This window comes from Mobula hypostoma, chromosome 6 (genome assembly GCF_963921235.1).
Source record: "Mobula hypostoma chromosome 6, sMobHyp1.1, whole genome shotgun sequence".
NCBI classification, from domain to species: Eukaryota; Metazoa; Chordata; class Chondrichthyes; order Myliobatiformes; family Myliobatidae; genus Mobula; species Mobula hypostoma.
In genome coordinates, this window is record NC_086102.1 from 106,400,011 (window position 1) to 106,472,099 (window position 72,089).

The following is a 72,089-nucleotide window of genomic DNA, read 5'->3' on the forward strand; positions in this document are numbered from 1 at the left end:
AAGAGATCCAGAGCAGGCAGAAGACCAGAGCGGGGTGTCCATGAAGAGAAGGAGGGTTGAAGCCGGGAGAAGAGGTCATCGGTGGGGGTGGAAGAGTCCTTGCCGAAGAAGTAGGCTTGGAGATGGAGCCGGCGGAAGAAGAGTTCAGCGTCCTGGCGAACATGGAACTCGCTGAGGTGTGGGCGAGGGGGGACAAAGGTGAGGTCCTTACTGAGAACAGAGCGTTCTGCCTCCGACAGTTGAAGGTCGGAGGGGATGGTAAAGACCCAGCACGGATGAGAGCTGGGATCAGAGGGGGGAGGCTGGGGGTGTCAGTGGAGAGGGGAGGGTTGGGGTGAGAGGAAGATGGAGCCTCTGAGTGCCCAGGAGCTTTCGGTGGGATCTGAGGGAGACGGGGTTGCAGAGTGGTGGTGGGGAAAGGGGAGACGGGAGTCACAATAGCAGCACATAAAGACCTGGCCTGGAGTTCAAGGCTGGAGTCGCAGTTGGTGGTTGTGCAATTGCTTTGAAGGTGTCCATGGTCTTTGGAGCCCGCATTGATGGTGCTGGAGTCTGGGTTTTGAATATGCCCTGGGTTGCTGGAGCCGCCGAGATCAATGGCGGGGGTCGAAATCTGAAGTTCATGCCTACTAGTGTCGGGGCCAGCAGGCTCTGGGGTCTGCAGATGTAAGATCTTGCGATCCTTGCCTAACATGATGAAGTCAAAGAAACAGCGATTGCAGGCGTGGAAATGTAAGATCCTACTGCGGTAGGCTGTGAAGTCAAGAGGCCCATTTAATTCTCTGTTTTTTTAAACAAAATATAATTTATTCAGAAATAAAATTATGTACAATAAACCATCCTTTACAGTTGTTTCCATTACGGTCTATACATTTCCACACGTTCAGCCACCCACGTGGCACTCCGTTGTATCACCTTTCCACTCCATTGTTGAGGGGTATACTCCCCGCCACCCGACCCCTCGCACTCCCGCGGGAGAAGAACCCTAAACCGTGGTCCTTCTCCACCAGGCCCTTGCGGTGGCTGCACCAAGTTTCAATGTGTCCCTGCAGCCGAGAATGTGCCAGTCGGCAGCATTCTCCCACGGACATCTCCATGTGCTGGTGGATCCCTCTCCCCTGTCTTGTTGGTGTGCTGCATTGAACCCTTCGCCGAAGCCATCAGGAGGGATGAGGGCATAAGAGGGGTGACGCTGCCATAGCAGCGGAGGGACCCAAGTGAAAACCTCCCTGTACATGGACGACGTCACCGTCTTCTGCTCTGATCTGAGGTCAATTCGCAGACTGATCAGCATCTGTGAACAGTTTGAGCTAGTGTCGGGGGCCAGGGTCAACCGCACGAATCGGTCTTCGGCAACTGGCCCGACCGATCCAGTGTCCCCTTCACCATCAGGTGAAGGTGTTGGGGATCTGGTTCGGAGGGGCCGAGGTGTGCAGAAAGAGCTGGTTGGAGCGGACTGCCAAGGTGAAAAAGAAACTGGGATTGTGGGGAGGGCGCTCCCTTTCGATAACCGGCAAGAACCTGGTCCTCAGGTGTGAGGTGCTCTCAGGGCTGCTGTACTTGGCGCAGGTGTGGCCAGTTTCCCGCTCCTACAACTCGGAAATCACCCGAGCCGTCTTCAGATTCGTCTGGAGATCCAAGATGGCGCGGGTCAAACGGACCGTCATGCACAAGTCCCTGGAGAATGGGGGCAAGAACGTCCCCAGTGTCGCCCTCACCCTGCTGGCCAGCTTGGTGTGTGGCTGCATCAGGTTGTGTGTAGAACCCAAGTACCACTATGTGCCCAGGTTCTACCTGTCGCCCTGGCCGCGAAGGATGGGTCTGGCCCCTTTCCCGCGCAACACCCCAGTCAGCTGGTCGTCGCCGCCATACCTGTCCTTCGTAGAAAATTTCTTCCAGGAGAACGTCTTTGACCACAAGGCCATCAGACGATGGTTGGCATGTAATGTCCTGCAGGCACTGCAGGAGAAGGATGAGATGGACACAGTGGGGTGGTTCCCTGAGCAGACCATCCAGCTCATCTGGCAAAATGCCTCATCGCCAGACCTCACCAACAGGCACCAGGACCTCGCCTGGCTGGTGGTGAGAGGGCTCCTCCCTGTCAGATCCCTCCTGTACACCCGGAACGTCGTCTGCACATCCCGCTGCCCACGGGGGGACTGCAGTGAGGCAGAGTCAGTGACTCGCCTCTTTGCACACTGTGGGTTCGCGGAGAAGGTGTGGAGGAGGATGAATGGGCTAGTGTCACGTTTCATCCCCAGAAGCTGCGTAACAGAGGACTCTCTGATCTACGGGCTGTTCCCAGGGACACACACGGAGACCAACATCCGGTGCTGCTGGCAGCTCATCAACTCGGTGAAAGACGCTCTTTGGTCGGCCCGAAACTTGATGATCTACCAGCACATGGAGATGTCGGTGGGAGAATGCTGCCGACTTTCACATTCTCGGCTGCAGGAGTACGTGCTGAGGGACGCACTGAAACTCGGTGCAGGCACGGCAAGGGCCCAGTGGGGAAGGACCACAGTTTAGGGTTCTTCTCCCGTGGGAGTGGGAGGGGTCGGGTGGCGGGGAGTATACCCCTCAACAATGGTGTGGTAAGGTGAATCAACAGGGTGCCACGTGGGTGGCCACAAGTATGGATATGTAGTGACCATAAGGGGAACGTATGTAAAGGATTGAGAGTCATTGAATGGTTTATTGTATATAATTTTATTTTTGAATAAAGTATATTTTGAAATTTTAAAATATGTGCTGGTAGATCATCAAGTTTCGGGCCGACCAAAGAGCGTCTTTCACCGAGTTGATGATCTACCAGCAGCACCGAATCTTGGTCTCCGTGTGAGTCCCCGGGAACAGCCCGTAGATCAGAGAGTCCTCTGTTACGCAGTTGAAGGGGATAAAACGTGACACTAGCCCATCCATCCTCCTCCACACCCTCTCTGCGAACTGACAGTGTGCAAAGAGGTGGGTCACAGACTCCTCCTCACTGCAGTCCTCCCGTGGGCAGCGGGGTGTGGAGACGACGTTCCGGGCGTACATAAGGGATCTGACTGGGAGGGCCCCTCTCACCGCCAGCCAGGCGAGGTCTTGGTGCCTGTTGGTGAGATCTGGTGATGAGGCATTTTGCCAGATGAACTGGACGGTCTGCTCAGGGAACCACCCCACTGTGTCCATTTCGTCCTTCTCCTGCAGTGCCTGCAGGACATTGCGTGCGGACCACTGCCTGATGGCCCTGTGGTCAAGCAGTCATCCCACCTCTCCCGGAAGTTCTGGGATTGTCCCGCAAATTGATGATGCTACCTCCCTGAAATCAGTTTTTGCAGGGTGGGATGTCTGCAAAGGCGTTGACCTGGAAGAACTTTTCTAAGAAGGACAGGTATGGCAGCAACGGCCAGCTGACTGGGGTGTTGTGCGGGATTGGGGTTAGACCCATCCTTCGCAGCCAGGGCGACAGGTAGAACCTGGGCACATGGTGGTACTTGGTGCCCACGTATCTGGGTTCCACGCACAGCCTGATGCAGCCACACACGAAGCTGGCCATCAGGGTGAGGGCGACAGTGGGGACGTTCTTGCCCTATTGTACAGGGACTTGTGCATGACGGCCCATCTGACCTGCTCCATCTTCGATCCCCAGACGAATCTGAAGACAGCTCGGGTGATTTCTGAGCTGCAGGAGCGGGGGACGGGCCACACTTGCGCCAAGTACAGCAGCCCTGAGAGCACCTCACATCTGATAACCAGGTTCTTGCCGGTTATCGATAGGGAGCGCCTTCCCTACAGTCCCAGTTTCTTCTGCACCTTGGCAGTCCGCTCCTGCCAGTTCTTATTGCACAGCTCGGCCCCTCCGAATTTAATAGTCTGTTTTACAGCAGGGTAGAACCTGTCTTTGAATCATGAAGATCAGTGGTAATAAACCTGTTTCGGATTCCTTCTAATTCACTTCCCTCAAATTTGTTCTTCTTCTTTATTGATCTTCCTTTGAGTTCTTTCTTTCTCCCTTTCTCTCTCACTTATTCTTCCTTCATCATTTCTGAGAAAGTGCACACATAAACCATTTGTTCTAATTGCATTGCAGAATAGATACATGCAAATGAGCTAACCACACAACGTGCTGCAGGAACTCAGCAGGTAAGGCAGCATCTATGGAAATGAATAAACAATTGACTCTTTGGGCTGAGACCTTTCATCAGGACTGGAAAGGAATGGGGAAGAAGCCAGAATAAAAAGGTGGGGGAGGAGAGAGTGCAATAAGGTGTAAGATCATAACGAGGTAGATTGTGAGGTCAAAGGCTAATTTTAATTTGTTGTTTGAGGGAACTATTCAATAGCCTTATACAGGCAAGTAGAAGCTATACTTGAGTCTGGCAATATGTGCTGAAGGGCTGCAGGCAGAAATTGGGAGAAGGGCCTTGAGAAAAAAAACAATTGAGCCATAATTGAATGGTGAAGCAGACTCACAGAACACACAACAGTACAGCACAGGAACATGATACTAGCTGAAATAATTAAACTTGTAATTAAATGCCTAACAATTAATCACCTCTGCCTCCATAATGTCCACACCACTCCATTGCATAATCCTGTGCCTGAGCCCCTCATATGCCTCTTTCATATCTGTCTCTACCGTCATTTACTGTGTAAAAAAACTTGTCCTTTTCATCTTACACCCTCTCATCTCAAAAACGTATGATTTCTCCCAGTTTACCGGTTTTCAGCTCGATGGGCTGAATAGTCTAATCTCACTCCTGAATCTTATGAGGTACCTTGGGGCTACAGAAGCATTCCAGTGATAAAAGTGATTATCATTTACAAATTCATGAAAAGCGGTCGAACAACATTCTGAGGCCCTCTCCCACTTCTGCTGAGCAGAATACTCCCATTTTTTGTGTTGTTCCATATTTGTTCACTTCCACTGAAAACTATTCCTGTCTTGCAGGGATTATGTTTAATGCTTTAAAATACACTCAGTGGCCACTTTATTGGCTACATCCTGCACCTAATAAAGTGCTGTAGCCCATCCACTTCAAGGTTCAATTTGTTATGCATTCAGAGATGCTCTTTTGCACACCACTGTTGTAACGTGTCATTATTTAAGTTACTGTTGCCTTCCTGTCAGCTTGAACCAGTCTGGCCATTCTCCTCTGACCTCTGTCATTAACGAGGCATTTTCACCCAAAGAACTGCCACTCACTCGATGCTTTTTTATTTTCCACACTGTTCTCTGTAAACTACAGACTGTTGTGCATGAAAATCCCAGGAGATCGACAGTTTCTGAGATACTCAAACCACTCTGTCTGGTACCAACAATCATTCCATGGGCAAAGCCACTTAGCACACATTTCTTCCCCATTCTGATGTTTGGTCTGAAAACTGAACCTCTTGACCATGTCTGCATGCTTTTATGCATTGAGTTGCTGCCACATGATTGGCTGATTGGATACTTGCATTAACAGGCATGTGTACAGGTGTGTCTAATAAAGTAGCCACTGTGCATAAGTATGAAATATATAATTTGTAGTGTGATCGGGGTGTCCAGGGAGGGGTGGCACCTCTGGTGAAGGGGCTTGTCATGTCCAGTCTGGGGCAGCTCACTCACCTTTGGGCCATACTGGACTCTCAGCTCTCACCCATGGCTCCAAGTAGCCGTTTGCATGCGATAGCGGCCGTACCAGGGTACAGGCGGGCTAAACCAAAGGAGGGTAATCAGTGGGTCCAGTGAAATACGGACATACCTGTCCTAGCACGCAACGTCAGCTCCAGCGGACTGGGAGGATGGGACCTACAGTGAGATCCAATGACCAGGAATGTGGCTCTGCAACACTCCATGGAGAGCAAAGGGCACGATGAGGCACATGGTCATCAATTTCACATTCAAGTAGAAGTTTAAATGTCATTGAACCATTCATATGCATATAGCCAAACGAAACAATGTTCCTCTGAGGCCCAGGTGCAAAACACAATTACAAAAAAATATACAGCCCAAGTCCCTGAGTGTCATGGCCCATAGATTGATGGTCCATGGATGTTGTCCTGGAGCCACGTTTCTGTAGAACAAGCCTGTAGCAGTTTCTTATCTCGTGCAAGTGCAGCTGCAGACAAACACAATCCAGCTCACCTTCTGCCAAGCAGCTCTGATGGGAGGGTGCAGCCCCCGACCCAGCGCGGAATCCAGGGCAACAAGGCAGTTCCGGCCTCTCCTTCCCCAGGGGTTGCAACAGCTGACCCCAGGGCATGAGAGCTTTGTCTGCGCAACAGCTCCCCTGCCTTTGGTCTCATCAATGAACCAGTGCATCGCAATTGCAGTGCTCAACATTACCAATGTCCAGCCGGGCCTTGCCGTCACAACAAAAACATCTATGACAATTTACCCGCTGGATTACACACCACCTCTGAAGCCTTCCTCCCTGGGTGGCTGAAGCGGGCTGCAACAAAGTTCACAGTAATTCCAGCTCCATCGCTATGGAGCAACTTGCTGGTGGTGTAGACCAGCAGTAGTTGGTGTTCTGAACATCCAGCAGTGTCCTGCGATCGTGGAAAAGATGTAATGAACAGTAACACCTTTATTTGGACCCAGCGAGGCCATTGTGTCTAAGTGTGCCAGCATCTTACCTTCATTGTAGTGGCCATCCACCGTAACCAAGGAAGACCCGCTAGACCTGGACTTCTGAGATCGAGAAAGGAACTGCCCCAATGTAACAGCTATTCCACTTTTAAAAACTCTCCCACATAGGTTTTCCTGTCCTTCTCAGATACAATGGACAGCCACCACCATATATTTGTTACTTTGTCAGCATCCGGTGCAGCTAGGTGGGGATACTGTGAGTAAGCTGGTTCTGGGGGCAGAGAAATTGTGGGGAGATCCTCAAGTTGGGGGAAGGGATGAGGTGGGAGATCTGCAATGAAGAGCTGCTTAATCACTTTGGCTCAATTTAGAATCAGAATGGGAATGAGAATCAGATTTATTATTACTGACATGTGAAATGTCTTGTTTTATGGCAGAAGTACAGTGCAATACTCTACATAAAATTGATTTATTATTATCCGTTTATAATTGTCACATGTGCAGATATAGAAAAAACTTGATTGTACAGATCAGATCATTACACAGTGCATTGGGGTACAACAAGGTAAAACATTAACAATGCAGAATAAAGTGCAACAGCTACAGAGAAAGTGCAGTGTAGTTAAAGGATAAAGTACAAGATCATAAGAAGGTAGATTGTGATGCCAGAGTCCATCATACCAGACAAGAAGCCCGTGAGGGTGTCTGTTAACGGCGGGGTAGAAGCTGTCCTTGGACCTGATGGTACGTGTTTTCAGGCTTTTGTATCTTCCACTCGTTGGGAGGGGGAAGAAGAGAGAATGTCCAGAGCGGGTGAATGATAACGCTGGCTGTTTTACTGAAACAGCAAGAGGTGTTGACAGAGGGGAGGCTGGTACCTGTGCTGAGCAGTTACCATTAGAAGCCATTATACATCCAGATTGAATGCTTCCTATGGTGCATCACTTGCTGGGAGTCGATGGGAACATAATTTTTCTTGGCCTCCTGAGGAAGCAGTGACATTGATGACCTTTTTCGATCATTACATCAATGGGGCACCACAGTAGTGTAAAGGTTAGTGAGACAGTACTACAGCTTGGGAGTTCAATTCCAATGCTAACGGTAAGAAGTTTGTACATCCTCCGTGTGAGCGCTTTAGGTTTCTCCGGGTGCTCCAGTTTCTCCCACAGTCCAAAGATGTACCGGTTAGTATGTTAATTGGTCATTGTACAGTGAATTGTCTAGTGATCAGGCTGGGGTTGAATTGGTGGGCTTTGGAGCAGCACAGTTCAAAGGGCCTGAAAGGCCTGCTTTGTGCTGTACTTCCACATAAATAAATGATTAAACATCCATAAATTACGAAAATAATTAAATAGCGCAGACAAAGTGAACAACACGGTAGTGTTCATTACTTCATGGACCATTCAAAATTATTATGGAAGTTGGGAAGAAGCCGTTCTGAAACTACGGAGTGTGCGTCTTCAGGCTCCTGTTCCTCCTCAAGGACGGTGGTAGTGAGAAGCGGGTGTCCCAGATGGATGGTGGTAGTGAGAAGTGGGTGTGTCTGAGATGGACGGTGGTAGTGAGCAGAGGGTATGTCCCAGATGGATGGTGGTAGTGAGAAGAGGGTATGTTCCAGATGGATGATGGTTGAGAGAAGAGGGTGTGTCCCAGATGGATGGTGGCAGTCAGAAGAGGGTGTGTCCCAGATGGATGATGGTAGAGAGAAGAGGGTATGTCCCAGATGGATGGTGGTAGTGAGAAGAGGGTGTCCCAGATGGATGGTGGTAGTGAGAAGAGGGTATGTCCCAGATGGATGCCGCCTTCTTGAGGCACCACCTCTTGGAGGTGTCCTCGATATTGGGGAGGGTTGTGCCTATGATGGAGCTGGCTGAGTTTAATACCAATCAACCAGCCGATTTATCTCACTCCCGTGTGCCCCTGTCTCTCTGCCAATGACAGTAATACCAGCCTATCTATCTCACTCCCATATGCTCCCTTGTCACCATCTGTGATTCTGCCAATGACAGTAATATCATTGATGAATCAGTAGATGGTATTGAAGTCATGGGTGTAGAGGGAGTACAGCAGCAGGCTAAGCATGCACCTCTGAAGTGTGCTGGTGTTAATTGTCGGCAAGGAGGGGATGTTATTTCCTGTCTGCACTGACCGTGGTCTCACGATGAGGAAGTCAAGCATCCAGTTGCAGACGGTGGTACAGAGACCCAGGTTTTGGAGCTTGTTAGTTAGTACGGTGGTGCTGGCATTTTTACTGTTGTCTAGGTACTCCAAAGCCAAGTGGAGAGCCAGTGAGGTTGCATGCATTGTAGACCTGTTGTGTCAGTTGGCAAATTGTATTGAGACAAAATCCTTGCTCAGGCAGAAGTTTATTCTAGTCATGACCATCTTCTTGAAACACTTCTTCCAGTAGCTGTGTATCCTGCCAGGAAATTTTGACTGAGTATTCGTCCAAATGTTCTATGTTCTATAACCTTGGAAGGACTGTTTGGGAAGCTCTTTCTGGCATTGCTGGCAGAGACAAATGGGTCGAATGGGCTTCCATGCTGTATTACATAGAACATAAACCTTCTGGCTTAAGATGGTGCTGGCTTAGCTCAGCGACTACCTATTGCTGGCAAACAAAACAAAGAATATACAGGTAACTGAATTATTAATAACACTTTTTCTGGTAAAATTTATGGTGAAAGATCACTTCAAACATCGGAGATGAGGGCGGAGGCAAGGAAGAGTGAGTGCAAGGCTGAGTTGTGGGTCGCAATCAGCAGCTGCGATGCGAAGTCAAGGTGAGGTCAAGGCAGATTCAAAAGTAAGAAAGGGCCCGAGGTCTGATTGATCTAAGCGCCAGAGCAATCAGGAAAGGTTGGATAGGGCCGAAACATGGCGGCAGAGTCCTGGCCCGGAGTGTATCGAGATGACACAACCTGGGTCCTAGGTTGAGAAACGAGCCAGTGTTTGGACGAATTAAATGCCAGGCCAAATTGAGAAGGCAGGGTGTCAGGACCAGAGGCGAGTGCTGGGCCAGTTCTGCTGGCCGCTCCGCAACGTTTACTTGGATCTGCGCTGTACTGAGGCTGTGGCTCTGGCCCGCTCTGGGCTTCATGTCTTGGACTCGCTTTTGATCTGAATGCTGTTTGCTTATTCTTCTTGTTTGCACAATTTGCTTTTTTTTTCTCTCTGCACATTTGGTGTTTGATGGTCTTTTTTTTATATGGGTTCTTTTGGGTTTCTTTGTTTCATGGCTGTCTGTAAGGAGACTATTCTCAAGGTTGTATAATGTATACATAATTCAAACTTTGAACTTTGAATAGTACAGGACACTACAGGCCCTTCTATCCATAAAGCTGTGCTGACTTTTTAACCTACTCCAAGATCAATCCAACTCTTTCCTCCTACATAACCCTCCATTTCACTATCATCCATGTGCCTGTTTAAGAGTCTGTTAAAATCTCCCAAATGATCTGCCTCTCCCGCCAGCCCCGTTCCACAAACCCACCACTCTGCGTAAAAAAATCATACCTCTGACATTCCCCCTGTAATCCCTCCAATCCCCTTAAAATGATGCCCTCTCATATTAGCCATTTCTGCCTAGGAAAAAGGTGCTGGCTGTCCAGTCTGTCAATGCCTCTTATCATGTTATACACATCTATCAAGTCACCTCTCATCCTCCTTCACTCCAAAGAGAAAAGCCTTCAGACTTCCCTGACAAGGTATGCGCACCAATGCAGACAGAATCCTGATAAATCTCTCTAAAGTTGCCACATCCTTCCTATGAGGGCTGAACATAATACTCTGTGTGGTCTAAATAGAGTTTTGTAAAGCTGCAATATTATTTCATGCTCTTGAACTCAACCCCCCCCCCCAACTAATGAAAGCCAACACACCAAATACCTTCTTAACCACCCTCTCAACTTGTGCGACAGCTTTACTGGATCTATGGATCTGGATCCCAAGATCTCTCCATTCCTCACCCTGCTCAGAACCAGAATCAGGTTTATTATCACTGACGTATTGTATGTCATGGTATGTGTTGTTGTGTGGCAGCAGCACAGTGTATTATACAAAAACACTATAAATTATAAGAAGAAATATATATATAAAAAAATCAAATAAGCAGTGCAAAAAGAGAGAAAAAATAATGAGGCAGTGTTCTTGGAGCGGGGGGAAGAAGCTGTTCCTAAAAGTGTGTCTTCTGTACCTCCTCCCTGATGGTAGTAATGAGAAGTCCTGGGTGATGGGGTCCTTAATGATGGATGCCATCTTTGAGGCGAAAACGTCCTCAATGGTGCAATCTACCATTAACTCTGCTTTTTGCCTTCATAGAAACATAGAAAATAGGTACAGGAGTAGGCCATTCGGCCCTTCGAGCCTGCACCGCCATTTATTATGATCATGGCTGATCATCCAACTCAGAACCCTGCCCCAGCCTTCCCTCCATACCCCCTGATCCCCGTAGCCACAAGGGCCATATCTAACTCCCTCTTAAATATAGCCAATGAACTGGCCTCAACTGTTTCCTGTGGCAGAGAATTCCACAGATTCACCACTCTCTGTGTGAAGAAGTTTTTCCTAATCTCAGTCCTAAAAGGCTTCCCCTTTATCCTCAAACTGTGACCCCTTGTTCTGGACTTCCCCAACATCGGGAACAATCTTCCTGCATCTAGCCTGTCCAATCCCTTTAGGATTTTATACGTTTCAATCAGATCCCCCCTCAATCTTCTAAATTCCAACGAGTACAAGCCCAGTTCATCCAGTCTTTCTTCATATGAAAGTCCTGCCATCCCAGGAATCAATCTGGTGAACCTTCTTTGTACTCCCTCTATGGCAAGGATGTCTTTCCTCAGATTAGGGGACCAAAACTGCACACAATACTCCAGGTGTGGTCTCACCAAGGCCTTGTACAACTGCAGTAGTACCTCCCTGCTTCTGTACTCGAATCCTCTCGCTATAAATGCCAGCATACCATTCGCCTTTTTCACCACCTGCTGTACCTGCATGCCCACTTTCAATGACTGGTGTATAATGACACGCAGGTCTCGTTGCACCTCCCCTTTTCCTAATCGGCCACCATTCAGATAATAATCTGTTTTCCTATTTTTGCCACCAAAGTGGATAACTTCACATTTATCCACATTAAATTGCATCTACCATGAATTTGCCCACTCACCCAACCTATCCAAGTCACCCTGCATCCTCTTAGCATCCTCCTCACAGCTAACACTGCCACCCAGCTTCGTGTCATCCGCAAACTTGGAGATGCTGCATTTAATTCCCTCATCTAAGTCATTAATATATATTGTAAACAACTGGGGTCCCAGCACTGAGCCTTGCGGTACCCCACTAGTCACCGCCTGCCATTCTGAAAAGGTCCCGTTTATTCCCACTCTTTGCAATGTTGCATGTTCAATATTGTTCAATAATCCCTAAAGGGTAAGTCAGAGTCACGAGAATTTGTGTTTTATGTTTCAACGCTTGAAATCAGTTGCAAATCCAACCACAACATATGCAAAGCCACAGAGAAGGTTCAAAAAGACTAGTCTTTTGCAAGGTGGGGCTTTGGAGAGAGGAGCTATGAAGCAAATGCAATGGGTGAAAGGAAGGCAGGGTGGAACAGCTCCAGCATACAGTCCATAGCTGAGGGTTCATGGAGTGTAGGTCCCCAGTGGGGAAGTGAGAGCTGCACAAACATGGATAAAGGGTGCGGTCGACCAGAGGGATTTGGGAATACGCATCCATAATTCCTTGAAAATGGCATCACAGGTAGATAGGGTCATAAAGAAGGCTTTTGGCACATTCATCTTCAGAAACCAAAGTATTGAGTATGAGAAAGAAGCCTCAAAGATGACATATAGTTCTGATAGTGATGGACTTGTAGCATTTCCCTGAAGGCAGTTTTGTGAATAGATGACAGCAAGAGTGGATGGAGTCAGTGGTAATTTTTTTTAGCAGAACAGAGGGATCTAGGAATACAGATCCATAATTCCTTGAGAGTGGTGTCACAGATAGATAAGGTCAACAAAAAAAACCTTTTGGCACATTGTTCTTCATAAATCATAGTATTGAGTACAGGAGTTGGGATGTTATGTTGAAGTTGTATAAGACGTTGGTGAGACTTGATTTCGAGTAGTGTGTGCAGTTTTGGTCACTTACTTACAGGAAAGATATCAATAAGATTGAAAGAGTGAAGAAAAAATTTACAGGTATGTCGCCAAGACTGGAGGACCTAAGTTGTGGGGAAAGGTTGAACAGGTTAGGACTTTACTCCCTGGAGTGTAGGAGAATGAGGGGAGATTTGATAGAGGTTTACAAAATTACGAGGGGTATAGATAGGGTAAATGCAAGCAGGCTTTTCCCACTGAGGACTGGTGAGATTAGAACTAAAGGTCATAGGTTAAGGATGAAAGGTGAAATGTTTAAAGGGAACATGAGGGGGAATTCTTCACGGAACACGCTGCCAGTAGGAGAGGCGGATGTGGGTTTGATTTCAACATTTAAGAGAAGTTTGGATAGGTAATGGATGGGAGGGGTATTTAATATTTCAGCACAGACTAGATAGGCCGAAGAGCCTGTTCTGTACTGTACTGTTCCATGACTCTATGAAGGATCCTTGCAGTAACGGAGAGGAGAAGGCTTTCAGTGACCAGGGAGGATGTGTGTGCATGCAGCCAATATAGAGGTAGATTCTGAGTGTGGAATAAATGATTAGCATTTAGATGGTGCCTTAATACAAATATAAAAGAATAAAATAGAAGAAAGAACTTTTTTGCACATTGGCTGTTGGTCAGTCTTTGTATGTAGCTTTTATTGATTTGATTATATTTATTTGTTCTGCTGTGGATGCCTGCAAAATACTCAATCTCAGGGTAGTATATGGTGACGAACAGTATACATATTTTGATAATAAATCTACTTCAAACTGTTAAAGAAGAGTTCAGCAACTTTCTCCCTCTCACCATAACATTATTCCAGTCTTGATGAATGGTCTCAACCAATTCCCTCCAATGATGCTGCCTGACCCTCTGAATTCCTCCAGCTCCTTTGTGTCAGAGACGGAGTAGGATTGGTTAACATTAGAACATAAGAACTAGGAGCAGGAGTCAGCCATCTGGCCCATCGAGTCTTCCCCACCATTCAATAAAGTCATAGCTGATCTAGCTGAGGACTCAGCTCCACCTGTCTGCCTTTTCCCCGAAACCCGGAATTCCCCTGTTACCAAAAATCCACCGAACTGTGACTTAAGTATATTTATGAGGTGGCCTCCTGCTTGCCTGGGCAGAGAATTCCACAGGCTCACTACTCTCTGAGAAAAGCAGTTTCTCTGCACCTCCATCCTAAATTTATTCCCCTAAACCCTAAGGCTATGTCTCCTAGTTCTAGTCTCACTTACCACTGGAAACAACTCTCCTGCCTCTATCTTATCCATCCCTTTCAGAATTTTATGTTTCCATGAGATTCACGCCCCCCCCCCACCCCCATCACCACCACCACCTCATTCTTCTGAATTTCAGCAAGTATAGCCCCAGGTGACTCAAACTCTCCTTGTAGGCAAATCCCCTCATCTCCAGAATCAACCTGTTGAATCTCTTCTGGACTGCCTCCAAAGTCAGTATATCTTTCCTAGAGTACAGAGTCCAGAATTGCACACAGTAGTCCAGGTGTGGCCTCACCAGCAGTCTGTACAGTTGCAGCATAACTTCCCTGCTCTTAAATTCAATCCCTCTAGCAACAACACAGAACATAGAATGTGGGCAATGGGACTAGCTTAGATGGGCATTTTGGCCGGCGTGGCCTTTTCTGTGCTGTATGACTCTATGGCTCTATGGCCAGAGGAGGGGGAGGGAAGGTGACCGTGGATCCATTTTGCACAAGGAGGTAGAGGGTAAAGTATGAAAGGAGAATAGATTTCAATGCAAGAGAATAATTCAGCAATTAGATAGTTCTGCTGAGTTTGCTGTTTGCTTTGGCTGAAGGAGGCGGTAACGGGGGAGGAAGCATCTGTCTGTGCTGATGGATTTGAGCTTATGGGTTTCTGTTTTACATCAATGTTACTCCAGAGATCAATCCAGAGCTATAAAATTCCACTGAAGATCTGCCCTCTCCTCTTTATTCTCCTTTTCCCATTTCATTATTCACATTCCCGTCAACTCTCCTTGGTTAAACACACCGTGTTCCTTTCATTTCTTTTTCCTCTCTGTTCCTATGTCCCAGCTCATCACATCATGGAAACCAGGCTCCCCTCTGCAAACACTGCTCACTGCCACAGTAAAGCAGCCGGTATAATAAGACCATAAGTCATAGGAACAAAATTAGGCCATTCAGCCTATTGAGTCTCTTCTGCAATTGCCACTAACATCATGGCTGATTTATTATCTCTCAACCCCATTCTCCTGCCTTTTTCCCCATAATTTTTGACACCCTTACTAATCAAGGATCTATCAATCTCTGCTTTATACCAAATGACAACCACCTGTGGCAATGAATTCCACAGATTCACCACCCTCCGGCTAAAGAAATTTCTCCTCAGTTCTGTTCTAAAAGGAACGTCCTAGTATGCTCAGGCTGTTCTCTCTGGTCCTAGACTCTCCCTCTGTTGGAAACAGCAGGATCAGGGAACCCCCCAGATGGCAAATACAGTGAGGCTCTGGTGATGAAAATGGAGGCATGTGTCATGTATGGGTAAATGGGATCAAGTGAAGCTCTCGCAAAGTATGAAGGCTATAGGAGTACACAGGAAGGGAAGTTAGGAGGGGAAAATGAGATCTTTGATGAACTTTAAAGATCAATGATGTCATCTTAGTGTGGAGCTTCAGGAGATGGGCAGAGTCCTTAAAGGATAGTTCTCATCTGTACTTACCACAGAGAAAGACATGGATGCCAGGGAACTTTGGACCCTGAAGCTTCTGCGATCCAAAGGTTCATAAAACTTGTTCCTTCTGGCTATTTGATTAAGTGTTACAAGAGCAAGGAAGAAGAAGCATCGAGCAGACAAAGAAAAGACAAGATAAAACAGTAGTCATGATCTTCTCATACCAGACTAGTTAGTTAGTTAAACCCATCACCCCTACTGGAGCAAAGGCTGCCGACAGCAGCTCGCCAGAATCCTCTTGGACCCGTCTTTCAAGTTGTCCTCAGATGTAGCCTATGCTTGGTGTCATCTTCAATGTTGCACCACCAAGTGTCCTTTGGCCAGCCTCTCTTCCTCATTCCCTAGTGATTCTACGTTAGTGTTTGCCTGGTGACGTTGGTACTTGGCTTACCCAGTATGTGTAATGATGGTGGTCCTGGATGGCAGAAGGATGATCGGCCCTATGGCCCCCACAGACATGCGGCTAGCACCACACGGCTTCATACGTCTTCTAGGCAAAGATACTTTCTCCCTCAGAGATGGGATCTTTGGAGTTTCTGTTGCTTTACAGGATGGGGGTGCTAGCCCCGTGTTCAGCACTCCTCTTCGCAGCCGGGCTTGGGATCATCCATGGAGGAGTTCGTACCAGACTAGAGAGAACCGAAATTCCATTGAAAACACTTAACCACTGGATACACTGGAATTTATAAGGATGAGAGGGGATCTGATTGAAACATATAAGATTTATTAAGGGATTGGACACACTAGAGGCAGGAAGCATGTTCCCGCTGATGGGTGAGTCCAGAACCAGAGGCCACAGTTTAAGAATTAGGAGTAGGCCATTTAGAACGGAGTTGAGGAAAAACTTTTTCACCCAGAGAGTGGTGGATGTATGGAATGCTTTGTCCCAGAAGGCAGTGGAGGCCAAGTCTCTGGATGCTTTCAAGAAAGAGATGGATAGAGCTCTTAAAGATAGTGGAATCAAAGGTTATGGAGATAAGGCAGGAACTGGATACTGATTGTGGATGATCAGCCATGATCACAGTGAATGGCGGTGCTGGCTCGAAGAGCCGAATGGTCTACTCCTGCACCTATTGTCTATTGTCTATAACCAATAAAATAGCAAAATTCACATAGCATGACACCTGCTACTGATACAAAAAAGTTTCTGGAAAAATCCTGAAGCAGCAGTACTATAATTACTGGAAAATTCACTGAAATTAGGTGATTATATAAAAATACAAGCAAGTATAGGAAAGTTATACTGGAAAAAAAACAATTCTATAGCCCAATCCAATAGGAACTCAGGGAAGTTAATACCAATGTCTTGAAGAGAGTCCACATTGCAGATGAGGAATTGCTGAAGGTCTTAAAATGCATAGAGGTAGATAAATCCCCAGGGCCTGATCGAATGTATCCTAGGACATTGTGGGAATCTAGAGAAGAAAGTGGTGACACAGGTCAACTGTAGAACAGAGAACAGTAGAGGACAGTTCAGGCTCTTCAGCCCACAATGCTGTGCCAAATTTTTAACCTATTCCAATGCCATTCTAACAATTCCCTCCAACAGAGCCCTCCATTTTTCTTTCATCCACTAACCTGTCCAAGAGTCTCTTAAATGTCCCTAACTTATCTGCCTCTACCTCACTTCCAAGCAGCCACCTCTCTCTGTGTAAAACAAAAACTACCTCCAAATTCTCCCCCTATATTTTTCACCAATCACCTTAAAATTATTCTTTCTCATATTGGCAAATAGTGAATCTCGACAGAGAAGAATCATGCTTGGCTTCATTGGTTAGGACATTGACTACAGCATCTGGGAGGTCATGTTGCATGCATGCAAGTTATTAGTGAGAGCACACATGGAAAATTAAAATTGTGCTCAATGCTGGTTGAGTTATAGGAAGGATGTCATCAAGCTGGAATGGGTGCCAAAAGTATCATGAGAATATTACCAAGGGCTTGGGTTGTAAGACAACGCTAGATAGTCCATGGCATATTTCCCCAGAGGATGAGGAGTTCAATAAATTATGAGGGGCATAAATAAGGTTATAAGCTACAGTCTTTTTCCCAGAGTACATAGAAAATAGAACATGGCACAATACAGGCACCATGTTGTGCTGACCTTTCAACCTGCTCCATGAGCAATCTAACCCTTCCATCTCACATGACCCTCCACTTGTCTGTCATCCACATGCCTATCTAAGAGTCTCTTAAATGCACCTGATGTATCTGCCTCTACCACCACCCTGGCAGGGGTTCCATGCACACACCACTCTCTGTGTAAAGAACGTATCTCTGCCATCCCCTCTATACTTTTCTCCAATCCCCTTAAACTCATTTCCACCCTGGGTAAAAGTCTCTGGCTGTCCACTCCATTTATGGCTCTTTACTCCTCTATCAGGTCACCTTTCATCCTCTTTTGCTCCAAAGAGAAATGCCCTGCCTCCCTCAACCTATCCCCATAACGCATGTTCTCTAGTCTGGGCAGCATCCTTGTCAATCTGGGAGTAGGAAAGTCCAAAGCTATAGGGCATAGGCTTAAAGTGAGAGGAGGTAGATTTAAAAAGGACTTGAGGGGCAACCATTTCACACAGAGCATGGTTGATGTTAAGCATTAAAGGTTAGCTTCATTTCTCACAGATGTATATGAAATTGCACTGTGAAATGCATCATTTGATTCAATGACCAACACAGTCTAAGCATGTGCTGGGGGCAGCCTGCAAGTGTTGCCATGCTTCTGGCTCCAACGTAGCATGCCCATAACTTACTAACCCTAACTAATCCCTATGTCCTTGGGATGTGCGAGGAAACTGGAGCACCCAGAGGAAACTCACGTGGTCACAAGGACAAGGTGTTAACTCCTCCATGACTGGAATTGAACCAAACACCACCACCCCCCCACCATCACCAGCGCTGTAGAGTGTTATGCTCATCACTACATTACTGTACATGCACACCAATCATCAGAGTTGATCTAGATCCTTCTTAACCCTCACCACCCTCACCCCAACTATTTCTGGCTGAACTCCCGACCTTCCCTACCGAACTCTGACCCCAACACACCCCATCTCCTTCATATGTCCACACTCACAGTGCACATTGAGGTAAGGTGCTACCTCAATGTAGCCTAATATTGTTGCGCAAGAGGCTAATGCCTTCAGTGTATACTACAGAATTTTCAAAGTTCAAACCTGAAAGTAAGTTTATTATCAAAATACATACAGTATATGACAGCATATACCACCCTGAGATGCAGGCATACTCATTAAATCCAATAACCATAATAGAATCAATGAAAGACTGCACCAACAAGGCAGACAAACCAGTGTACAAAAGACAACAAAGTGTAATCAATCAATCAATCAATCAGCAATAAATACAGAGAACGTGAAATGAAGAATCCTTGAAAGTGAGTCCATGGGATTATTTCAGTGATGGGGTGAATGAAGTTTGATTCAGGAGCCTGATGATTGAGGGGTAATAACTGTTCTCTGTTCCTGAATCTGATGGTGTGAGTTCTGAGGCTCCTGTACCTTCTTCCCGATGACAGCAGCAAGAAGGGAGCTGGGTGGTGGGAATCCCTGATGATGGATGCTGCTTTCCTGCAACAATGCACTGTGTAGATGTGCTCAAAGGTGAGGAGGGCTTTACCTGTGATTGACTGGGCCATATCCACTGCTTTTTGTAGAATTTTACATTTAAGTGACTGCTTGCTGGCTGCAAACAAAGTAAACCAAATTTCTAAATACTTTATTAATCACACTTTTTTCTAGAAAACCATCACTGCAATCATTAGCCTGTAACTTCCTTTTTGGCATTGAGCTTTTGAACCCTTTTTTTGTGTTGTGAACTGAGGTCTCAAAGGTGCAAGACAGTTGTGGCATAGTGTGTAGAGGCTGGATGGAGGTGGCTTGGCCCGGGCATGAGAGTGGGGAATGAGCCAACATTTGGCCATTGCCAGAGTGGGTCTGGAAGGGATTCCATGCGGCACAACCACAGTGAGGCGAGCTGGAGTTGAGAGCGAGGAAGGATCCGAGGTTTGATCAATTTGAGAGCTAGGCTGAACTGGGAAGTTCAGTTATGGGCCGAATGAGGTTTTGGGGCCCAGGCCCAAGGACGTATCGAAGAGGCAGGACATGAGTCCGAGTGCAAGGAACAACCCAGATTTGGACGATTTAATTGCTTGGCCTGATTAAAAAGGTCAGTGTGTCAGAGCCAGCGGCGAGGGATGGGCTGATTCAGCTCGCTGCTCTATGAGATTTACTCATCTCTGCACTGAACTGAGGCTGTGGCCTGCAACTAACGGGCTCCTGAACTGGTTGTGGCTGTGGACTCACTTTTGTGAACTTCAGTCCTGAATGCTATTTGCTTACTTTTATTGTTTGCACGACTTGTTCTTGTTTCTTTTGCTGCTCATTGGGTGGTTGATGGTCTAGTTCTTTTTAATGGGTTCTATCGGGTTTCTTTGCTTTGAGGCTGTATCTAAGGGGACAAATCTCAAGGTATACTTTGATAATAAATGTACTTTGGACTTCTAACTTTGGTGTTTCCATACCAGGCTGTGATACTCTCCACCACACATCTATAGAAGTTTGTCAAAGTTTTAGATGACATGCCAAGTTTTTGCAAACTCTAAAAGGAGCAGAGGCGCTGTTGTTCTTTCTTCGTAATTGCACTCAGGGATTGGGATCAGGACAGGTCCTCTGAAATGATAACACTGTGGAATTTAAAGTTGCTGACCCTCTCCACTTCTGATCTCCTAATAAGGACTGGCTCGTGGATTTCCAGTTTCCTCCTTCTGAAGTCAATAACCGGCCTCTTGGTCTTGCTGACATTGAGTAAGAGGTTGTTGTTGTGGCACTACTCAGCCAGGTTTTCAATCTCTCTCCTATGTCCTGACTCCTCACCACCAGACAGTGATGCGTCCTATGACAGTGCTGTCATCAGCAGAACTGAATGTGGCATTGAAGCTGTGCTTAGCCACGCAGTCATAAAGGTAAGGAAGTAGAGCAGGGAAGCAAGCACACAGCCTTATGGTGCTGATGGAGATTGTGGAGGAGATGTTGTTGCCAATCCAAACTGACTGGGAGCTGCAAGTGAGGAAATCTAGTATCCAGTTGCACAAGGAGATATTGAAGCTAAGGTCTTGAAGCTTATTGATTAAATTTAAGGGGATGATAGTATTGAATGCGTAATAGTAGTCGGTAGAATCTCAGATGGTGACGAGAGGGTGTACAGGAGTGAGATATGCCAACTAGTGTAATGGTGCCGCAGCAACAACCTGGCACTCAACGTCAGTAAGATGAAAGAGCTGACTGTGGACTTCAGGAATGGTAAGATGAAGGAACACATACCAATCCTCACAGAGGGATCAGAAGTGGAGAGAGTGAGCAGCTTCAAGTTTCAGGATGTCAAGGTCTCTGAGGATCTAACCTGCTCCCAACAAATCAATGTAGTTATAAAGAAGGCAAGACAGCAGCTATACTTTATTAGGAGCTTGAAGAGATTTGGCATGTCAGCAAATACACTCAAAAACTTCTATAATTGTACCGTGGAGAGCATTCTGACAGGCTGCATCACTGTCTGGTATGGAGGGGCTACTGCACAGGACTGAAAGAAGCTGCAGAAGGTTGTAAATCTAGTCAGCTCCATCTTAGGCACTAACCTACAAAGTACCCAGGACATCTTCAGGGAGCGGTATCTCAGAAATGCAGTATCCATTATTAAGGACCTCCAGCACCCAAGGCATGCCCTTTTCTCACTGTTATCATCAGGTAGGAGGTACAGAAGCCTGAAGGCACACACTCAGTGATTCAGGAACAGCTTCTTCTCCTCTGCCATCCAATTCCTAAATGGACATTGAATCTTTGGACGCTACCTCACTTTTTTTTTCTATACAGTATTTCTGTTTTTGCACATTTTTTATATCTATTCAATATATGTTATTGATTATTATTATTTTTTTTTTCTGCTAGATTATGTATTGCATTGAACTGCTGCTGCTAAGTTAACAAATTTCATGTCACATGCCAGTGATAATAAACCTGATTCTGATTCTGATTCTGACGTAAGCATCTTTGCAGTTCAGATGTTCCAGGGCTGAGTGAAGAGCCAATGAAATAGCATCTGCTGTGAACCTGTTGCGATGGTAGGCATACTTGAGCAGATCTAAATTGCTTCTCCGGTAAGAGTTGACATGTGTCATCACCAACCTCTCAAAACACTTCATCACTGTCGACGTAGGTGCGACTGGACGACAATCATTGAGGCAGGGTATCACATTCTTTTTAGGCAGTGGTATAATTGGAGCAGCTGGGTACCTCAGACCACCAAAGCAAGAGGTTAAAGATCTCAGTGAACACTCCGGCCAGCTGATCAGCACAGGTGTTTAGTACTCAGCCACGTACCCATCTGAGCTGGATGGTTTTTGAAGGATGGTTGCATCTCACCCTCAGAGTCTGAAATCACAGGATCATTGGAGGCTGTGGGAGTTTGTGATGGCTCCTCCATGTTTTGACAGTCAAAGCAAATTTTCTTCAATGGAATATATTTTTCCGAACTTTTATTTCAAAACTTAACTTTATTCATGAAAATACTGATTAGAAATTGTTGCAGACAGTGACCTAACCCTGCGGAGTGTTGTAGACTCGTAGACTCAGTGAGGTCCTTTCCCACCAACAAGGCCATCCTCAAGAGGTGATGCATCAAGATAGTGGCCCCCCTCACTGAGCACCTTCGCCATCGGGGGGAGGTACAGGAGTTGCAGACTAACACTTAGTGATTTCAGGAACAGCTTCTTTTCCTCCGCTATCAGATTTCTGAAGTGTCCATGAACCCGAGAACACTACCTTGTTATTCCTTTTCTTGCACTATTTATTTTTCTAATTTATTTTAATTTTATATCTTTGCACTGTATTGCTGCTGTAAAATCATGTCATATAAATCAGTGATAACAAACCTGATTCTGATTCCTTCTAATTTACACTCCCTCAAATGTTTCTTTTCCTTTTTTATCAATCTCTCATTGATTTCTTTCTTTCTCCCTTTCTCTCTCACTTATTTGTCCTTCACCATTTCTGAGAAAATGTGTTGCACACATAAACCATTTGTTCTATTTGCAATGTAGAATAGATACATGCAAATGAGCTAACCACACAACGTGCTGGAGGAACTCAGCAGGTCAGGCAGCGTCTATGGAGGAGAGTAACCAGCCAACGTTTCAGGCAAAGGACCTTCATCAGCTCTGGAAAGGAAGGGACTGCTTATTCCCCTCCATAGATGCTGCCTGACCTGCTGAGCTCCTCCAGCATTTTGGTGTGTTACTCTGGATTTCTAGCATCTGCAGTACTGATAATTATTATTACTTTGTTTTTCTCTTTGTATTTACACAACTTGTTGTCTTTTGCACGTTGTTTGTCTATCTGTCTTTGCTTGTATGTATGAGGCCTCTGTCGGCTTTGGTCAACCATGGATAGCGAGTCCTTGCTGTTGAGATACTCAAGCCTGGATGTCCGATATGGAGAGCAAGCTGTGCCCCATGTAGCAAGCTACTCCTCTCCTCACATCTGATAAACCTAAAGGAACGGCAGAGACCGATACAGTTTAGCATGAGTAACATTGCAGGAGTTGTCAGTCAGCATTGAACTCAATGTAGGAGTGCCTTAGGGACTCCAGCTCCAGATTATTCCTTGGGGTTTACTCCCAAAGCCTTCCCCATGAGTGGGTATAGCCACAAGGCAGCGGAGATTTGAGATCAGAGTTTTCCTTGACCTAGATGAGCTGACAAGCCCCATCTGCCCAATGCAACTGGTTTTAAGGTGCCAGTAACCTGCTTTTGCCCCTTCTCCTGTCAGTAGAAACGGTTCCGTCGGGCTCAGTAGCTAAGCTACACGTGAAGGTCGGGAGCTGGACTTGGTTGTCAGAGGCTATTTGAGGCACAGACCACTGGGAGCATTTAATAGGTAGTGGGAGCTTGTCCCTACTCCCAGCCCTGGCTATAACGACCTCAAGGTTTATTTATTTTTACTTATTGAGATATAGCATGGAACAGCCCTTTCCAGCCAATCGACCTGAGTCATCCAGCAACCCCCGATTTAACCCTAACCCAATCATGGGACAATTTACAATCACCAATTAACTTACTAACTGGTTCGCCTTTGGACTGTGGGAGGAAACCAGAGTGCCCGGAGGAAACCCACACGGTTACCGGAGAACATGCAAACTCCTTACAGACAGCGGTGGGAATTGAACTCAGCTTGCTTTCACTGTAGAGCATACAGTGTCGTCCCTTTGCTACTGTTTCATTGATTCTATTGTGTTCTTTGCAACTGCTTTGAATGCCACAAGACAATGAATCTCAGAGCAGTGTATGGTGACATATATATATTTTGATAGTGGTTACTTTGAACTCTATACATGCAAATGAGTTTTGTTAATACATTATTGTTCAGCATCTTTTGCATATTGAGAGGAGGCACACAGACTCGTAGCATATTGGAGTGGAATGATTTAGTAATTCATCTCCCCTGTAACACCCTCGCATACAATTACAGCATCTAGTACTTTTGCTTTTTAAAAAACCAATCCCCCATTCTGTGACGTGTACAGCTGTATAAATAAGGACCCCGGGACAGCTGTTTTCCGTTTGCATGCACTTCTGCCTCATTCTCTATTGTTCTCTGTCAGAGTTGGTTGACCCTCGCACAGCCTCCCATCCTACTCCGAGCAGTTTAGGAAGAGGTGAGGAGACACAGAGAGGAAGGACATTTAAAATGGTGAGTGGCTTGAACCCAGCTGCTGTAGCCCAGACCTTTAAAATGTTGAGGGTTAAAAAGGAACGTTTAATTTTTTTCAATCTAATGAGCTGAATCTGAGCTCAGTTCTGATCAGAGAAGAGGGAATCACTTTGACAGGAAACATTTTTTGGGGAGCAGCTACTCAGGATGAAGTCAGAGTATAAGTTGCAGACACGTTGAATTCTTGCAATAGGGCTAATCCAGGCTCCCCTGAGTGTCTGTGTGTGTGTGGTTAGTTGAGGAAAGGGACAGGATTGTCCCCCTCACTGACTCTCCGCTTGCCCCCCTGAATTTTAGGTCTGGCTCATCCCCGGGGCAGAACTCCCTGGGGGTGTTTAAGCTGCCATCTGTCACAGTCATAGCTGTCCACTGAGAATGAACTGCAACCACCAACCACCTACTAATACTGCTGCTGGATTTTCGGAGTGCACTTTCCCTTAGGTTGGAGCATCTAGTGCAAGTGTATATGTCTGTCTTGACAGTGTGTGTGTGTGTGTGTGTGTGTGTATCTTTGTCAGTGTGCAAATGTTTATGTCTGTCTGTGTGTCTCTGTATGACGTGCATGTGTGTGTGTTTTTCTGTCCCACTGTATCTATCTGTGTATAGTTATTGTCTGACTGTGTGTGTGTGAACTTGTCTGTCTGACTGACTGTGTGTTTCTGTCTGATTGTGTCTGTGGGTGACTGTCCGACTGTGTTTGTGTGTGTGCATTTCTGTGTCACTGAGTGTATGTACCCTCGTCTGTTTCTGTGTAACTACATGTGTGGATATGTGGTTCTATTTGACTTTTGGGAGGGGCGGTGGGTTTGTTGTGTGCGTGCACGCGCATGTGTGTTTGTGTGTGTGTGTCTGTCTGTCTGTATAAATGTGTGTGTGTGTGTGTGCGCGCGCGCGCGCGCCTGTATGTGTGTCTCTGTGTAAATGTGTACACTGCTTCACTCTCATTCCTTTTATTGCTTCTTAGGGGCCATTTCTGAATTTGAAAAAACTGTGCTTTAAGAAGCAACGAGAGGGGGAATTGAAAACTTGGCTGAACTCGGAACTTACTTGAGGCTCTGCATACCTTTAAAAAATCTGCAGATGCGGCATTTTTTAACTGGGTTAATGAAACTTTATCATGAAGAGGCAAATGGTTTATATTAACCTAATCTAGCACGTGTGCACTGCATTCCGAAGGTGTGACGGCAACTAGCCTTGAAACGGGAGCTTTGTAAGTTTTTTTTTCGCAAAGAGCATTTTTCGTCCTGTCCTTTGGCTTTCTGCCAGTCTACTCCATTTCCTGGCAGTACTATGATTGGTCAGCTTCCCTTTCCATTCAGCATTCTTCTGGTGTCTGTGGAATTTGGGCTGTAGTTATTCTGACACCTGTGCACAACTTGCTGTTGGACAGGGACCCGTGCCCAGGCACGAATCACCTGAAGGTATGCATGTGTGCATGCCTGTGTACGAGCCCATATATGTAATCCGATGTGTCCTCTCAAAGGAAGTCCAAACTAAACAACGGGAATCTCTCTCTATTCTCTTTCCCTTTTCATGAGGGGTGGCAGAGTAGCACAATGGTGAGTGAGTGCATCACTTTGCCGTGCTAGTGATCACCGGTCGAGTCACCGTCTTTAAGAAGTTTGTATGTTCCCCCGTGATGGCGTAGGTTGCCTCTGTGTGCTCTGGTTTCCACCCACAATCCAAAGACGTGTACGTTAGGATTACTGAGTCATGGCACGGAGACACTTGTGGGCTGCTGATTTGATTCGACACAAAAGCTGCATTTTAAGTATGTTTTGGTGTAAGGGTGACAAAAGAAGCTGTCTTTTTCTTCTTCCTTTATAGCTATGTATTTTAATTTTTTTTCACTAGCATCTCTGTTTTTCTCCCACCACACAGCACGGTAACAGGCTCTTCGGCCCAAAAGACTTCCATTTAAGCTAGTTCCATTTTCCACTATCCCTCTAAACTTTTCCTATCTGTGTACTTATCTACATGAGCACACTACGGACACCAGCAAGAACTGGCAGTGAGATTTACCAGGAAGCTGCCTGGATTAGGGAGCATCTTATGAGGATATGTTGAGCGAGCTAGGGCTTAACTCTTGGCAGCAAAGGAGGATAGGAGTTGTTTAGATAAAGGTGTACAAGATCGATAAACAAATCAAGTGGGCAGCCAGTGACTGTACCTCCTCCCTGACAGTATTAATGAGAACAGAGCATGTTCTGGATGCTGAGAGTTTAGCAATGGATGTCGCCTTCTTGAATAGTTAGAATGCAGTCAGATAAAGATAAAAGATTAGCTGTATTTGTCACATTTAAATTGAAGCATCAGTAAGATGTGTTGTTTGTGTCAATGTCCAGCGTGGTCCGAGGATGTGCTGGGGGCAGCCTTCAAGTGCCACCATGCTTCCGGCTCCAACATAGGAAGCCCACGATTTAGTAACCCTTAATAATCTGTACATTTTGGAATGTTGGAGGAAATCGGATCGCCCAGAGGAAACCGACACAGTCACAGGGAGAACTTACTAAGTCCTTGCAGACAGTGCATGGGTTAAACTCTGATCACTAGCACTGTTGAATAGGAGTGTTTAATGTCAGGAGAAAGGTATACAATATACTTCTTGAAATTCTTTTTCTTCACAGACATCCACAAAAACAGAGAAATGCCCCACAAAATGAATGACAGTTGGAATGTTAGAACCCCAAAGCCCCCCACTCCCCAACTCAACCCTGTTGAAAGTCATGCTAACTGCTACACCACTGCACCCTAATTATAATCCCTAATAGTTAGAGATGAGCATTAAGGTTTTGTCAGGAAATGTAGAGGAAGCTTGACCCAGAAGCAGAGCAACGGGGATGATTCAGTGGTGAACAATGACTTTAATAATATACTGCAAAATAACAAGCCACAAGGGGCCACAAAACAAGAGAGAACAGAAACTAAACACAGCGGACATCCAGGTAAACTCTAGGCAGGGAGAGTGAAGGCTCGGAACAACTGGTTGAGGCTGGCTGCTTCAATGAGTGAACAAGGACTGTGGGTGAGGACTGGGGTTAAATAGGCTGCCGGTGATGGGTCTGGAATGAGCGGCAGGTGAATTCTATTAGCTGGGTGGAGTCTGCAATGTGCCAGCATGTGCAGGCTGGGAGCTGTTATGGGAGTTGGTCTGACAGGTTTAGCCTAGCTCAGGCATCCCTATTTCTCAGATGAATGATAAACTAATGGAATAACTCACTTCTCCCACAGCGTGAATGTATCTCCATCCACATTGGCCAGGCTGGTGTCCAGATGGGCAATGCCTGCTGGGAGCTGTACTGCTTGGAGCACGGTATCCAGCCAGATGGCCGTAGACCGGACGGCAGAAGCAATGCAGAGGCTGACGACTCATTCGACACCTTCTTCTGCGAGATGGGGTCCGGGAAACACGTGCCCAGAGCTATCTTTCTGGATCTGGAGCCAACGGTGATTGGTAACTGAAAAGTTCAGTTACTAGAAGACATATGTTCCAAGCAATTAGAATCTGATATTTTGTTGTCGGAGATGGATTTAACTGTGACTATATTTAAATTTTAATAACTACGAAGAAAATTGAATGCATTTTTGGGAAAGAGGTACTTTGCAACGCAATGCAGAATTAGTAGGCTAGAGGAATTAGACCATAAGACATAGGAGCAGAATTAGGCCATTCAGCCCATCGAGTCTGCCCAACCACTGAGGTTAGGCTAACTGGCCTATAATTTCCTTTCTTTTGCCTTCCCCCCCTTCTTAAAGAGTGGAGTGACATTTGCAATGTTCCAGTCCTCCGGGACCATGCCAGAATCAAGTGATTCTTTAAAGATCATGACTAATGCATTCATTATCTCTTCAGCAACCTTTCTCAAGACTCTGGGATGTAGTCCAGCTGGTCCAGGTGATTTATCTATCTCTGAGCTTGTCTAGCACTTTTTCCTTTGAAATAGCAATGGCACTCACTCCTTCTCCCCTGACACTCACAGACCTCTGACACACTGCTGGTGTCTTGCACAGTGAAGACTGATGCAAAGTACCCATTAAGTTCATCTGCCATTTCTTTGCCCCACATTACTACCTCACCAGCATGCTTTCCCAGTGGCCCAATATCAACTCTCACCTCCAGTTAATTGGATAGCTCTGTCAAAAATTCCATCCTAGAAAAGGACAAATTGATCAATTGGTTTATTATTGCCATATGCACTAAGACAGTGGTCCCTAACCTCCAGATCAATACATTGCCGCAAAGCATGTAGGGTGCAGCAGTGGCTGGAACGCACCCAGCACATCTTTAAGAAAAAAGCCGAAATAAACAAGCTAATTAATTAGGTGCCGCTCGGCACGTAAATGTCAGCCCAGATCAGAGGCAATTGCCGATTAGCTTGTTTATTTTGGCTTTTTTCCTTAAAGATGTGCTGGGTGCGTTCCGACTACCGCAGCACCACTGCATTCTTCGCGGCCCGGAGGTTGAGGACCACTGCCCAAAGATACAGTGAAAAACTTAAAACACTGGGTTTTGCATACCATCTATGCAGATCATTCAATGCATTGAGATAGTACAAGTGAAAAATAATGACAAAGTGCAGAATGAAGTGTTATAGTTACAGAGAAAGTGCAGTGCAGGCAGACAACAAGGTGCAAGGTCATAACGAGATAGACGGTGAGGTCAAGAGTCCATCTTATCACACTAGGGGACAGTTAAATATTCTTATAGCGGTGGGGTGGAAGCTGTCGAGCCCAGTGGGAGGTGCTTTCAGGCTTTTGTATCTTCTGCCCGTTGGGAGGGTGGAGAAGAGAGAATGTCCAGGGTGGGTGGGATTTTGATTAGGGTCTTTTGATGTGGTGGCACAGTAGTGTAGCAGTTGGTGTAATGCTTTACAGTGCCAGAGAGGCTCAATTCCCGTTGCTGTCGGTAAGGAGTCTCTATATTCTCCCCATCACTGCGTGGGTTTCCACCAGATGCTCTGTTTTCCACACACAGTCCACACTACAGTTAGCAAGCTATGTTGTCACTGAAAGAGTGGCGACACTTGCGGGCTGCCCCCAGGACATCCTTACACAAGCAACACATTTCAATGTATATTTGAATGTACATACTGTATACATATAAAGCTGATCTCTAGCTGTTCATGTTGGCTGCTTTACTGAGGCAGCAGTGTAGACGGAGTCCGTGGAGGGGAGACTGGTTTCTGTGATATGCTGAGCTGTGTCCATAACTGTCTGCAGTTTCTTTCAGTCTCAGACAGAGACAGTTGCCGTCTTTAACCTCTCTACCCAGAACATCAGGCAGTGTTTGAATCACCAGGTGGGAGAGGGCCAGTCCTTGTGAGCAGTAAATTCTGACGGGACTGTCAGACGGTTGAGATGGTGTCCGCTGCCACCTACTGTTGCCAGGAGTTAAACCCCATCTTGTCACCTCTGCTTTGAGATCAAACATAGAACATAGAACATAGAACTGTGCAGCAAACTACAGTACCTTCGGCTCACAATGATGTGCCATCCTTTACAATCAGATCTCAAATTCATTTATTTCTCAGACGTACAGTGAAGTGAAATGCTTCATTTGTGTTAACAACCAACACACCCAGGCAGCCCACAATTGTTGCCACATATTCTGCTGTCAACTTAGCATGCTCACCATGTTCCACAAACCCGCCACTCACTGCATAAACACCTCCGATCACCTTAAAATGATGCTCCCTTGTATTAAAGAGCAAATATTAAATCTGGTTGGAAAGACAGGCGAAGTGATTAAAGATGGTTATAACTTTTTAAATATTTCCTTCACATAAAAGTGTTCACTTTCATTTTACTATGCAAATAATCTACAGTCAAGTGCTTGACGAGCGGAGGGAAGGAGGGGTTCATCTGCTGCGTTGTGTCTGATCAGTTATTTAAACAATCTCCCTCGTTAGTCCCACTTCTGCTATTCATCATTAAAAATTACAATGAAAAGCTCATCTTTCCCCCCTTGCCAAGTTCCTTAAATCTGTGTGTCTCTTTAGTTAAAGTTTGGCTTTATTTGTCACACATACATTAAAACATTGAAACCTATGGTGAAATGCGTCATTTTACTTTAACAACCAACACAGTTCGGGAGATGCTGGGAGCAGTCCACAAGTGTCGCCATGCTTCCATCTCCAACGTAGCAAGCCCACAACTTACTAACTCTAACCATACGTCTTTGGAATCTGGGAGGATTCCACTGGAGCACCCAGAGAAAACACACACATTCACAGTGAAAAGCTTGTCTTGCATATTGTTCATACAGATCAGAACATTACCCAGTGCATTGAGGTAGAACAAGATAAAACAATAACAAAGTGCAGAATAAATAGTTACAGTTACTGAGAAAATGCAGTGCAGGTAGACGATAGGTTGCAAGGTCATAACGAGATAGATTGTGAGCTCAAGACTCCATCTTATCATACAAGCATAGTCATATAACAGTGCGATAGAAACTGTCCCTGAGCATGGTGGGACATGGATAAGAAACACTTCAGGGGCCATAGTCCAAACTGTACCTATACCAAGGTACACTTCATACAAATCAGTTTATTACAACAGTGCATTGAGGTGGTACAAGATTAAACAATAACAGAATTCAGAATAAAGTGCAACAGTTATAGAGAAAGTGAAATGCAGACAATAAGGTAACAATACTTCTGTCAGTCTTTGTGTGTAGTTTTTCATCGATTCTGTTGTATTTCTTTGCTCTACTATGAACGCCCACAAGAAAATGAATCTCAGGGCAGTATTTAGTGACATAGGCATATTTTGATAATAAATTTACTTTGAACTCTGAACAATAAAATCATATTTCTTCGGATCTATTCTATCACTATCTCTATCATTTTGACTGCTTGGTCAAATCTTCCCTTAACCTTCTCTGCTGTAAGGGGAACAAGCCGGGCTTCTCTTTTCTCTGCATGAGGTTAGCTAAGTTTGTGGCTGACATATTCCCCTATTCTTTGCTCAGATGAGGTTCGCACTGGTGCCTATCGCCAGCTGTTCCACCCCGAGCAGCTCATCACGGGCAAGGAAGATGCTGCTAACAATTACGCCCGTGGGCACTACACCATTGGCAAGGAGCTGATTGATCCTGTCTTGGAGAGACTTCGGAAACTGGTATGTGTACATAGGGTGCAAGTTGTGAAATGGTGTGAGTCTGCTGTGTATTGGATGTGTGTGTGTGTGTGTGTCTGTCTGTCTGTCTGTCTATGCCTCTGATAATTTTAAACACTTCTACAAGGTTGCCCGTCATTTTCCTACATTCTACAGAATAAAGACCTGGCCTGACCAACTGCTCCCTATAACTCAGGTCCTCTAGTCCTGGCAACATCCTCATAAATCTTGTCTGCACTATTTCCAGTTTAACTACGTCTTTTTTATATGACAGGGTGGCCAAAACTGTACAAAGTACTCCAGGTGTGGCCTCACCAGCAACTTGTACAAGTGCAACGTAATGTCCCAACTCCTATACCCAGTGCCCTAACCAGTGAAGGCCAGTGTGTTAAGTGCCTTTCTATGCCGCTGAGATGACCTAGCATTTGCTTCTAATGAACATAGAACAGTACAGCCCTTTGGCCCATGATGTTGTGTTGACCCTTTAAGCTGCTCCAAGATTAATCTAACCCATCCCTCCTTCGTAGCCCTCCATTTTTCTGTCGTCCATTTAAGAGGTTCTTAAATGTCTGTAATGTATCTGCCTCGACCACCATCCCTGGCAGAGTGTTCCAAGCACCCACCAGTCTCTGGGTAAAAAAAACCTACCTCTGACATCCCCTTATATTTTCCTTCAATCACATTAAAATCATGCCTCCTTGCCTCCTTCCCTGCCTGGGAAAGTCTCTGGCTATCCACTCAATCTATGCCTCTTATCACCTTGTATACCTCTATCAAGTCTCCTTTCATCTTCCTTCGCTCCAAAGACAAAAGCCCTAGTTCACTCAACCTATCCTCATAAGATATGCTCTCTAATCCAGGCAGCATCCTGGTAAATATCTTCTTCATGCTCTCTGAAGTTTCCACATCTATTCTATAACAAGGTGACCAGAACTGAACCCAGTACTCCAGGTGTGGTCTAACCAGAGTTTTGTAGAGCTGCAACGTTATTGAGAGTGGATATCGGACCACTGGAAAATGATGCTGGAGAGGTGGTAGTGGGGGACAAACTTAATAAGTATTTTGCATCAGTTTTCACTGTGGAAGACACTAGAAATATGCCAGAAATTCATGAGTGTTGGGGGCAGATGTGAGTGTAGTTGCTATCACTAAGGATAAGGTGCCTGGGTAGCTGAAAGGTCTGAAGGTAGGTACATCATCTGGACCAGATGGATTACACCCCATAGTTCTAAAAGACGTAGCTGAAGAGATTGTGGAGGCATTAATAGTGATCACTAGATTCTGGAATGGTTCTGGAGGAGTGGAAAATTGCAAAGGTCACTCTGCTCTTTAAGAAGGGAAGGAGGGAGAAGAAAGGAAATTATAGGCCAATTAGCCTGAATTCAGTGGTTGGGAAGATGTTGGAGTCCACTATTAAGGATGTGGTTTTGGGTTACTTAGAAGTCCATGATAAAATAGGCTGTAAACGGCATGGTTTTCTTAAGGGGAAATCTTGCCTACAAATCTTTTGGAAATCTTTGAGGAAATAAAAGGCAAGATCAACAAAGAAGAGTCAGTGGATGTTTACTTGGATTTTCAGAAGGCCTTTGTCAAGGTGCTGCACGTGAGGCTGCTTAACAAGATAAGAGCCCATGATATCTCAGGAAAGATACTAGCATGGATGAAAGATTGGCTGACAGGCAGGAGGCAAGGAGTGGGAATAAGGGGGGCCCTTTCTGGTTGGCTGCTGGTGACTAGTGGTGTTCTGCAGGGGTCAGTGTTAGGACCGCTTCTCTTCATCTTATATGTCAGTGATTTAGATGACAGAATTGGTGGCTTTGTGACCAAATTTACAGATGATACCAAGATAGGTGGAGGGGCAGGAAGTGCTGAGGAAGCAGGGAGTCTGTAGGAGGACTTAGACAAATTAGGAGAATGGTCAAAGAAGCTACAAATGGAATACAGTGTTGGCAAGTGTACAGCCATGAACTTTAGTAGAAGGAACAAAGGCTTGGGCTATTTTCTAAATGGGGAGAACATTTAACAATCTTATGTGCAAAGGGACTTTGGGAGTCCTCGTGCAGGATTCTTTAAAGGTTAACTTGCGGGTTGAGTTGGTGGTAAAGAGGGCAAACGCAATGTTAGCATTCATTTTGAGAGGACTAGAATATAAGAGCAAAGATGTAATGCTAAGGTTTTATACGGCATTGGTCAGACCGCACTTGGAGTATTGTGGAGTTTTGGGACCATATTCTAAGAAAAGATGTGCTGGCATTGGAGATGGCCCAAACAAGGTGATTCCAGGAATGAAAGGGTTAACATATGAAATGCGTTTGATAGTTTTGCGCCTTTACTCGCCAGAGTTTAGAAGAATGAGGAGGGACTGTAATGTTGAATCAGCTTCGCAGATCTGGCAAGTGAGACAGAAAGCACTGGCTTTGAATATTAATCATTTATTTACAGAAGTAAAAATTCCACCAAACATTTATGTTCCCCAAGTTACAGACACTACAAAGATGAATATTCAACAAATACGTACATTTAACAAACATACTTGGCTAAATGCATAGCATACCTTCCCAATGGCTATGTACACCACTTGCCTTAAACAAAGAGAGAGAGAGAAAGCCTCCCACAACTGCTTTCTATATATCCAGGATATCTGAAACTGGACACCAGGCAGCTAACCAATGGAAAAGTAGCAGCAGTTTCTAAATAAACCACTCATGACAAAGCGACTTTCGACAATCAGAAAGTTACCACATTGTAACCCACCATAAAACGAGGATATCATTGAAATCTATCGAATATTGAAAGGTCTGGATAGAGTCGATGTGGAGAGGATATCTCTTATGATGAGTGAGTCTAGGATTAGAGGGCACAGCCTCACAATAAAGAGATGGCCATTTAGAACAGAAATCAGGAAGAATTTCTTCAGCTAGAGGGTAGTCAATTTGTGACGTCCAATGCCACAGACGGCTGTGGAGGCTAAGTCACTGAGTATATTTAAAGCAGCGGTTGATAGGTTCTTGATTAGTCAGAGCACCAAAGGTTACGAGGTAAGGGCAGGAGGTTGGGATTGAGCGGCATAATAAATCAGCCATGATGGAATGGTGAAACAGACTTGATGGGTTGAATGACCTAATTCTACTTCTCCAATTTTTTTTTTGGTTTTATGGTCTAAAATTACCCTACACCTCTAGAACTCAATCCTCCAAATAATAAAGGCCAACACACCATTCAACTCCTTAACAACCTTATCAATGTGTGGCAACTTTGAGGGATCTATTGGTATGGACCCCAGGATCCCTCTGTTCCTCTACACTGCTAAAAATCCTGCCATTGACCCTGTATTCTGCATTCAAATATGACCTTCCAAAGTGAATGACTTCACAATGACAAATTTGAAGGCAGAACTTCTTGAAGTTTGCTTGGGAAGTAATATTAGTTCCTTTTTCTCTTCCTTTTCTGCTCCCTCAGGCTGACCAGTGCACTGGTCTTCAAGGTTTCTTCGTCTTCCACAGCTTTGGTGGTGGCACCGGTTCTGGTTTCACCTCTCTGCTGATGGAACGTCTCTCCGTCGACTATGGCAAGAAGTCCAAGCTGGAGTTTTGCATCTACCCAGCTCCTCAGATCTCCACGGCTGTGGTAGAGCCCTACAACGCCATCCTAACCACCCACACCACACTGGAGCACACCGACTGTTCCTTCATGGTGGACAACGAGGCCATTTACAACATCTGCCGCAGAAACCTGGATATCGAGCGTCCTGGCTATGTGAACCTCAACAGGCTGATTGGTCAGATTGTGTCATCGATAACAGCTTCTCTTCGCTTTGATGGAGCTCTGAATGTTGATCTGACAGAGTTCCAGACCAATTTGGTGCCTTATCCCCGAATCCACTTCCCTTTGGTGACGTACGCTCCTGTGATCTCGGCTGAGAAAGCTTACCATGAGCAGCTAAGTGTGGCTGAGATCACCAGTTCCTGCTTCGAGCCAGGCAACCAGATGGTGAAGTGTGACCCTCGCCATGGCAAGTACATGGCTTGTTGTCTGCTTTACCGAGGTGACGTGGTGCCAAAAGATGTCAACGCTGCCATTGCAGCCATCAAGACCAGGCGTAGCATTCAGTTTGTTGACTGGTGCCCCACTGGCTTCAAGGTTGGCATCAACTACCAGCCTCCCACTGTGGTGCCCGGTGGTGACCTGGCCAAGGTGCAGCGTGCAGTCTGTATGCTGAGCAACACCACCGCCATTGCCGAAGCCTGGGCTCGCCTTGACCACAAGTTTGACCTGATGTATGCCAAGCGCGCCTTTGTGCATTGGTATGTGGGGGAGGGGATGGAGGAGGGGGAGTTCTCTGAGGCCCGGGAAGACATGGCAGCCTTGGAGAAGGATTATGAAGAGGTCTGTGCTGACTCTACAGCAGATGATAATGACGGAGAGGAATACTGAATTCCATCCATTCACGGGCAGATCTTTCCTCTTAACGCTCTACATAAATTAAATTTCAAAGAAGCCACGTCACTGTTGAGAACCTAATGTGTTTTCCACTTGAATTAATCATTCTCCAAGAAGTTGAAAATGTTGAACACGTTAGGCTGATATGTTTGGCAAATTTAATTGGAAACACATCTGTTTTTATCTAATGAAAGTAATGGCTGCATTGACAATATCTTTGATGTTCCTCATTGAAATCAAGTATACTGTTACACAGGACATGGTGCCTCGTGATATGCTAAATGTTCCATTTTGTAGCCACAGCCTGTAATTATCAAGTAATTTTATCCCTGAGACCATGACTGCACTTCCACCATGGGAATATGAATTCACTTTATGAGAAATTCCAGAAATAAGAATCTGGTATTGGTAAAAATGCTTGGATTGCAATAATAAAATCTAGCATCTCCATGTACAGCCTTCAAGGCAGGAATCTTGGTACTTTCTATGCACAGGCCTTTTTATTCCTCTCCTGCCTCCCATTCAGATTCAGATTCATTATTTTATCACGTACATCGAAACATACAGTGAAATCCATTGTTTGTGTTGATGACCAGCAAAACCTTAGGATGTGTTGGGGGCAGCCACAGATGGCACCACATATTCCAGCATCAATATATCATGCTGTAGTCTCCTCAATTAGATTGTCAGGCTAACTCACACCATATTGTGCTCCCGGTGTGGCCTCTGCTAAATTATTGAGACTGGAGGCAGATTGGGGGATCTCTTTGTCGAGGATCTCCACTCTGTCCACCAGCCTCTCCCGGTGGTCACCTATTTCATCTCCATATCATGTTGGTAAACGGTAAATCGGTTTATTATTATCATATGTACCAAGGCACGTACCAACGCTATTACACCACCAGGGACCTGGGTACATTTCTCATCATTGTTTGTAGGGAGTTTGTACGTTTTCCCCGTGACCTTGTGAGTTTCCTCTGGGTACTCTGGTTTCCTCCCACATCCCAAGGATGTATGGGTCAGTAAGTTATGCGGTCACATGGTGTAACTGGGCAGCGTGGGCTCGTTGGGTTACCATGTTATATCTCTAAATAAACAACAATAAATAACTATGATTGAAACAGTTCATTTTATCACATCAGTACTGAGATGGTACAACAGCAGAACGAAGTGTTGCAGTTGCAAAGACAGTGCAGTGCGTGCAGTTCAGGTAGACAATAAGGTGCAACGTTGTACTGAGAAAGATTGTGAGGTCATAGTACAGACCCTTTGGCCCATGATGTTGTGCTGATCTATTTAAACTTATTGCATGATCGATCTATCCCTTCCCTCCTACACAGCCTAAAGCCCTCTACATCCATGTGCCAATCTAAGAGTCTCCTAAATACCCTATTGTATCAGTCTCCACCATCACCCCCGGCAGTGCATTCTGGACAGCTGCCACTCTCTGTGTACAAACCTTTCCTCTGACACACCCCTTGAAATTTCACCTTAATTGTATGTCCTTGCTGCCCTGAGAAAAAGGAAAACCATAGTAAGGGACGATTCAATCCGGGCACCACAGTAGTGTAGCGGTTAGCGCAACACTATTACAGCTCGTGGCATCGGAGTTTGGAGTTCAGTCCCAACGTCATCTGTAAGGAGTTTGTACGTCCTCTCTGTGAACATGTGGGTTTCCTCCAGGTGCTCTGGTTTTCTCCCACAATCCAAAGATGTACCGGTTAGTAGGCTAAGTGGTCATTGTAAATTGTCCTGTGATTAGGCTAGGGTAAAGTAGGTGGGCAGGGCGGCTCATTGGGTTGGAATGGCATGTTCTATGCTCCATCTCTAACCAAATATAAGTGGGTTAGAAGCTGTCTTTGAGCCTGGAATTACTTTCAGGCTTTTATATCGTCTGCTCTATAGGAGGGAGGGGGAGGAGAGTGAAATTCTACACTGATGTGTCTGTTCGCAGCCTCCACCACTGCCAGGTCTCAACCAAATGCAAATCAGAGGAACGGAACCTCACATTCCACATAGGCAGTCTTCTTTCCTGAGGTATGAACACTGAATTCTCAAATTTACATCATAAGATTCAAGATTCAAGATTGTTTAATGCCATTTCCAGTTCACAAGTGTAAAGGAGAATGAAATAATTGTTACTCTGGATCTGATGCAGCACAAAATACCCACAATAAGATAAAGAACACAATAATAATAAAATAACACAATAAATATAAATACATAAGGTAGCCTGTATATGTAACCTGATTGTATGTTCATAAAGTGACACTATACACAGGATTGTCTGTACATAGGTGGCTGACAGGAAATGATAAAGTAGCAGTGGTTGGGGGTGTGGTGGGGTCAGTTAGTGGCAGAGGTGTTAATCAGGCAAAGGAGTAGAATTAGGCCATTTGGCTCCACCATTCCATTGTGGTTAATTTATTATCCCTCTCGAATCTGTCTTCCTGGCTTCTCCCCGTAACCTTTGACACACTAATTGCTTCACCCCTGTTACTTTTACTTTCACCCTATTTTTTCCTTATTTTCCCTCTCTACCTAATAAAGCTTCCGATTCAGATTCAGATTTAATCATCACATGTGTCATTTGTGTTAACAAGGATCTGGCTGGGGGCAGTCCACAAGAGTCGTCACAAATTCAGGTACCAACATAGCACGCCCACAATGTTCAGCAGAACAACACAAGCAGTAGTGACAGTAACAACATGACAACAATAGCACAACATCACACACACAATCCTGGAGGAATGCAGCAGGCCAGGCAGCACGTATGGAAAAGAGTAAACAGTCAATATTTCAGGCCAAGACCCTTCCTCAGGACTGGAAAGAAAGAGAAGTCAGAGTAAGAAGGTGGGGGGGAAGGGAGGAAGAAGTACAGAGTGGTAGGTGATAGGTGAGACTAGGGGAGAGGGAGGGGATGATATAAAGTGTTGGGAAGATGATTGGTGAAAGAGAGCAAGGGTTGGAGAAGGGGGAATCTGATAGGAGTGGACAGAAGACCGGGGAAGAGGGTGGATAACTAGTGGGAGGTGATGTGAAGGAGATATGGTGAGAGAGGGAAATAGGGATGGGGAATGGTGAAGGGGAGGGGGGGTAATTACTGGAAGTTCAAGAGACTGATGTTCATGCCATCAGGTTGGAGGCACCCAGACGGAACATAAGGTGTTGTTCCCCCAACCTGAGTGTGGCCTCATCACGACAGTGGAGGCAACCATGGACTGACATGTCAGATTGGGAATGGCAAGTAAAGTAGAACTGGGTGGTCACAGGGAGTTCCCACTTTTCCTGGCAGATGAAACAAAGGTGCACAGCAAAGCAGTCTCCCAATCTGCGGTGGGTCTCACTGATATACAAGATATCTGGGAGCACCGGATACAGTAGATGGCCCCAACAAACTTGAAGGAGAAGCATCCCCTCACCTGGAAGGACTGTTTGGGGTCAATAGTCTGTTGTTCTTTCTGGACAGCAGATCCAACCAGCTCCCCTCCATCACCACTCTCCTCCATTTGGTGGAAATGGTCCTCACCCTCAATAACTTCCCCTTCGGCTGCCCCCACTTCCTTCAAACCAAAGGTGAAGCCATGGGCACCTGCAAAGGTCCCAGCTATGCCTGGCTTTTTGTCAGTTATGTGGAAGTCCATGTTCCGAGCCCTCACCGGCATTGCTCCCCAACTCTTCCTACATTACATCGACTACAACCTGCACCCATGTTGAGTTCGTCGATTCAGTCACAGAATCATAGAGAATTACAGCTTAGAAACAGGCCCTTCGGAACACCTTGTCTGTGCCAAACTATTATTCTGCCTAGTCCCATCGACCGGCACCTGGACCATCGCCCTCCATACCCTCCAAACAATGTATTTATCCAAACTTTTCTTAAATGTTGCATTTGACCCCACATCTACCACTTGCACTGGCAGTTCATTCCACACTCGCACCACTCTCTGAGTGAAGAAGAGATCCCTCATGTTTCCCTTAAACATTCCACCTTTCATCCTTAACCCACCATCTCTAGTTGTGTTCTCACCCAACCTCAGAGGAAAATGCCTACTTGCATTTACCCTATCTATATCCATCATAAGTTTGTTTACCTCCAGATAGGCATTCCATCTGCCCATCACCCACACATCCCTCTCACTGATTCCCACCAACCCCCATCTTCCTCCCTTTATTCCAAGACCCACCATCCACACTTATCAGACTCCATCCATCTTCCACTCTCTGTCACTTCTACCTCTCACCTCCTGGCTTCTGACATCATTCTTGCCCTCATTCTCCCTTCTCGCCTGGATCCAGCCCCTTCCCAACATCTTTATATGCCGGCTCTCTCTCCTCTTTCTTTCCACTCATAATCCGAAACGCCGATTGTCCCTTTCACTCCGCAGATGTTGCCTAAGCTACTGAGTTCCTGCAGCACATTTGTGACTTACTCAGATTCAGAGTCATTTACTGAATGTACATTGACAATGTATCACTTGCAGGGATGTGCTGGGGGCAACCCACAAGTGTCTGCACATATTTCACCACCAGCGTAGCATAGCTCCAATGTTCAGCAGAACAACAAGAGCAATAAAACAACAGTAAAACATACCCCTCACTTCACTCCCTTCCATCCACTCTCACACACACAGAGACAGGCTGCCTCCTGACCTCCAGTTTCCAGATATGCTGACAAAGGGGCTTTGAACATCAGGCCACAACTTTCAGACTTGCCAACTTTGGTCTTTGACCATTGGGCTTTGATCTTCAGTAAGGTCTCCGGGACTCACAGATTATGGGATTCCCCAACTCCAGACTCCCATTGACCTTCAACCCTGTGACTCGCAGACCTGGGGGGAGCTCAGATCACACCCATCACTGTTCCGGGGTAAACTGGATGTTGGTCTTCCCATGGAGGAAGTGGTCCAGACAGTCATAATAACAACATTTAAAAGAAACATAGATAGGAACGGTTTAGAGGGATATGGGTCAAATTTCTTGAACTGTACTGCCACAAAACAACAAACTTCATGACTTACCTGATTCTGATATTTGCACCTGCAAATGAACCTTTTACAATTCATGAACATAGAACAGTACAACACAGGAACAGGCCCTTCTGTTGTTCTGCTGTTGTATCGAAGTAATTACATAAGTAATCAAAAATCCATCTAAACTAATCACTTCTGCCAATACAATGTCCATATCCTTCCATTTCCTGCACATTCATGACACAAGAAAGCAGCATTGATCATAAAGGACATTTGCCTTCCAAGCCATGCCCTCTTCCCACTGCTGCCATTGGGAAGGAGGTACAGGAGCTTTAACTCCCACACCACCAGGTCCAGGAATAGTTATTACCCTACAACCATCAGGCTCCTGAACCAGTGTGGATAACTTCACGCATCTCAACTTCTACAACCCATGGATGCACTTTCAAAGACTCTGTAACTCATGTTCTTGGTATTATTTATCCACCTATCTATTTATTTTATTTGCACAGTTTGTCTTCTTTTGCACATTGGTTGTTTGTTAGTCTCCTGAACTATTAAGACACCTCTTGGATGCCTTGGTTCAGTTTGCCTTCACCACCACTCCTGGCAGCACATTCCAGTCTCTAATAGGGAATGCTTCTCCATATCAGACAGAAAGCTCTCCATGGTACTTCTGTAGAACTGTGTTAGAGTTTTTGGTGACATACCAAATTTCCTCAAATTCTTAATGAAGTAGAACTGAATGAAATATAGCAAATGGAATGTTGGTCTTTACTGCAAGGGGGATTGAATTTAAGAGCAAGGAGATTATTGTGCAAATGTATTGGATCAATTTTATTCACCATATACATTTATGTGTACCAGGAATTTGCTGTAGTGTGTTGGTCAGGGCGCAACATGCAACAAAAATCAACAATTATAAAGAATAAAGAATTATTTAAAATTAAGGTTAGAAATACGGATATAGAATAAAATTTGCATATATGCATATAAATCAACATGTATTTACAATGTAAACAGCATTATACAAAGTGGTTTAAAATGTTTACATAGAGGGGGATATGGGGGAACTGACTAGAATGGTTGATCAGATTAACTGCCTGGGGGAAGAAAACTTTCTAATAACAAAAAGATTTCTTCAGATAAAAATGAAATGATGATCTTGACAATGGTCCCCTGCTCTTCAAACCTGTGTTTGTTATTACCCCACAATCATCATGCTCCTGAACCAGCATGGATAACTTCACTCACCTCAACAATGAATTGATCCCACAACCTATAAACACACTTTCAATAGATCTACCACTCATCTTCTCAGTATTTATTATCATTATTATTATTATTATATTTTTTATATGTTTTCTCAGCTTCAACTGGCAAAACCTGAGCTATGGACATAGGAAAGCACACTAATTTCTCAATTGCTAGGAACTTTCGGACTATTGTAGTGATGTTTAGTATTGTGGCTTTCTGAAGATTTACATAGATATTACTTTGTCAGCCTAATTGTTTAATACTATTGTATAGGGCCTTTGGGATGATACCAGTTGTAGATATTATTATTAGGACAATGTATACCCTGTTCATGTTCCATAGTCTTTCAATTTCCTTTTTTAATTCAGCATCTTTCTGATGTTTTTCACTTATTGATTTCTGTATGTTATGTGTGCTTGAAATGTTTATATCTATTAAGTAAGTTGTTTGTGCTTGTTAATCCTGTATTATTATGTCCAGTCAGTTTTTATGGATTGTCCTATCTGTAATAACTGATCAATCATAATCTAATATGTGGTATTCTGACTCTAAAACTGGATCAGGCTTGTATTGAAAGTAAGGTTTGATTTCATTTATGAGTTCGTATTTTAAAGCAAGCTTCTGATGAATGATGTTTGCCACTTTGATTGTGCCTGTGTAAGTAATCAGATTGAGTGAAGCTGTTACAGGATCCTGTAATGTGTTGGATTGTTTCTGTTTTTTTTCTCAGTGTTTTCTGCATTTATCATCTTGAATATGTTGATCTTTTGTTATGTATTTTTGATCATTTTTTTGTGTTAACCACCTGGTCCTGTATTACCACAAGTATTATTATTATATTTGTTTTTTATGCATTTGCACAGATTGTCTTCTTTGGCAAATTGATTGCTTGTCAGTCTTTGCTTATGTGTAGTTCTTCATTGATTCTATTGTGGTTCATTGTATCTACTATGAATTCCCACAAGAAAATGAACCTCAGGGTAGTATATGGTGACATATACATACCTTGGACTTTGAACTCTGTTTAACATCTGATCTGGAAGAAGCCACCTTTGACATTTTGACTAGTACACCAGAAGTGTTATCCTAGATTAAGTTTTCAAGTCCATGAACATAGAATATAAAATAACAGGGCACAGTACAGGCCCTTTAGCCCATGATGTTGTGCCATCTTTTAAGCAACTGCACAGGTTGACTCTGTGGTTAAGAAGGAGTACAGTGTATTGGCCTTCAATTGGAATCGAATTTAGGAGCCGAGAGGTAATTTTGCACCTATATAGGACCCTGGTCAGACCCTACTTGGAGTACTGTGCTCAGTTCTGATCACCTCACTACAGGAAGGATGTGGAAGCCATAGAAAGAGTGCAGAGGAGATTGACAAGGATGTTGCCTGGATTGGGGAGCATGCCTTATGAGAATAGGTTGAGTGAACTTGGCCTTTTCTCCTTGGAGCGACGGAGGATGAGAGGTGACCTGATAGAAGTATACAAGATGATGAGAGGCATTGATTGTGTGGATAGTCAGAGGCTTTTCCCCAGGGGCTGAAATGGTTGCCACATGAGGACACAGGTTTAAGGTGCTGGGGAGTAGGTACAGAGGAGATGTTAGGGGTAAGTATTTTACTCGAAGAGAGTGGTGAGTGCGTGGAATGGGCTGCCAGCAACAGTGGTGGAGGCAGATATGATAGGGTCTTTTAAGAGACTTTTGGATAGGTACATGGAGCTTAAAAAAAAGAGGGCTATGGATGGGTAAGCCTAGTAATTTCTAAGGTAGGGACATGTTCGGTACAACTTTGTGGGCCAAAGGGCCTGTATTGTGCTGTAGGTTTTCTATGTTTCTATTCTAAGGTCAATCTAACCCTTTCCTCCCAAATAGCCTGCCAATTTTCTATCATTCATATATCCTGAATGGACTGCCTCTTCCACCAACTCCTAGCAGCGTGTTCCATGCACCCACCACTCTCTGTGTAAAAAACCTACCTCTGACATCCCCACTATATTTTCTTCCAATTGCCTTAAATTTATGGTCTTTTGTATTAGCTATTTCCGCCCTAAGAGAAACTTTTTGGCTGTCTACTCTATCTGTGCCTCTCGCCATCTTGTATACCTCTATCAAGTCACTTCTCACTCCTTCGCTCCAAAGATAGGTTCTCTAATCCAGGTAGCATCCTAGTAAATTTCCTCTGCATTCTCTATAAAACTTCCACATCTTTCCTATAATGAGGCGACCAGAACTGAACACAATACCAGTGTGGTAATGAAGGACTGCATTACCACAGGGACATAGTGCACAACCAACATTTTACAAAAGCTTTTCACTGAAATCAGATCTCTCCAAACTCAGATGGGACTTTTACAATTCTAAACATTTGGTTTAAGGCCAGCAGTAAGTTAGTGAAGTGGCACTTACATGCGACAGTTTTTTTACACTGGATCAAGAATGCTACCAATTGGTACTAATGCCTTAGGATGCAATTAAAACCCAGTAAGTACACCAAATTAGGAAAAGTCTAAGTGTGGTGGTGAAAGGGTAGCATAGTAGTTAGCATAATGGTCTTTCACCACCAGCAAGTCGGGTTTGTATCCTGCCACTATCTGTAAAGAGTTTGCATGTTGTCCCTGTGACCATGCGAATTTCTTTTAGGTGTTCCTGTTCTCTCCCACATTCCAAAAGACGTATGGGTTATATATATTTGCTGGGGTACTGGGAGATTGTTCTTATTTCAAAGTTAAAGTCAAGTTTATTGTCATATCCATATATGTGCGGAGATGCAATACAGAACTTCTTACAGGCACAAGCAGCATTCACAATAAAAACATAAACTAATCATAAATTAGGAGGAACTCAGTCGGTGGAGAGGAATAAGAAGTCAATATTTCAGGGCACAACCCTTCGTCAGTTCCTCTCCATAGATGTTGCCTGGCCTGCTGAGTTCCTTCAGCATTTTGTGTGTGTTGCTCTGGATCTCCAGATTCTGCACACATAAATTAAACAAATTTTTGACAAAAAAGGACACAATTAGAGAAAAAGGCCCATTTTGTGCAACACTGTCATAGTGTTGCTACACTGTAGTAATAAATATTGGTATTGGTTTAGTATTGTCACATATACCATGATACAGTGTAAGGCTTGCTTTGCATACTGTTTATACAGATTAAATCATTACACAGTGCATTGAGCTAGAATAAGGTTAACTAACAACTGGTTGTGCTGTTTTGTTCAAGAACTGAAAGGGTGAAGCTGTTTTTGAACCTGGTGGCGTGGGACTTCATGCTTCTGTACCTCCTGCTTGATGCCAGCTGCGAGAAGACAACATGGTGAGGACCTTTGACGATGAGTGTTTCCTTCTTGAAGCAGCACCTGCTGTAGATATTGCAGGTGGTGTGGAGGGATGTGCCCGTAATGTTTTGGGCTGAGTCCACAATTCTCTGCAGCTTCTTACATTCCTATGCATTTGAATTGCTCTACCAGACCATGATGCCACCAGTCGGGACAGAATGAAGAAAAGACTAAATGGAGCAAGTCTTGGCAATTAATTGTATTTGTATTCTTTATAGAAAATCTTCAAACAAACATATTATTATAATCTGATACAATTTTCATAGATCCAGAAGGATAACAACAAAGCAGACTGCTAAATTCCTATTTCTTCGTTGCCTTTCAAATTGTATTCCTTGGTGTTTCCAGATTTCTATCAGAGATCAGAAGATAGATATAAAGTCACAGAGTCATAGAGCACTACAGCACAGAAACTGGCTCTTTGGCCCTTCCAGTCCATGCCAAACTGTTATTCTACCTGGTCCTATCAACCCACGCATAGACCACAGCACTCCATACCCCTCCCATCAATGTACTTATCCAAACATCTCTTAAATGTTGAAATCAAACCTACATCCACCACTTCTGCTGGCAGCTCATTCCACACTCTCACCACCCTATTGTTCCACTGAAATATTTTATCTTTCATCCTTAACCCATGACTTTTAATTCTAGTCTCATCCAGCCTCAGTGGAAAAAGCGTGCTTGTATCTATCCCCCTCCTAATTTTGTATACCTCTGTCAAATCTCCCTTCGTTCTCTAATGGTCCAGGAAATTAAGTGCTAACCTATTCAACCTTTCCCTATAACACAGGTTGTCAAGTTCCCAGCAATATTCTTGTAAATTTTTTCTGTAGTCTTTCAAGTTTATTGATATCTTTCCTGTAGGTCGGTGACCAGAATTCCATATTATAGACTCTAAGACCATAAGACGTAAGAGCAGAATCAGGCCATTTGGTCCATCGAGTCTGCTTTGTCATTCCATCATGGCTGATTTATTATCCCTCTTGACACCATTCTCCTGCCTTCTCCCCGTAACCTTTGATGCCCTTACTACTTAGGAACCTATCAACCTCCACTTTAAATATACCCAATGACTTGGCCTCCACAACTGGCTAAATAAATTCCTCCTCAACTCTGTTCTGGAAGGATATTCTCCTATTCTGAGGCTGTGCTCTCTGGTCCTAGATTCCCCCACTATAGGAAGCATTCTCTCCACATCCATTTTACCTAGGCCTTTCAATATTTGTTAAGTTTCACTGAGGTCCCCCTCCATTCTTCTAAACTTCAGCAAGTTGAGGCCCAAAGCCATCAAACACTCCTCATACATTTACCCTGTCTTTCCTGGGGATTATTCTTGTGAACCTCCTCTGGACTCTCGGCAATGCCAACACATCCTTTCTTAGATAAGGGGCACAAAACCGCACACAATATGCTAAAGTGCAGTCTTACCAATGCCTTATAAAGCTTCAACATCACATCCTTGCTTTTAGATTCTAGACCTCATGAAATGAATGCTAACATTTCATTTGCCCTCCTTTCTACCAACTCAACCTGCAGGTTAACCTTCAGGGAATCCACCACGAGGACTCCCAAGTCCCTTTGCTCTTCTGCTTTTTAAATTTTATCCCTGTCTAGAAAATAGTCTGTGCCTTTACTCCTTCTACTTAAATGCATGACCATACACTTCCATACTCCATATTCCATCTGCCACTTCTTTGCCGATTCTCTCAAACTGTCTGAGTCCTTCTGCAGACTCCCTGCTTCCTCCATCTATCTTTGTATTATCTGCAAACATGGTCACAAAGCTGTCAATTCTGTCATGCAAGTCATTGACATACATCATGTTCCCAACACAGACATCTGCAGACCACCACTAGCCATGGGTAGCTAACCAGAAGATGTTCCTTTTATTCCCACACTTTGCCTCTTTCCAATCAGCCAATTTTCTATTCATGCCAGTATCTTTCCTGTAATACCATGGGCTCTTATCTTATTTAGCAGCCTCATATGGGCACCTTGTCAAAGGCTTTCTAAAAATTCAAGTAAACATCATCACATTCACTGACTCCCCTTTGTGTATCCTGCCTGTTAGATTTGCCCTTAAGGAAGCCATGCTGACTTTGGCCTATTTTATCATGTTCCTACAAGTAATCTGAAACCTCATCCTTAATAATAGACTCTGACATCTTCCCAACCACTGATGTCAGGCTAATTGGCCCATAATTTCCTGTATATTGCCTCCCTCCTTTCCTAAAGAGTGGAGTGACATTTGCAAATTTCCAGTCCTCCAGAACCAATCCAGAGTCTAGTGATTCACAAAAGATCACTAACTTTCGTCTCCACAATCTCTTCAACTACCTCCTTCAGAACCCTGAGGTGTAATCCATCTGTCATGGTCTGGTCCGTGAAATCCGCATTCCGGTTCATGGTCTGGTCCGTGGACTCGGGACTCCGTGTCTTCCAGCTGTCCCTTGTTTTGGTTGAGTTAATCATAGGCACCTGATTCCCATCTCGGGGCTTGGAATATAAGTAGCCTTGGGGTTGAGTGTGAGTGGCTGGTTTGACTTGTCAAGATTTCCTGGGAGCAACCTGCTGGTGGAACGCTAGAGTGGCCACTTGCCATCTTTAGGCTGCGTTGGGGAACCTTGCTGTCAGTAGTTGGAGCTGTCTCTGTGGTATGGATTTGGCTGTTTCCTGGGCCAGCTGAGTGGCCGTCAGCCACTCTGAGCTAGGTAGGGATCTGGTTGTTTCCATATCCAGCTGAGGTTGCTGGTTGGAACTACTACTTGGAGCAACCCCAGTGCAGAGATGGAACTGTCTGTTATTCTTTGGTGTTTGTCTCTTCTTGTCCTTGCCTCTGTGGGGTAAATCAGGCTGTTCTGCTGTTGCCCTGTGGGGGGACCTGTCTTGTCTTTGCCTCTGTTGGGTAAGTCTGGCTGTTCTGCCATTACCCAATGGATGGTCCTGTCCCATCTTGGTGTGGAGAAGAAGTTGAGTCCTGGCTTGTCTAAGTACTGTCCTGTCTCATATTGGTGTCATGTTAAAGATGAATCCTGGCTTGTCGAAGGATAAGTCCTGGCTCTATGTTGATGTACAGTTCCCAGTCTGTCTCTGAGCTCCAGCCTCTCAGTTATCAGCTTCTGCATTCCAAGACCCCAGCCTCAAGCCTCTATACCCCAGCCACGTCCCGTCCTGTAGTCATGTCATGTCATGTCCTTGCCTAGTTCTGGGGTCTGAGCCTGAGGCAAGACCCAGGTTCTGGGTCCTTGTCCAGTCTCTGGCTTGGACTCCAAGCACAGGCTCCTAGTTCATGGTTCCTACTCCTGGTCCCGCTTTCCCAAGCCCAGGCTCCTAGTTCATGGTTCCTTGTCTGGATTCCCTGTCTAGTCCACGTCCTAGCCCAAGTCTGCGTACTTGTCCCTGTTCCTTGTCTGTATCCTGTCATGTTCCTACTCTAGTCAAGTCCTGTTCCTTGTACTTCAATGTCTGTGTTTTGCATTTGGGTCTGTTCCCAATGCCCCCATTGTAACACCATCTGGTCTAAGTGACTTACCTACCTTCAGACATTTTGGCTTCCCAAGCACCTTCTCCTTAGTAATAGCAACTACACTCACTTTTGTCCCCTGACACACTTGAATTTCTGGCATACTGCTGATATTTTCTGCAGTGAAGACTGACGCAAGCAAAATACTTATTAAGTTCGTCTGCCATTTCTTTGCCCCATTACTACCTCTCCAGTGCCATTTTCCAGAGGTCCAAAATCTACTCTCTCCTCTATTTTACTCTGTTACAGTATATCTGAAAAACTTCTTGTATCCCCCTTTATATTATTGGCTAACTTACCTTAACATTTCATCTTTTCTCTCCTTATTGCTTTTTTAGTTTCTTCTGTTGGTTTTTAAAAGTTTCCGAATCCTCTAGCTTCCCACTAAATTTTGCTCTATTGTATGTTTACTGTCTTTGACTTCCCTTGTCAGCCACGGTTGCTACATCCTCCCTTTAGAATACTACTTATTTGGGATTAATCAATGCCTTTGGAATTGCTCCCAGAAACTCCAGCCATCGCTGTTCTACTGTCATCCCTGCTACTGTCCTCTTCTAATCTTTTTTTAATCTTGTCCTTGTAAAAAAAAAATAAATGTGTATAACTGATATCTAATTTGTTTCTCTAGTGAATGTTCCTTACCTAATGTTATGTATCTGTGATGCTGCTGCAGGTAAGTTTTTCATTACACTTGTGCATATGACAATAAACTCAACTTTGACCTTGATTTCAGTGTATTGCTTTTCAAGTGTGTTCACTTTCACTTTTGGTCATTTCAAGTAAGGAGCTCTAGTTAAATTGTACCTGGAATTCCGTACGTGGATATGAAGACAATGTTTCCAATATTGGAGGAGTCTAGAAACAGGGGGCACAGACTCAGAATAGAGGGACATCCCTTTAGAATAGAATAAGGGGGAATGCCTTTAGCCTGAGGCCGGTGAATCTGTGGAGACCAAGTCACTGAGTATATTTAAAGTGGAGGTTGATAGGTTGTAAGGGCATCACAGGTTACAGGGAGAAGGCAGGTGAATAGGGTTGAAGGGCATGATAAATCACCCATGATGTAACGATAGAGCAGACTCGATGTCCAAATGGCCTAATTCTCCTTATGATCTTGTATAGATATCATGTGTTCTCTCTCCTTCTCTACTGTTATAATGAATTCCAGATTCTAATAATCAACTCAAACTAACCAAAGGTATCTAGTTACTTGACTTTCTTTTTGCTTCTCATACTTGAACAATGGAATGGGATTTACAGATTTCTAAACCAATGGAAACGTTCCAAAATCAACAGTTCTTTCCAACCAGACCTCAGTGAGTTTCCCATGGATCGTTATTATTTTGTTCCCTTCTCCTACACTGAAAATAGAATCAAAAATACTCATTGTATGTTTCAATGTAGATGTGACAAATCAACCTAACCTTTAATCTTTAACTTTTATAGAGTTTGGACATGCTTAATCATTAAAGATTAATGATTAAGGAGTTTGTACATTCTCTCCATGTGACTGCGTGGATTTCCTCTGGGCGCTCCAGATGATAGTGAAGGGAATTGAATCCTGATCACTGATCGTTGGTGCTGTGGTAACATTATGCTAACTGCTGTACTACCGTGCTGCCCACATACACACAAATACTCACTCAACAGGCTTACCATTTTATTTATTGACAATGACAGCCATTGTATCTAATGACATGTGTTCCTTTTTTTACTTTACAGACTTTAAGAATTAACCTTGATGTATCTGGCAGTTTTTAGACAGTTACCTCATACATCTCATTTATTATACTCAGACCATTTCAGAATGTTTTACTAAGCTAAAGGTGCTGTTTAATTCTAGACTAAGGTAATTGTTCAAACACATTACAATTTTCAATCAATGATCAGAACTGAATAAGCTGGTCATTTTTCCCAATCGGTGTTGCTGTTGGAAGTTAATTCAATAACTGCTAGCATATTTAAACCGAAATTAGATGGAAATGACTACGTAATTTTCCAGAGTTGCAAAAACCCAAAGAGCACCAGTATCCTTCAGCAAAGGCAATAAACCACAAACCCAGGTGTTCACCAATTTTCTTCTGAATGCAGATTAATCACAAACACAATGGTTTAATCAAGGACGGAGTAACTTGAAAACAGGAGTAAGGATGTTAAAGTCAAAACATCTTATAAGATAAGATTAGCTGTATTTGTCAGGGTGAAATGCTTTGTTTTGTCACTGAGCAACACAGCTCAAGGATGTACTGGGGGCAGCCCACAAGTGTCACCATGTTTCTGGTGCTGACAGAGCATGCACACAGCTTGCTAACCCTAACCTGTACATCGTTACTTTTGCAACGTGAGAGGAAACTGGAGCATCCAGAGGAAACTCACACAGTCACGAGGAGAACGTCTCATGGGCAACACAGGCTCATTGGGCCAGAAGGACCTGTTACCGTGCTGTATCTCTAACCAAAATAAATAAATAAGGGAAGTCTAAACATTGCTAGAATCTTGGATAAAAGCAGTGTGTTAGTACAATCAACTCCTGGAAGTTTTTGTTCATGACAGCCCCACCCCCAGCACTGACAATAGCCACATCCCATAGAGTCATAGAAAACTACAGCACAGAAACAGGCCCTTTGGCCCATCTAGTCCATGCCGAAACCACTTAAACTGCCTACGCCCACCAACCTGAACCAGGACCATAGCCCTCCATACTCCTACCATCCATGTACCTATCTAAACTTCCATTAACATTGAAACCAAGCTTGCATGCACCACTCTCACGTCCCTCTGAATGAAGAAATTTCCTTTCATGTTCCCCTTAAACTTTTCACCTTCTACCCTTAACCCATGATCTCTGGTTGTAGTCCCATCCAGCATAAGTCTTTGTTCGTTGCCAGACATTCACTCTTGCGCCACCGTGGGCTAGAAAGTACATAGGCTGTGAAGTGGGATCAAGACTTTCTCATACACACAACGTACCAGGACAGAGCATAAATCAGAATCAGAATTAGGTTTTTTATCACTGAGATCAACATGAAAATTGTTATTTTGCTGCAGCAGTATAGTGTGATACATAAAAACTACTATTACCTACAATAAAAAATGTATAAAAAATAAGTAAGTTGTGCAAAAGAGAGTAAAAAGAAAGCAAGGTACTATTCATGGGTTCATAGTCTGTTCAGAAATCTGATGGCAGAGGGGAAGAAGCTGTCCCTAAAACACTCAGCATGTGTCTCTAGGCTCCTGTACTTCCTCCTCGATGGGAGCAATGAGAAGAGGCCAAGTCCTGGATGTGCAGGCGCTACGACACGCACCCATCCACGCCAGCTGCCAAGGTGCAGATGCTCTAACTCCCCGGAGTATGGATAGCTGGCGCAGCCCCTTTTAAAGATTCTAGACAGTCCCACTAATTGGCAATCATGTTTTGGGCACCAAGGATTAAGCATTTAAGGAGCACCTGAACTGAGGTTCAGTGTTCAATCGTAAGCCTACTTGTGAATTTGTCTAGTGTTTGTTTTGTGCCCAGATGCTCGATCCAGTTTGATATCGTGTCTTGATCCCAGCCTTGGATACTCCAGCATTTGGATCCAAGCCATCCACGTCAAGGGCTCTTGTAACAGTGTGATTGCCCAGTATGGACCCAGCAGACTGTGACAAGCTACGACGAAGATACTTCCTGACAGAGCCTGAATATACACGACCTCCAGGTTGCCAGTGGTCAATTTTTGCAAGGAGGAGGTCAGAGCTTCCTGGGAGAACCAGTCGGTACCACTCTGGAGCCAGTACACTTTCCAACTCTGGAGAGATTTGACTGTGACCCGGGTTCTTGCCGTGGCTTCCGCATCCAATGTTCATTAACATTTGAACTCCAGCTGCTCTGGTTCCTCTCGGGTCGCGGAAAGGTAGCCTTTATTATCTCTCTCCTGACTGGGAGAGCCCTGGCCTGGGCCACCACACTTTGGGAACGCAGGTCGGAGATTTGCTCGGATTCGGAGGAATTCATGGCCGCCATGAGGGAGGTGTTTCATCAGTCCGCCGGAGCCAGCCAAACCTCAGACTGCCTAATGAAGATTCGACGGTCAGCGGCTGACTACACAATCAAATTTCTGAGAGTGGTTGGAACAGGAAGGCCTTTGCCACGTTATACCACCATGTATTCTGAGGTAAACTGAAGGATGCCCTTGCCTTGGGAAAGCCAGCAGAGAGGTTCTCATCGACCACTCTATCCATCTCGATAATCATCTGGCAGAGCCTAAGTGGGACTACTTCATGAGGTCGAGGAGAACTAGCCCGAGCCTGGACTCAATGCATCGTAGTTCAACCCCACCCCCCACAACCCGATCTCAGACCATGATCAGCCCATCTCCTGCTCAGGATCCTGTTCAGCCCATGCAAATCAGCTGCATAAAGATCTCTGCCGGTGAGATGTTCTGGCGTCAGAGTTGGGGTTGCTGCCGTTACTGCCGGGTGGCAGGTCATCTGCAGCCAAAATGTCCAAAGCTGCAGGTGTTGGGAGAACTGTTCAGATGGTCTGGTGTTGGGGGTCTATGATGGTGGCAGCCACCACCCCCGACCTCACAGATTTTGGTGCCATGCTGAGGGTGGTCATCTCCTGGGCTATGAACCAATGAGCGGTGAATGTTTTTTGGACTCTGGAGCAGCGGGAAATTTCCTGTACTTGGGGAACCACCCAGCAGCTCAACATACTACTGCCAGAGTTGAGTCAGTCCTTGCCCGCAACTGTCTTGGACGGCCGCCCGCTATGTTCCGGGCAGATCCAGCAACAGACTGTGGTATTGCAGATGAGGATAGAGGATCATGTGGAAGACATCAGTTTCTACATTATTGAGTCTCCACTCATACCCTGATCCTCAGGTACCCTTGGCTCTCTCAGTGTAATCTATTGTGGACTAACGGGAGGGGAGAGTCACTGTTGAGTCCAGCCATTGTAAGAGGGTTTGTTTTCAGCTTGCTGTTCCGAACACCAGACTATCACGAGACCAGCAGTCAATGACGGGACAGACTTCTGCTCAGGGTATCCTGGAGCCTTCAGGAAACCCAGCCCTACCTTCAAGGGAAGACAAGCTGGCTCCAGCCAATAGGCCTGTGTGAGTCCCAACCCACGTGTCCTCCGCGGGGTCAATTATACACACTCTCTGGACCAGAGAGAAACGCTATGCAGGAGTATATTAAGGAGGCACTTGGCCTGGGATTCACTCAGCCCTCCCCCTCTCCAGCCAGCGCTGGCTTCTTCTTCGCACAGAAGGAGGATGGAAGTCTGTGGCCTTGCTTTGATTATAGGGGGCTTAATCACATAATAGTCAAGAATCATTACCCTCTTCCACTCATTAACACTGCTTTTGAGATTCTCGAAGGATCAAGAGCATTCTCGAAGCTAGACTTGTGGAGTGCATACAAAAGGTGACGAGTGGAAGAGTGCATTCAACACACAGACCGGGCACTGAGTAGCTGGTCATGCCCTTCAGCCTTGCTAATGCGCCAGCAGTTTTCCAGGCCTTCAAAAACATCATGCTCCAGGATGCTCTCCCTAAGTACACCTTCATCTACTTGGACAACATCCTAATTTTCTCAAAGTCCACGGAGGAGCACATTGCTCACGTCAGAGATATCCTAAAGAGGCCTCTTGATCATGGACTGTACGTCAAGCTGGAGAAGTCTGACTTTCAGGTGTGACGAAAAACCAAGTTATCAGAAGATTGATGCTAATGAAAGAAATAAGTGAGACAATGGAGAAACATTCAAAATGTTAATGAGAGAGGAGAGAGAGATAACGGAACGAGACACCAGTCCGAGTATTGACAGACCGATTGCTTTGAACCTGAACTGATTGAAATTTGATGGACAGGCGATATCCCAGCAGGGGGATAAAAAAAACAGGTTCGCTAAGGCAAGACACACACCATGAGATCACGAGATAACGAGACCCTGGAAGAGCGGTGTGCCCCCACAAGTTGTCTGGTCGCGGGACCGACCATAGACGCACAGGGTGAGAAGGTACAATTGGCGGGAACCTGGTGTGTGTGTCCGCCCTTGCCTGGGTGCCGGGTTCACCGCGGAAGAACGGTCGTATCCGGAACGGAGGGGTCACAGTCGGTGACCACAGAAGACATAAAAGGGTTCGCCCGAAAGCTAACTGCGGGGAACATCAAAGGTCTGTTGAATCGAAATTTGCATTTGCTCTCTCTCTCTCCAATGGCACAACAGCGATTACTGCGAACTGTACTCAGCTGAACTGAACTCTGTGTCACTTGAGACTGATCATTTTACCCCTAGACTGTGATAGAGCTTGATTGATTCCTATTATCCTAGTTCTGTGTACATGTGTGTTTTATCATTGCTAATCTGTTGCATGCATATCCTTACGATTAGAGTACTGTGTTACTTATTTCTTTAATAAAACTTTCTTAGTTCCAGTAATCCAGACTCCAACTAAGTGGTCCATTTCTGCTAGTTTGGCAACCCAGTTACGGGGTACGTAACACAGGTAACCAGTATTTTTTTTTTGGGCTTTATCAGCTCTAATGGCAATCTCAAGACGCACTCTAGTAAAATATAGGCAGACGACCTCCACCATCCAGTGTCAGCAGGTCCAACAATTCCTGGGATTTGCCAACTTTTATCAAAAGTTTATCAGGAACTTCAGTTCAGTAGTGGCTCCACTGATGGCACTAACCAAGAGATCCATGGGTCCTTTTGTTTGGACTACTGAGGCAGAAGCTGCTTTTGCAGAACTCAAACAGCGGTTCACGATAGCTTGCATATTGGTCTCACCCTATCCAGATCTTCCCTTCACTGTGGGAGTGGATGCCACGGATGTCGGAGTGGATGTAGTGTTGTCTCAACGGACAGCTTCTGACAATAAATTGTACCTGTGTGCATTCTTTTCCAGGCGACTATCCCTGGCAGAGGCAAATTACGACATTAGGAATAGAGAGCTGCTTGTGGTCAAGTTGGCTCTGGAGGAATGGCGTCACTGGCTCAAGAGGCCAAGAACCCATTTATTGTATGGACAGACCACAAGAACCTGGTTTATATTCAGGAGGCCAAGAGAGTGAATTCTGGGCAGGCCATGTGGTCTCTTTTCTTTAACCATTTTAATTTCATCCTAACCTATTGGCCAGGATCTAAGAACAAGAAGCCAGATGCCTTGTCCCATCAGTTTGACAAACCCAAACGAGAAAAGCAGCCTACAACCATTTTGCCCCAAGCCAAGAAGATAGCGCCTATTCATTGGGGAATCGACACGCTTGTTCGCAAGGCCCAGGCACAAGGGGAGATTCCTCAGAACGGCCTTCCGGGTCAGCTGTTCGTTCCTAGCTCCATCCAGTCTCAGGTTCTTCAATGGGGACACGCATGAAGAATGACCACTCACCCAGGGATTGCCAGGACCCTCGAGTTCATTAAGAGAAGATATTGGTGGCCTGGAATGGCGAGGGAGGTTCGTCAATACCTACTGGCATGCAAGGTGTGTATCCGGAACAAGGAGTCCCACACCCAACCTCAAAGGCTCCTTCAGCCTCTGTCTGTTCCAGAAAGACCAAGGGTTCACATCTCCATGGACCTTGTCACAGGTCTTCCTCCTTTCAAGGGGAAGACTATTATCATGGTAATTGCGGATCATTTTCCGAAGGCCTGCAAATTCATCATCTTGGACAGACTTCCATCACGGCAGAGATGGCCAAGATTGGTCCTGCAGCAGGCCTTCAGGATCCATGGTTTTCTGGTGGACATTGCGTTGAATCGCAGTCTGCAATTCACATCACGTTTCTGGGGCCTGACACAGCAGGTGAACCAAAATATGGAACGTACCCTCATGTACCTGGCCTCTGAAAGACTGAATGAGTGGAGTGACCATTTGATGAGGGCAGAGGTTGCCCACATTTTCTCGCATTCAGCGCATGGGATGTCTCCTTTCGAATACCAATTTGGGTATTCTCTACCATTCTTCCCTGAGCAGGACGCAGAGTTTGGGGTTCCTATAGCTAAAGATTTCATCCGATGCCGCAAGGAGAGATGGACTAAAGTAAGGGAGATTTTGTTAGCTTCTATCCAGAAGGCTGAAGTAAAGGCTAACCACAAGAGAAGACAGGGACCAGTTTTGCAGGCTAGACAACAGGACTGGCTGTCAACTCAAGATTTACCTCTCCAAGTGGAGTCCAGGAAATTGGTGCCCAAGTTCATTGGACCTTTCAGGATTTTCAGGAAGGTAAATGCAGTGGCCTACACCTTGCAGCTCCTCAAGATCAACGCCACTTCCACGTTTCCAAGTTAAAGCTATCTCTGGGGTTGGGTATGGCCCAAGTGCAGAGTGAGAGACACTGAAGTGGGTCAATAGTTCACAAAACTTTAATGCAAACAGTGTTAAAGGGGAAATAAAACAATAAACGCTAGGCCAAACAGGGCCGTTAACTAAAACTCTCAAACGGGAAATGAAGCTTACACTGCGACTGAAAAGAACATCTAATTATTAAACGAATACCACTAGTCTTCAGAGTCAGTTGACCCAACAGTCCAATTTCTCAGGCAAGGCCGATGCAGACAGGCAGCAAAGTGTTGCTGTGCTCTGTCCAAGTCTCGACAAGCACTATGAGGACCAGTATGGAGTTAAATACTATCATAATTAAATAATAATTAGCTGACACATACATATTCACAAGTGCAATTGCTGTATCTACCGTGCTGCCGAATCTGTGGTTGTGACAAAAGCCTGTGACTACCAGCCCATTAACCCCACCACCATCAGCCCCACTGCCACCCAGGTTAGTTGATATGGAGCAGGTTTTCACTGTGAGAAGAATTGACAACTCGCATACTGCTCAGGGTGTTCCGCAATATTGGGAAGGATTCAGACCAGAGCAGAGGTGCTGAGTGCCTGAAGGAGACACTTTGAATCCGGTTCTCAACAATGGCAGGATGGCAGGACTTTCATATGATGAAAGACTGGATCGGCTAGGCTTATATTCTCTGGAATTTAGAAGATTGAGGGGGGATCTTATTGAAACGTATAAAATTCTAAAGGGATTGGACAGGCTAGATGTAGGAAGATTGTTCCCGATGTTGGGGAAGTCCAGAACGAGGAGTCACAGTTTGAGGATAAAGGGGAAGCCTTTTAGGACTGAAATAAGGAAAAACTTCTTCACACAGAGAGTGGTGAATCTGTGGAATTCTCTGCCAGGAAACAGTTGAGGCCAGTTCATTGGCTATATTTAAGAGAGAGTTAGATATGGCCCTTGTGGCGAGTGGGATCGGGGGTATGGAGAGAAGGCAGGTACAGGGTTCTGAGTTGGATGATCAGCCATGATCATACTGAATGGCGGTGCAGGCTCGAAGGGCCGAATGGCCTACTCCTGCACCTATTTTCCATGTTTCTATGACCACAATCATCATCCCTCCGAGCAGCCAAGTCCGCCAGGAGCCAGCTATTGGGGAGGGGGTCATGTTATGACACGCACCCATCAGCACCAGCTTCTGGGGTTTAGGTGCTCTGACTCCCCGGAGTATGTCACAGTCCCTTTAAAAATTCAGGACAGAACCGCTAATTGGCAATCAGGTTTTGGGTGCCAAGGATTGAGCATTTAAGGAGCACCTGAACTGCGGTATGGTGTTCAATCGTAAGTCTACTCATGATTTTGTCTAGTGTTTGTTTTGTGCTTCGATTCTTGACCCAGTTTGAAACTGTGCCTCGATCCTAGCCTCAGGTACTCTATAGCATTTGGATCCAAGCTATCCTCATCAAGGACTCTCGTCACAGTGGGTCTTTAATGATGGATGGTGGTTGTCCGTTGCATCCAACAATGACAGGAAGCCTATGCAGGAGAGCTTTTAAAGTATAAAAGCTACTACACTGGGGCTGTGCCACTCTCTTGATCTGGTAAGTCCAGGTCCAGTGGTATGAGTAGTCGTCACATTTGAGGTCTTCCCTGATTGCAGTGGATGACCATAACCTCTTCTATGCCTCTTCATGCCATTTGCTTTCAAGGAGTATTGCAGAACTTCCTTCCTGGCTGTTAGATCTCACTGCACATCTTATCTGCCCAGTCCAGCAGAGCTGAATTCACATGCTAGGACAGGCATGTCCCTGCCTCACTGGGATATGAGGGCGACCAGCTACCCTCATCTAATTTAGCCCACCTGTTGAAGCAGTGTACCGGGATGTGGTTGCAGGCACATGTAAATAGCTAATCGGAGCCACAGGTGAGAACTGAGTGTCCAGTGGGAACCAAAGGTGAGTGAACTGTCCAGACTGGACACAACAAGCCCCTTCACCAAAAGTGCAACCCATACATCCAAATGGATGCTACCTTCTTAAGGCATTGCCTTTTAAAGATGTTCTTGATGATGGTGAAGTTAGTGCCATGACAGAGCCGGCTAAGTTTATAACCCTCTGCAGCTTTATCCAGTCCTGTGCATTGGCGCCTCCATACCAGACGATGATGCAACCAGTCAGAACGCTCCCCACAGTACATCTGTAGAAATTTGCTCAAGTCTTTGGTGAAATAGCAAATCTCCTCAAACTCTTAATGAAATATAACCACAAACATGCCTTCTTCGTAATTGCATCAATATGTTGGGCCCAGCATAGATTTTCAGAGATGTTGACACCCAGGAACTCGAAGCTGAAATTCCAAACCTTTAGCAGAGTTATGTGTATTAACTCATGTATTTTCAAGTCGGAGTAGATATACACTCAGTGGCAAGTTTATAAGGTACACCTGCACACTGCCTCATTAATCCAAATATCTAATCAGCCAATCATGGGACAGCAACTCAATGCATTAAAAAAACAGAACTGAACTCAGTGATTGGAGGACACATTTATCTTCTCAAAGGGCATTTGGGATCCAGAATACATTGCCTGAAAAATTGGAGGAGACAAATATTGAACATTTATGGACCTAGACAAGTACATGATTCACCAAGACAATTGGCCAAGTGCTAGAAAATGGGGTCAGTATAGAATAGCAAAGACACGAATGACTTCAGTGAATTTAAAATTCCTGTTTCTGTTCCCAATATTGGAATTAAAATGATTCTGTAATCCTTTACGTCATGGAAAATTCAACAATAAATATTAATGTCATAATTCCACCTGCTGATTCATGCCCTAAGCTCCTTTACCTTTCCTACAATACTCTTTGCATTGAAATATACACAGCTCATAGAACATTAGTCTCACCATGCTCAACCTTTCGATACCTGACTTTGCATGTAGGCTTAACATCTTTCTCCACAACCATTCCACTATCTGTTCTGGCACTCAGCACTCTGGTTCCCATCCCCTGCAACTCTCATTTAAACCCCCACTAAGCAAACCTTCCAGCTAGGATATTGGTCCCGCTCCAGTTCAGGTGCAAATTGTCCCTTCTGTACAGGTCCCACCTTCCTCGGAAGGGAGCCCAATGATCTAAAAATCTGAAGTCCTCCCTCCTGCACCAGCTGCTTAGCCACGTGTTAAATTATGCTCTTCTTTTTTCTGGTCTCACTAGCATGTGGCACAGGTAGCAATCCTAAGATCACAGCACTGGAGGTCCTGTCCTTTAACTTAGCACCTAACTACCAGAACTCATTTTGCAGGACCTCGTCACCCATCCTAACCATGTAGGAAAATAGTCAGTATAGAAGTAAGGGGATTCTGATACAGATTTATTTATCGCATGTACAGTCTATTGAAACATACAGTGAATGTGTCATTTGTCAGCATAACCAAAGATGTGCTGAGGGCAGCCTACAAATGTCAGCACACATTCTGGCACCATATACCATGCCCACTATGTTGGCTGAATACACAAGCAACAACAGATCAGCAAAACAAGCCCCTTACCTCCCCCCACCCCCACCCACATAGGCAGTCCTCCAACACCTCCAGCCTCCTTACAGACTTTGGGCCTCCAACTTAGTTGTGTTGTTTTGAGGCAACAGTACAGTGCAAAGATAAAATAAAACCAGAGAATAAATCAATAGTGCAAAACAAAGGAATAAGGTAGTGCTCAGGGACTAGTGTTCCAAAATTTGAAGGTTGTGAGGAAGAAGCTGTTTCTGAATTGTTGAGTAAGAGTCTTCAGGCTTTGATACCTTCTTGCAGATGCTAGATATGAGAAGAGGACATGTCCTGGACAGTGAGCGTCGTAGTGATGGATGCTGCCTTCTTGAGTCATCCTCAAAAAAAGTCAATAAAGCTCATGAGGCACAGACTGCCTCTCACAAAGCCATGCTGAATCATGTTTTATGTTCCATCAAATACTCGTAAATCATGTCTCTAAGGATCCTCTCCAACAGACTAACAGCTGTCTAGATGGCTCTTAAATGATACCTATGTGCCCACCCCAACCACAATTTCTGGCAGGTCATTCCAAATATGCACCACCCTTTGCATGAAGAAAATTCCCCTTTAAATCTCTCACTTGATTGTAAACCTGCACATAATATAATGGCACAAATTCAAAGTGCAGACAAGTTCAGTTTCTTATACAGTGTTTAGTCTCAAACCAACATTTCTAACATAGTTTATCGCAATGATTTGTTGGGACCAGCTGCAGATAAATTGGCTGCCATGTGCTCTACTATCCTGAAAACCTTAGTCAGTGAAAATTCAAACACATTCTGAAGTAAATGGCAAAGGCTTAAGGTAGTTCAATGTTACTATCTCCAGGTCAGAGATTTTGAGGTAATGATATATGTTTCAGGGACAAAAGGAGATACCGTATATATGTAGTTAGCGGGGAAGTTTGTTCTTCAAATCAGGCTGAAGGTTCATTATCGAGCATTGTCACAAACATTTCTCTATTAAGATCAGGCCATTTAAACATCAGCTCTATTTGACCCCATCCCAATTTATCTTCTAACTTAAAACCCCAAATATTCACCAAACTAATTTGGAGCCATAGCACAGTACAAAATAAAGTCATCAAGCACTACAGTGCTAAAACAGGTCCTTCAGCCCATCTAATCCATTGACCTGTAACTAGACCATAGCCCTCCAAACCCTTCCCAACCACATACTCATCCAAACTTCTCTTAAATGTTGAAATCAAACCTACATCCACCACTTCTGCTGGCAGCTCATTCCACACTCTCACCACTCCCGGAATGAAGAAGTTCTCTCTCACTTTCCCTTTAAGTATTTTATCTTTCACCCTTAACCTATGAACTCTACTTCTAGTCTCACCCAACCTCAATGGAAAAGCCTGCTTGCATTCCCCTCTCTGTACTCTTCATCATTTTACACACCTTTTTCAAATCTCCCCTCGTTCTCCTACACTCCAGGGAATAAAGTCCTAACCTATTCAGTCTTTCGCTGTAACTCAGACCCTCAAGTTCCAGCAACATCCTCGGAAGTTAACTTTGAAGAACATGGCAAAAATTTAGATTATTAATCAAACTTATGTTATGTGCAAATAAACAGTGATACTAGTGTAAGATCGTAGCCTATGGAATCATGATTTGTGTCAGTCCAAAGAGCTGATGCCAATGAGGATGATGCTGGTTTTGAACCCTTAAGGTGTGGGTCATCAGATTCCTGTACCCCCTGATGTAAGCATTGAGAAGGGGGCATGGGGTCTCAGATGATGGATATCAAATTCTCAGGTCATCACCCATTGTATATGTCTATTCATTCAGCTCATCAAGTCTGCTCTGCCACTCCAACGTGGCTGATTTATTACACTTCTTAACCCCATTCTCCTACTTTTTCCCTGTAACCTTTGACGCCTTACTAGTCAAGGACCTATCAACCTCTGCTTTGAATATATCCAATGACCTGGCCTCCAAAGAGATCCATAGGAATGAATTCCACAGATTCACTACCTTATGGCTGAAGAAATTCCTCTTCATCTCTGTTTTAAAGTGATGGCCTTGCATTCTGAGGCTGTGCCCTCTGGTCCTCGACTCCCCCACTATAGAAAACATCTGCTCCATGTCCACATCTAGGCCTTTCAATATTTGATAGGTTTTATTCATTCCTCTAAACTCCAGTAAGTACTGCCCAGAATAAGCCAATGCACTTGCTACATTAACCCAGTCATCCCAGGATCATTTTCATGAATCTCTTCTGGACCCTCACCAATGCCAGTAATCCCCTCTTGGATGAGGGTCCCAAAACCGTACACATACTCTAAGTGCTGTCTGTCCTCAATGGTGGGGACAGCTGATGGAACAACGCAGTCTCTTCATTGGTCTCTCCAAAACTAATCGAAAGAAATATGTGGGGAACCCAGTGAAAGATGAGTGTACTTCATTTTTACTTTTAGTGATGAACACACTTATGACGTGGTGGCATAATGATGTATTCCATTCACGTACAAAGAATGCTTAATCAAATATATTTACAATATTACTCAAATATGAAATACACAATGCTCCTCCCTGCTTAGCTATAAACTCTGATAATGTCTTTCCTTACTGGGGGTGGGGGGGTGTGGTCAGTTTGCTTGCCAGGGGAGACTTGTGGATGTGAAACAATCTCAGGTTCAGGGGCCTCCTATGTGGTGGTTGTAGGAGTTGACTCTGGGACTTCAGACAGTGATTCTGACAGCCCTGGACACCTTTCTTCTCTAACAATTGACTCTATTCTCCTCAACTGATCAATGTGTCATCTCCAGATGACGTCAGACAAAATCACCACCCGGTAGGAGAGTGGTCCTGTTCTGTCCTTAATCTTTTCAAATATCCACTTTCGATCACCTCCATAGACCCTCGCCAGAACTGCTTGTCCAGGAACAAAATATTGTACTGCCTTGTTTGAAGAGCCTACAATTTGTCTCAGCTGTTTGTCCTGCATATTCCTCTGAGACTGGGTTTGAGGAGATCCAAGTGTGGGTACAAGGGACGACACAGGAACAGCATCGCTGATGAGTCGTTGGTTGTGGAGTGTGTTGCATTGTGATAAGCAAGGAAGAAATTGGTGAGCTTTTGATTCAGTGTTAGTGTAGTATGTTCTGCTGACATTGCTCACAGTGCATTTCTTAGACTCTGGGCATGCCTTTCTGCCAAGCCATTTATAACAGACTGATACAGTGCAGATGTAATATGTCTTGTTCCAGTCATTTTCAGGAATGACTAAAACCATTCCATAACAAACTGTGGTACATTGTCCTCTGCAACTTTCACCACCTTCAACAGGACCCCACCATTAAGCACATCTTTCCCTCTCCACCCCTCTCCGCTTTCTGCAGAGATCGGTCCCTCCGCGACTCCCTGGTCCACACGTCCCTCCCCACGGATCTCCCACCCGACACTTATCCCTGTAAGCGTAAGTGCTACACCTGTCCATACACCTCCTCTCTTGCCACCATTCAGGGCCCCAAACAGTCCTTCCAGGTGAGGCAACACTTCACTTGTGAGTCTGTTGGGGTCATCTATTGCATCCGGTGCTCCCGGTGCGGCCTCCTCTACCCGACGCAGATTGGGGGACCGCTTCATCGAGCACCTCCGCTCCGTCCGCCACAACAGACAGGATCTCCCGGTAGCCACCCACTTTAACTCTGCTTCCCATTGCCATTCAGATTTGTCCATATAGGGCCTCCTCTACTGCCATGATGAGGCTAAACTCAGGTTGGAGGAGCAACACCTCATGTACCATCTGGGTAGTCTCCAGCCCCTTGGTATGAACATAGAATTCTCCAACTTCCGATAATTCCCTTTCCCACCCTTCCCCTACCCGTATTTCACTCTGCCCCCTCCCCCGGCTGCCTATCACCTCCCTCTTGTTTCCACCTCCTTCTACTACCCATTGTGTTTTCTCCTATTCCTTCTTCACCTTTCCTGCCTATCCCCTCCCTGCTTCCCCTCCCCCACCCCTTTATCTTTCCCCTTACTGGTTTTTCACCTGGAACCTACCAGCCTTCTCCTTCCCACCCTCCCCCCACCTTCTTTATAGGATCTCTGCCCCTTCCCCCTGCAGTCCTGACGAAGGGTTCCGGCCCGAAACGTTGACTCAGCGTCTCCACGGATGCTGCTCGACCTGCTGAGTTCCTCCAGCGTGTTGTGAGTGTTGCTTTGAACCCAGCATCTGCAGAGTATTTTGTGGTACATTGTCACTGACTAAGTGTTCTGGAACACCAGTCCTGGAGAAAAAGCTTCAGAACTCTTCACAACAGAGTGGATGCTATTGGGAACACTTCTGGCCACTTTGTAGCTGCATCCACTACTACCAAGAAATTTGTGCCCAGGAATAGACTGGCAAAATCCACATGAATCCTCTGCCAGGGCAATGCAGGCGCTGGAGACGGAGAGGTGTGCCTGGGCATCTTCTAGATGTGTTGCAAGCTGCTCAATCTGCTGACCTATCCCAGGCCACCAGACAAAGCTTTGAGCAAACACTTTCATTTTGACCACATCTATATGGCTGGCATGTAGCTCCAACACTTTAGATCTCAGATGGTGCAAACAACTCTCAATCTCTATATAAGGCAACCCCCATCAAGGGTAAGTACATTCCAGTGCTGGTAAAAATAGGATAACTGGAATTTCTGCCGCAAATTCCAGCCATCTTGGGCTACCATCTAGACCTGAGACAGTGTGGGGTCTTTTCTGGTTTCCCTTTGGATCGCCTCTGCCATAACAGGAAGACTCTTCGATTTGCATTCGGGAAAATACATCAAGAGAAGTGTCTTTATTTGTACATTTTTCAGGAATTTCCTTTTCCAAAGGTAAACAGGACAATTCATCAGCATTTCCATGATCAGTCATCCTTTTGAATTCAATTTTGTAATTGTGTCTTGAAAGAAACAGAGCCCATCTTTGTGTTTGTGATGCTGCTGTTAGTGGAACATCCTTCTGTGGACTGAAAATGGACACTAGGGGTTGATGATCAGTAATGAAGGTAAACTCTCTTCCATACTGGTTGAAACGTTTTACACCCCAAACCAGACTCAAGGCCACTCTTCAACCTGAGCATAATTCTTCTCGGCAGCAGTAAGGGAACACGATGCAAAAGGATTGAAAATGGACAATAGTGATTGTGCAACATGAACAAAATGCTGGAGGAACTCAGTGGGCCAGGCAGCAACTATGGAAAAGAGCACAGTTGGCGTTTTGGGCCGAGACCCTTCATCAGGACTGGAGAAAAGAAGATGAGGATTCAGACGCCAGTGTTGCTTCGATTTCCAGCATCTGCAGGTTTTCTCTTGTTTGTGAATAATGGTTGATGATCAGTAACGAGAGTAAATTCTCTCCTATACAGTACTGGTTGAAAGATTGTGCACTCCAAACCAGACTCAAGGCCTGTTAATCCTAAAAAGGACCACAATTGTCCTTTGGCCATAGGGCATCCACCACTACTTGAACTGTATCAGCACATTTGTGTAATCCTTGTGAGTCAATGGTGTGACAACAGTATGGGATGCTTGGTTTAAAGAATTCACACTTGTGGAGTCATGTTCTGAGCCCATAATCTAATCTTTTTAACGCTGTCTCGAGATTTGAGATGGCCCTTGTCATCCTTACCGGTAATAATGATGTCATGCAGGTAACACTGAATGCCTGGGCAGCCTTGTAGCACCTGGTCCATAGCCAGAGTGCAGGTGCAGATGCTACTCTAAAATTAAGTCTATTATAGTGATAAAGCCCTTTGTGAGTGTTTATGGTGAGAAACACTTTGGACCCTTCTTCCATCTCCATCTGTAGGTAGGCCTCAACTAAGTCCACTTTGCTGAAGTGTTTCCCTCCAGAATGGTTTGCAAAGAAATCCTCTATCCTGGGCAGAAGGTATTGATCTACTTTCGTTACTGTGCATTTTTTTTCATGCTCACTTTCATTCCTGACTGCAACTCAATGGTGTCTCTGTCTGCTGTTTTCATTGATATAGCGATTTCAGCTGCTCTTTTAAATGTGAGTATGCTTCAGTTAGGAGCCATTTTTAAATGCTTTCTTGTAAGATTACACAAATAAACAATCTCTCAGTGTATTATTCAGCCTATCATTGAACTGACAATGCTTAGACAATTTCTTCAGTTCAGCCATGTACTCTGAAATAGACTCCACTTCCTTTTGATTCCACTTATGAAACCTAAAGTGTTCTGCAATCAACAATGGTTTCAGTTCTAAATGTTCCTGCATTACTTTCATGGTATCAGCAAAGCTCATTTTGGCTGGTTTGGTTGGAGCACTTAAACTTCTAAGCAAACTGTATGCCTTTCCACTTATTGCACTCAGCAAAACTTGCAGCTGTTTTTCATTGGCTATACCACTTGCTTCAAAGTACTGCTCAATTTGCTCAGAATACATTAATCCATTATCTCCTGTGCAATCAAACATGTCTATCTTTCTGATGTGGCTGCCATTTCTGTTTTTTTAAATTTATAATTATCAGCCAGTACTCACTGTTTATGAACCCGTGAATTTAGTCCATTTTCGGCCTTTTAAAACTTGATCATCTTGCTGTGCTTCTGAAGAATAAAAGTGTGCTTGGTTTTTTAAACATTTGAACATCTCTCTCTCCTCCCCTTGTGAAGAAAAAATGTGCTGCACTTCAACAAATAGGTAATCACCTCAGGTTCTTTTAAAACTTCCTCATCACCACTGTTATGTTTTGTATCTCCAAAACCAGTTGAAAGAAAAACACTGGAAGCCTAGAGATAAACGTGTACTTCATTTTTTTACTTTTAGTGAGGCACACACTTATAATGTGGTGGTGTAATAACCATAGGACAATAAGATATAGGAGCAGAATTAGGTCATGTTGGGGTTGAAGAAAGCAAGGTGGCAGACATTCTAGCCAAGCAATCACTTAAAATTAAGAATATAAGTGTAGAGGTGCCTTTGCATAAAGGTGAAGTAAAAGCCATAATTATAAAGCCTATTTGATCACTGTGGCAACAAAGTTGGGATAAGGAAAAGAAAGGATGGTATTTCAGAGGATGGTGGGAACTCAACTGAGAGATGGGTCTAAAAGGAAGGAAGAAGTTATACTTACACGTTTGCATATTGGACATACAAGGTTGAATAATTCCTTGATCAAAATAAATATGTATGATACAGGCACTTGTAGGGAGTGCACTTTTCAAAATCGCTGAAGCATATAGTATATTGTTTGAATGCAGTTCCTGTGAGATGCAAAGGAAACATCGAATTGCTAAATTGAGCTCTTTGAGACAGACACAGTTTAACATCGAACATAGAAGAGTACAGAACAGGAACAGGCCCTTCAGCCCACAACGTTGTGCCGAACCAGCTGAAAAGTAAAACAAAAACGCCCAAACGTTAATCCCTCTTAGCCATTCAATGTCCATATCCCTCCTTCTTCCTTACATCCATGTGCCTATCCAAATGTCTCTTAAAAGCCTCTAATGTATTTGCCTCTACTACCACACCAGGTAGCACATTCCACGAATCTCTGAGTAAAAAACTTACCCCTAACATCCCCACTGAACCTATCCCCCCCCCCAACACTCACCTTCAAGGCATACCTTCTAGTATTAGACACTTCAACCAAGGGAAACAAATACTCTCCGTCCTCTCTATCTTTGCCTCTCATAATCTTGTAAACCTGTATCAGATCTCCCCTCAGCCTCCAGTGTTCCAGGCAACCCAAGTCTATCTAGTCTCTCGTGATAGCACATGCCCTCTAAGCCAGGCAGCATCCTGCCAAACCTCTTCTGCATCCTCTCCCAAGCCTCAACACCCTTCCTATAGTGAGGTGACCAAAACTGTATGTAATACTCCAGATGTGGCCTGACCAGAGTTTTATAAAGCTGCAACATAACCTCCTGAGTTTTGAACTCAATGCCTCGACTAGTAGAAGCAAGCATTCCATAAGCCTTTTTAATCACCTTGTCCACCTGCGTAGCCACTTTCAAGGAGCTATGAACTTGGATCCCATTATCTCTCTGCTCAGCAACACTGTTAAGGATCTTGCCCTTAACAGTGTATTTGCCCTTCCTTGCATTTGCCCTACTAAGGTGCAACACCTCACATTTATCTGGGTTAAACTCCATCTGCCATTTCTCAGCCTATGTCTGCAACTGATCTACATTGTGCTGTATTCTTCGTCAGTCTTCTGCATTACTTACAACTCCACCAAGTCTTGGTATCATCCACAAATTTATGAACCCACCAACCACATTTTCATTCAGGTCATTTATAGACATCACAAACAGCAGAGATCCCAGCACAGATCCCTGCAGAACTCCACTAATTACAGACCTCCAGCTCAAATAAGTCCCTTCAACCACTACTCTCTGTCTTCTATACGTAAAAAAGCTTTGAATCCAAACAGCCAATTTGCCACGGACCCCATGCATCTCAATCTTCTGGATTAGTGTCCCATGGGGGACTTTGTCATGGAAAGTTGTTAGGATATCACTGCCATCGTAATGTATATAAGTATGCATTTGACTTTCTAAAAAGCATTAGATTTTTGGATCTTACGTGTTTCTTTTGGAGGTTGAAATTTAGTGGGTATACTTCCTGTCTCTTTGTTCCATACCCCAATGCAGCAGGCGGTGGTAAAGCACCTTATGTTGGTCTGCCAACCCCCATTAAAATTTACAAGAGGAATGAATTCAACTGGGAGATGGGTATAACAGGAGGGAAGAAGTTATACTTGTGCATTTATGTTTTGGACAAACAAGGTTGAATAATTCCTTGTTGAGAATTAATATACATGATACAAGCATAGGTAGGAAGTGTACTTGTCAAGAAACGGAGAAGCATATATTGTTTGAATGGAGTTCTGAAAAGGTGCATAGGAAACATCTAATTACTAAATTGAGATCTTTGGGACAGACACAGTTTAACATGAAAGTTTGTTAGGATATCACTGCCGTTCTAATGTTTACAAGTGCATACTTGACTTTCTGAAAAGCATTAGACTTTTTGATACTTTTTTTGGGGGGGGTGGAATTTAGTGGGTGTACTTCCTGTCTCTTTGCTCCACACTCCACCTCAGTAGGTGGCAGTAATGTGCCTTATGTTGGTCTGCTGATGGCCATTAAACTTTACAAGAAGAAGAATCTCCCTTTGGGTTTCTCTTTCTATCACTCTGCATTCCTAGTCATCTTAATATTTCATGAAGAAATTCTGTCTCTTTTCATTGGTACATTAAGATTTTTTACCTAATTTAATTTAATGACATAATTATAGAAATAGCGTATTTCTACAGATGTACATAGGAGACCATTCTGACTGATTCACAGGCTGGTATGGAGGTTCCAATGTACAGGATCGCAAAGGGCTATAAAGGGCTGTAGACTCAGTCAGCTCCATCATAGGTAGAACCCTGACCACCAGTGAGAACATCTTTAAGAGGCAGTGTTCTCTGCATCTATCTTGAAGGACCTTCAGGACGTTATTATCAAGGAAGAGGAGAGACAACCCCACAGGTTAGGGACTGGAGATATATACACCAGTCAGACTAGGCAAGACGAAAGATTTCCTTAATAGTCAGAGAGTTATACAGCATGGAGACATGCCCTTGGGTCTTACTCATCTGGGATAGCTATCTGCTCTCGACTCTTTCAGTCTAGATGAAGGCTCTTGACCCAAAATGTAGACTGCCCATCAGAATCTAGAGCACCAGAACACAGAGACATGTGCTTTGGCCCTTCTAATCTGTGTCAAACTTCAAAGTTCAAAGTAAATTTATTATCAAAGTACATATAATAATGTGGGCCCTGAGGCTCCTGTACCTTCTTCCTGATGGCAGCGGTGTGAAGAACTGCAGGCTCCTTATGTACCATGTTAAGGAACTGAAGCTGTAGCTTGATGACTTTTGGCTCATACAGCAAAATGAGGAGGTGATATTTAGGAGCTACAGGGAGGTAGTCACCCCTAAGTTGCAGGAGGCAGGTACCTGGGTGTCTGTCAAGAGAGGGAAAGGGAATAGGCAGCAAGTGCAGAGTCCCCCTGTGGCCGTCCCCCTCAATAATACATAAACTGCTTTGAATATCGTTGGGGGTGACGATTACCGTGAGAAGCCGCAGCGATTATGTCTCTGGCACTGAGTCTGGCTCTGTAGTTCAGAAGGAAAGGGGGGAGAAGGGGAGTGCAGTAGTGATAGGAGATTCTAATATTAGAGGAGCAGAAAGCAGATCCTGTGGATGTGAAAGAGACACCAGGATGATACGTTGCATCCTCGGTGCTAGGGTCAGGGATCTTTCGAATCCATTACATAGTACTCTAAAGGGAGAGGGTGAACAGCTGGAAGTATTGGTACATATTGGTACCAATCACAGGGGTAAAAAAAGGGAGGAGGTCCTGAATAGAGAATATAAGGAGCTAGGCAGAAAGCTGAAAAGCAGGACTTCCAGAATAGTAATCTCTGGATTGCTGCCTGTGCCGTATGCAAGTGAGGGTAAGAATAGGATGATTTGGCAGGTGAAAGAGTGGTTGAGGAACTGGTGCAGGGGGCAGGGGTTCAGATTTATGGACCATTAGGATCTCTTCTGGGAGAGGTATGACCTGTACAAAAGGGACAGATTACACCTGAACCTGAGAGGGTCCAATATCCTTGTAGGCAGGTTGGCTAGAGTTATTCAGGTAGGTTTAAATTAATGTGGCAGGGTGATGGGAACCAGTGTGATTGTGTTGAAGATGAGGTAGTTGGCTTACAAACAGAGGGAATGTGTAGTAAAACTCCTAGCAAGGAGAGGGTGATGAAAGGGCAAAATTGTAGCCAACAGGATAAGTTGCAACGTAAAAGACAAATACAGGACTGAAGGTGTTATATTTGAGTGTGCAAATTAAACAGAATAAGTTAGATGAACATGTAGGAAAAATTTGAAGAAAAGGTAGATGAGAAAAAATTTCTCTAGCTAGAGGGTGGTGAAGCTGTGGAATTCATTGCCACAGATAGCTGTGCAGGCCAAGTCATTGGGTATATGTATGGCAGTGATTGCTAGGTTCTTGATTAATCATGATGTCAAAAGTTATAGAGCGAAGGCAGGAGAATAGGGTTGAGAGTGATAATAAATCAGCCATGATGGAATATCACAGCAGACTCGATTGGCCGAATGGCTTAACTCTACTCCTATGTCTATGTTCTTATAGTCAAAGAAAACATGGCCTTGGCTGTGGGAGTCTTTGATGACGGATGCTGCTTTACTACAACAGCGCTCCACATAGATATACTCAATGGTGGGGAGGGCTTTACCGTGATTGAATGGGCATATCCACTACTTTTTGTTGGATTTTCTGTTCATGGGCATCAGTGTTTCCATATCAGGCCATGATGCAACTAATCAATATACTCTCCACTGCACATCTATAGAAGTTTGTGAGAGTTTGG

The 72,089-nt window shown here is 44.7% G+C and overlaps 1 protein-coding gene across 6 annotated transcripts; it reads left to right on the forward strand.

Annotated features, from left to right (window-relative positions):
* The first annotated feature begins 7,167 nt into the window (after positions 1–7,167).
* On the forward strand, positions 7,168–37,261 carry LOC134348262 (tubulin alpha-4A chain-like). Of its 6 annotated transcripts, XM_063051371.1 has the most exons (6): positions 7,200–7,306; positions 21,383–21,555; positions 24,093–24,181; positions 27,434–27,656; positions 31,176–31,324; positions 34,781–37,253. In XM_063051371.1, the coding sequence occupies exons 3-6, from the start codon at positions 24,179–24,181 to the stop codon at positions 35,753–35,755; spliced, it is 1,350 nt and encodes a 449-aa protein (XP_062907441.1). In that variant the 5' UTR covers positions 7,200–7,306; positions 21,383–21,555; positions 24,093–24,178; the 3' UTR covers positions 35,756–37,253. The 6 variants fall into 6 exon arrangements, with proteins under 6 accessions (XP_062907440.1, XP_062907438.1, XP_062907441.1 ...); XM_063051368.1 differs by lacking the exon at positions 21,383–21,555 and having other exon boundaries at positions 7,192–7,306; positions 34,781–37,261; XM_063051373.1 differs by lacking the exon at positions 24,093–24,181 and having other exon boundaries at positions 34,781–37,254.
* Positions 37,262–72,089: the final 34,828 nt, after the last annotated feature.

Coding starts and splice junctions, on each gene's coding strand:
- LOC134348262 (XM_063051368.1), top strand. CDS start 7,225: ATGCCAGAGTCCATCATACCAGACAAGAAGCCCGTGAGGGTGTCTGTT. Junction 27,657..31,175: donor TCTGGAGCCAACGGTGATTG/GTAACTGAAAAG, acceptor TTCTTTGCTCAG/ATGAGGTTCGCACTGGTGCC. Junction 31,325..34,780: donor TGGAGAGACTTCGGAAACTG/GTATGTGTACAT, acceptor CTGCTCCCTCAG/GCTGACCAGTGCACTGGTCT.